General features: G+C 35.9%; 4 protein-coding genes across 4 annotated transcripts; all 4 read left to right on the forward strand.

Annotated features, from left to right (window-relative positions):
• The first annotated feature begins 4,672 nt into the window (after window positions 1-4,672).
• Window positions 4,673-22,303, forward strand: LOC125663399 (ficolin-2-like). The gene is made up of 6 exons (XM_048895684.2): window positions 4,673-5,125; window positions 8,240-8,312; window positions 10,259-10,398; window positions 15,010-15,106; window positions 18,291-18,455; window positions 20,934-22,303. Exons 1-6 carry the CDS (start codon window positions 4,829-4,831, stop codon window positions 21,191-21,193), a joined length of 1,032 nt encoding a protein of 343 aa, XP_048751641.2. The 5' UTR covers window positions 4,673-4,828; the 3' UTR covers window positions 21,194-22,303.
• A 1,136-nt stretch (window positions 22,304-23,439) lies between these two features.
• Window positions 23,440-32,706, forward strand: LOC125661241 (ficolin-2-like). Its single transcript, XM_048893191.2, has 6 exons — window positions 23,440-23,900; window positions 25,266-25,353; window positions 27,636-27,775; window positions 28,845-28,941; window positions 31,233-31,397; window positions 32,006-32,706. Exons 1-6 carry the CDS (start codon window positions 23,586-23,588, stop codon window positions 32,263-32,265), a joined length of 1,065 nt encoding a protein of 354 aa, XP_048749148.2. The 5' UTR covers window positions 23,440-23,585; the 3' UTR covers window positions 32,266-32,706.
• A 4,785-nt stretch (window positions 32,707-37,491) lies between these two features.
• LOC125661247 (ficolin-1-like) lies at window positions 37,492-58,212 on the forward strand. The gene is made up of 5 exons (XM_056147732.1): window positions 37,492-37,579; window positions 49,021-49,201; window positions 50,674-50,741; window positions 56,773-56,937; window positions 57,459-58,212. The coding sequence occupies exons 1-5, from the start codon at window positions 37,492-37,494 to the stop codon at window positions 57,716-57,718; spliced, it is 762 nt and encodes a 253-aa protein (XP_056003707.1). The 3' UTR covers window positions 57,719-58,212.
• A 4,192-nt stretch (window positions 58,213-62,404) lies between these two features.
• Window positions 62,405-70,346, forward strand: LOC125663400 (ficolin-2-like). The gene is made up of 6 exons (XM_048895685.2): window positions 62,405-62,719; window positions 64,585-64,672; window positions 65,179-65,318; window positions 66,261-66,357; window positions 68,164-68,328; window positions 68,935-70,346. The coding sequence occupies exons 1-6, from the start codon at window positions 62,405-62,407 to the stop codon at window positions 69,186-69,188; spliced, it is 1,059 nt and encodes a 352-aa protein (XP_048751642.2). The 3' UTR covers window positions 69,189-70,346.
• Window positions 70,347-72,089: the final 1,743 nt, after the last annotated feature.

A 72,089-nucleotide genomic window follows, 5' to 3' on the forward strand; every position in this document is an offset into this window, starting at 1 on the left:
GGAATGCTCATTCTAGAGCCAGACTTCCGTGGGGTAAGCTCACTCTAGAGCCAGACTTCCGCAGGGGGGGGGGGGAGGCTCACTCTAGAGCCAGACTTCCGTGGGGTAAGCTCACTCTAGAGCCAGACTTCCGCAGGGGGGGGGGGGGAAGGCTCACTCTAGAGCCAGACTTCCGTGGGGTAAGCTCACTCTAGAGCCAGACTTCCGCAGGGGGGGGGGGGGCTCACTCTAGAGCCAGACTTCCGTGGGGTAAGCTCACTCTAGAGCCAGACTTCCGCAGGGGGGGGGGGGGGGGGGGAAGGTTCACTCTAGAGCCAGACTTCCGTGGGGTAAGCTCACTCTAGAGCCAGACTTCCGCAGGGGGGGGGGGGGGGGGGGAAGGCTCACTCTAGAGCCAGACTTCCGTGGGGTAAGCTCACTCTAGAGGCAGACTTCCGCAGGGGGGAAGGCTCACTCTAGAGCCAGACTTCCGCAGGGGGGGGGGGGGGAAGTCTCACTAGGGGGGGGAAGTCTGGCTCTATAACTCCGGCAGTTGCCAAAAGAACCATAAGCACAAAGAAGGTACTTTATTGCATATTCCTCTCATGTGATGGTATAGGCGTACAAATTCCGTTGCCGAAGGGCTAAAGTGTCACAGGCCGGTACTAACAAAGCTCAAGAAATATTATGATAAAGGACGCCCTGTGTCAGGATTTCGGCATGTTCGTTTACTTCATGATAATGTTTCATCACATACATCTGAGCTTGTGAAGCAATTTTTGAAGTTGGGGATTACCGTCTTGCCACATCCACCATACTCTCCAGATCTAGCCCCATGCGACTTTTTCCTTTTTCCAAAAGTTATCTGGTCGTCGTTACAAGTCCCGACAAGCCCTAGGTTCAGCCATCAGTCACTGTCTCAGAGGTTTATCTAAATCAGGGTACCGTGACGCATTTCAGAAATGGATTCAGAGATTGAAATTATGTATTTCAAACCGCGGAGAATACTTTGATGGGATGTAATGTTCATTTCACTATTTGAGTCGAATGCTTTTGAGATATCGTACAATGCACATTGCATTTCGAACAGCCCTCGTATACCAATGTCAATCTACATTACGAACGGTAACTCCTACATACCAATGGTATCTTAACTCTGAACACACACCATATACTGTGAACCAGCTTTTATTATCGGCGACTTCATTTCGCGATATACCTGTGAAAATGAGGCTTAAAGGGGTACGTCAAAAGAAAATAATGACGCGCACAAATATGGAAAATACTGGAAAGTTTACAAACATTATTTTGGAGCAATGGTGACAGAATAACACTGAAATGTCAAATTCTTAGGATTTTGGTATGGTACCTGACATGAATTACTCTACTTCCGGTTCCGGGGAGAACTACACGCTTGTTTTCTAAGTGCAGGAGGGGAGCTAATCAATGGCTGGACCGAGAATAGAACCTAGGACCCCTGCATTACCAGTCGATTTTTCTATCATTTTTGAAACATACATATATGTACATTTGTTAGCAGAGATAAAAGGCTCTGTTTTATTTTCTTTACAGATTGAAGAACTATCATGTTCGCCAATATTTCAATAAGTTGTTTGTTGTTTATCAACGGTTATTTAATGTTTATCAACGGGAGGTCATGAGTTCGAGCCTCGCTCTCGCCACGGCCGCGTTAAATTAAAGCCTTCGTCAAACGCTCGGCATTTACAAATGAGAATCAAGGCTCTTTCGGATGTCACCATAAACACAGAAGTCCCGTATCGCAGCAGGCCTTGGCACGTCAAAGACCCCTCACTGTTACGGCCCTGAGCGCTAAGCACTAACATGTAAGTCAAAGTACTTCACCTACAGCTGGTGACGTCTCAATGTGGTAGAAAAACATTCAACGATACGTAACACAAACGCTCAATTAATAAGACATTTCGAGGTAAATCTAAGAAACACAACTACTTTTTAATCAATCAAAATCTCACTTTAATGAACAGTGATTAAAAAGAATTGATAAGTTTGTTTTTTGGGTTTTTTTTCATTCTTTGTTTTTACTTTTATTATGTTTTTTAAATTATTTTTTTCTTTCCTGAGTTTTCCCCCCGTTTGGAATGCATTTGATTTGATACATATGGTAAGCAGTATTTATTCATTGTATAAGGGATGGAGTAACCGGATGTGGCGTATTCTGTGCTGCGCATAACGCCATACAACAACTACAACAGGACGACGAGGTGGACATGTTTACCGTCGTCCGGCAGCTATAGTGATACGCAGACCGGAAATGATATCCTGCTTGGTAAATGTTAAAACACTTTCGTGTAAAGTTTTTTATCTCAAACCAAAATACCTATACAGAAACATTGAACGATTATTTGCTAATTATTTTCTTTATAGATTTATTTGTTATATACACCGATACTGTTAATAATATTTACATTGTATAACATATAGAAGGATATGTATAAAAAATTGATACGATAGAAATAATTAAGGTTATAACCGAGAGACCTAATTAACAAGCTGTAGAAATGTTTCACTACATATACACTTTCTTGTTAAAATTTAGCGGTACTAGTATCATTTAGATTTGAATCCAAACTATTCTGAATAGAACATTGAATGTATTACACCACTTGCACACAAGTGTTCTAATATATGCTAAACTATTTCATTTGATGCCGTCAAGCCCCCCCCCCCCCTAAAAAAAATACCCCACCCCCCTCCAAACAACATACATACTAAAATTACTTTTAATCAACTTGGAGCTTATATTCTGTTGCCATTTTAATTTGGTACATGTCACATTTTCTTTTGAACATTCGCTTAGTCACCTGTACAGAAACGCTAGTCTGAATGCATTCTAACAAGAAGAGAAAACTCCTTTAAACAATTTTGAAATGTGTGATAAAGAGAAGCTTTGGAAAATTAACAGTAAGAGTGTGTGTGTTGACGTTCGTGTGATTTAGGGATCAGTCGCAAAAGGGAACTTGAATTTCAGCAAGATTCTGTTGATGTGAACATATTTTATTGTATAAATATACAAAGGGATTGTTTACAAGTTATAGCAACTTAGACAACCTCTCCCGTATACAAAATATATTATGCTATACATGTACAAATAAAGATTGTCGTACCACAGAAAATGATATATTAGTTATAATGTACAATTATGATAATATACAATATATGTTTAGGTTCATGTAAGTACATAATCAGGCATAAAATGTAAAACATATTTTAAAATTATGATATATAGGTCCGATTAAAATAAACTTCTGAACTGCTCTGAAAATATAAAAAAAATTACATCATTTCCCCATAATAAAAGGTGGGTATCAACAATAGCAATATCATTTAGCTGAAGCAGTTCATTGAAGAAAGAAAAAAAAACAATTTCTTGCTTGAGTGTATCTTTTGCATGCAAAGAAGAAATGATGGGCATCTTCAATATGACCTCATATACAATGTACTTCAATGTCTAATTTTAAAGTGGACCTCAAAACGCATCTCTTTAGATTAGCTTTTAATTTGTGATTATTTTTATATACTTAGTGCTCTTACATACAGCTCTTACAGTGCTGTTAACACCCCCCCCCCAAAAAAAAACCCCAAAAAATAAAAAACCCACCAAAAAACCTGCTGTTTGTAATTATACCTATGTCCTTTTTATATATATATTTAATTATTCCTAAGGGTTGTTTTAAATTGTTTCATATGTTATTAGGGTAATTATATCATATCGCTATATATTAATAATAATATGTATGCATTTTAATTCTGACACTATAAATATTTTATTCAAATGTATATGCACATCGATTTTATATGATCTTTTCTTTCATATTGTAAAGCGCTTTAGAGAACTAATGTTGATAGGGCGCTATATAAATCTTTTAATTACAATTACAATTTGGAGAGGCAATTATGTTTTTACGATATTAACATATCGCTGGCCATATGAATATAGTATAAAGGTGGTTTTGAGGATAACAAGATCCCTGTTACCTATAGGGACACACCTGTGTAGCCTGTCGATGTATGATGGAAACATTTGATTTACTATAGATGCATTATTTTACACGAATATACTTACTATCGCAAAATGTGTCGTAGAGATCAAATCACGTGGTCATGAATGCGCGAATGGTCTATTGATCAAGCGCTTTAATTAACATGTATTTCAACAATATAAAATAAAAGCGGGTAATTTTATTCCGCGTGCGGTGCTTCTCACAAAATCATGCGACGATGAATCTCTCGCGTACAGGTATTTTGAAATCGACTGATTGTTTTAATTATATCAATCATTTATTGGATAAAATTTCACAAGTATATTTATGAAAACATACGTACATTATCGGCTCTTTTTTTTTCCTGCAGCGGAGTGTCGCAATGATCTAATACAATCCAATCTGATCACATTTGATTGACAAACAAATACTTAATTAGTAAGCGTATAATTACCATGTGGTATTTGCTCTTGAACAATTATAAGAAACGTCTACAGTAAATGATTTATAAATTTTCTCCTGACGATTTAAACTTGTATATTGATTACGCTCTTTTGTTCGATATCTTCTCAAGAGCTCGGGAAATTGGATGCATGTCGAATATAAGTCCATATTTAATATCAGATTGATAGTTCAAAATTCGTGGGTATAAAACGCCTGACACATATCTTGCACAAAAGGTTACGTATTTTTGTTTTTACAGGAATTGGAATATTTATCAGAAAGATACAGTGGATGTACACACATGGTGTTGAGAAACGTTTGAGTACCCCAAAAGTAGAAAATCTACCTTTTTTGCAGAATTGAAAACCGTGTTGAAATTGCATAACATGGATTGCTCAACATCCAAATTTGAGAGGCTGTACTGTATAGTGCTGCTTTTGAATGTTGTATTTTGGGGTGAGGGCTGCACAGATTACAATGCTATTTATGGGGAGAGATATATCGGTCCAGTGGTTTCTATGGTTACCATGGTGGGACTACAGCAGTGTGTTAAGGAATGTCTAGCCAGACCCGCTGACTGTGGAGGCGTGAACTACAGAAAAACGCACTTTCTCTGTGAAATTGTGAGAGAAATAAACCAAACTGAACCAGCCTCGGAGTACGTTAGAATTCCACTTGATGACGTAAGTGTTCTAAAAGCTATCTATCTTGTATTGCTGTTAATAATTCATCTTCTCTCTTACCTAAGCTACATTTGATTTTCCGGTTTAGTATAATAGGAGTATGTAAATATAGAAATGCCGGTGATCTCTATATATTTCAAAATCACGATCTGAAGTGACTCATTTTAAAAGGTATATTATTCAGGAAACCCTGTTCTTTCGATTAGCGCCAAAACATCTTCTCTATTGTGAATTTTGTCGAAGATTATTTCAAATGATGGGCTAAATATGAAAAGGGGAAACTTGACACTTTGTCAGAATGGATAAAAAGTATAATGAAATGTGGAAATAATGAACAGCAATTAATTTCATAATTCGTAAAAGAGCACAAAATTAGAGTAAGAACCCCAGGCCTATGCTCGGCGCTTATGTCCATTGAGCAGTGAGGGATCTTTATCGTGACACGCCTTCTGTGACACAGGACCTCGGTTTTTTGCGGTCTCATCCGAAGGACTGCCCCATTTAATCCCCTCTTACGACAAGCAAGGGGTACGGAGGACCTATTCTAACCCGGATGATCCGATCTCCACGGGAAACATGGCCTTTGAATCGAAGATTTTGAAAAGTTACAAAACAAGTTACAAAGCTTTCAGCGAAATACTTTACAACTTCTCTGTCAGTTTGTTTTTGAAAATACTTTTTAGCATACCTAACGGCTTATCTCTTCCCCATTCATCTGGTCTACTTCCGTTACCATTGACTCGTTGAATTTGCATATCCGATTTATTTATTCGTACATAGGCTGCACGGAATGATGTATCCGTTGGGTAAAAGTTGAGGCACTCTAGAGCATAGCTGTACTGTTGAAGTGAAGTTTTTGACGACAGAACCCTCTAACCCCGATCTTTGATAATGGCACAACAAAACACACACTTTCATGGACTCCTCATTACTGCTGCCACTAAGAGTTTCGTGAATGCTTACGGTGATTTCCATTAATTGTATATAGGTTCTCTATAGGTCAAGTAAGGTCATGCATTTATTTTATGAATTATGCGACAATATCGGCGTTGTGTCCCATGGGAAGTAAAACAAGTGCGATCGACCGTGGGTTTCTGACGATGCGTAATCCAGATCATAGTTGCAACTCTTGCTGCAAATATTTTTTTTTTTTTTTACATTTTGTTGAAGAATTTCACAGTACTGGGGCATGTTTGAAAATTTCCTTACTTTAGAGTATCTATTTCCACCCATTATATACCAACATGACGCACCCAGAGCAATCGTTAGTCGATTACAGAGTGTCTATGTACGGGACAGCTCTGAAAACAAACACCCAGTAAGCACAGATAATTTGATCAACAGTTTGAAGTGTGGCTATTTTTACACGTTTTACAGATGTATTCACATTTTGTACAGAAATATTTGAAAACAGAGAAGTTCGATTTGTTTGTAGCAAGTATCTTTTAAAAGAAATATTAAATTGAATTATTTGATATCACTACAGCCAATGGGACGAATGAATGAGTTACCGTATTTATGCTGGATTCTTAAACTTCACAAAAACCACCTCTGAGTTACATCTCTGAGTTCTATCAAACACATATTCTTGCTCCTCCGAAAAATAATAACGTCAAACATATTGTGCAGTAACACTTGCGAGAAGTAACAAAACTTTCCCCCAAATCGTTTTACTATCCAACAATTTCCACAACCATTCCTGACGGAATGACTTCAACTTCTCAATCGTCAACCTTCCATATTCATGTAGCAATATTCCATTATCACCTGCATACTTTTTGGGGTTTATGTCTCTTAACTCATTGGGTACACATAACTTGCTCTGCGTATGATCAGTTTTTTAAATTGAGGTAGGCTACTGAAAACCAATTGGATGGTAAAGGTTTCTTTGCATTCTCTTTCAAAGTTAGCATTTTGCAAGTTCTATGGTCGTTATATCGATATAGTTTGCCAATGCAACCCGTCATTGTGTCAAATGCTTATCTGACATGTTTACTACATATTCCTCCGTTTACCTGATGAATATGTAGGGACCACAGTGGGCGTGACCGGTCGACAGGGGATGCTTACTCCTTCTATGCACCCGATCCCACTTCTGGTAAATCCAGGGATCCGTGTTTGCCCAACTCTCTATTTTGTATTGCTTATAGGAGTTATGAGATTGATCACAGTTCGTTACCTTCACCTTTTCATCACTTTGATTCTGAGCATAAATTCTTTCAATGAAATAGATGCTGGAGAACCAATGTCCACGTGGTGATTAAATCTTCTTACAGTCAGTTGGAGTTCCCATGGGCACACATTATTCTTTATCAGCTCACCTGTATTTTGTTCAACAGCTTTTACAGGAGAGGAAAATATCTCTTGCTGTGACCTTCAAAGTCAACCTTTAGATATGTCTGATTTTATCTGTTAAGAATAATCATTTCAATCATGAAGAAGTGAAGATAACGATCAGGAATGTCGTTTCAATATACTAGTATCCCAGTGAACTCGGAAATAAAAGACGCCACATAGTGTTCTGTAATTCATTTTTATTTGGAAATTTTATTGAACGTATATGTTGACAGTAAATTAACAACCCAACTTTATGACAAGCGGTGTAGATTCATTTCTCATCTTCCCATATATATGTAATGATAGTCCATCATTACCTATATATATTGTGTGTATGTCTCTGAACTAATTCCATACTCGAGAGCATGTTCTCAGCATGATCAATATTTTAATCGAAGGCGGGCAACTGTCAAATAAGTTGATGTTACAGGGATTTAACATTATTGTTTAAAGTAAACATTTCACAAATCCCATGGCTGTTATACATTGATCTACATGTAATATGCAAACACAACATGTTATTAGATCTAATACTGGTAACTACGGATTACTCCGTTTACTTCATCAAGGTGTACTGCAGCTGTGACCCAACAAGTGGGGATGTTTCCTCCCACATTTCTTTTGTCCAGGAGTCGTGTTTGCCCTACTCTTAATCTTGTATTCTTTATGTCATTCTTTAGATTGATCTCTGTCAAGTATCTTCACATGTTGTATTATTTTAAAGATTCTTGTGACTTTAAGGCTGCATTTATTTACTTTCAGGTGACTTGTGACCAGTCAGAATGTATCTCGTGTCTACCAGTCGAGAAATGTGTCCGATTATCCAGCAATCAAACGCATTGTGCCAGGGGTACGTCGTATGACACTGTATGCCATTGACTATAATGGTAAAAGTTCTATTCAGTCAGACAGTACCATGCTTTATCGGAGACAGTGTCATAAGTATGATAAATATCCTCACCAAATACCAGTTAAATTCACTTTTGCGATACCTTTTGCTGATTTCAGCTACAGTGTATTTAGAATATGTGTCCCAATAACTTTATAGAAAAGATTGCGAAGGATCACTGTTCGTTATCTTCACCTTGCATCAATATGGAATTGGTCATTCTTGCATCTATTGCTACGATGGCGGGGGTATTTGTTGATATCAGGCGTTTGTTTGTGGCTGGTGAGACCGATTCTTGCCATGAATGCTCGGCAGCAGACGACACATCTAACGTTTGATGATGACGTCACGTCGTGCGAGCTGGTCCGAGATCAACGCATTTCTCCCCTCTTCTTACCTGCATCATATCTGCTACAATGATAGGAAACAGCTACTTCACGGACTCATCTATTCCAGGCTGTACGTTTTTGCTTACCATGTCTTGATGGCGATGCCAGTGTTTGTGGGGGACGCCCTCAGGGTGTCCTTGTAGCTAAGCTTCTGTGTTCCGTGTGTTTGTCGTTTTCTAGCTCACCGTAGAGTAGCTTCTTTCCTTTCCAGGATGATAGTATAGCGTTTGTAGATGTGCAGAACGATAGTCATTTTGTCTGCTCGTGCATGTACGCGCGCGCACGTGCATTGCAATTTTGGTACAAAATTTACGAATGCGAAATTCTCACGGAATCGAAATCAAACCTTGATAGGAGGATAGTATATCACTTGTAGATGTGAAAAATGATATTCATTTTGTGTGCACGCGCGAGATAGTAAAGGAAGAAGGTTGAGCTCCTTGTCGTGACGTTCGTAAAGTTAAAACAGGTCAGGTCTCATAAGCATACAAGATGGTGGTGCCGCCTCGTGTACTTTTAGGTTGGTGGACAGTTTGATGTCTCTTCTATTCTACACAGTTTCACTGACTCTCTGAGGCGTGCCAAAGTTGACCTTGTTTAGTCTTGTCTCTTTATCAAAGTTCACTGACCTTTACATTGTGCTGACTAGATACGTGGAGTTCACTGATCTTTACATTGTGCTGACTAGATACGTGAATATGTTTACGGTTTCGGGGATACCTCCTTTAACAATAATGCATGGTTTTGTGTCTCCATGTTGAGATGAGTATCGTTATGGATCGCTCTGACGGAGTTGTTTTAGGACATTGACTGTCCAACATCGCCAAAGCTTCATCGGTTAAAATTCTTCTCTTGCAAGGTTTGAAATGCAAAGCCTTGTGACTGATCAAGGTGATTCAGTGTTACAGGAAAGGAACGTTCACTTCGTGATCGAGGCGACTCAATACTAAGAGAGCGTTCGCTTAGTCGTCAATATATCTTGATTTGGTGTGGTTTGGTTTCGTCTTACGGAAGACGAAATTATTCCTGCTCTACCATTCTGCATTAAAAAGTGTATTCCTTCCCTAAACGTTCTGCATTTAGAGCCAATGTTAAAGTTCTTTCGGCTATTTCTTTATAAACCAAGGTCCCGTGCACACCGTCACAGAACTCAGTACCATACATATAAACCAAGGTCCCGTGCACACCGTCACAGAACTCAGTACCATACATATAAACCAAGGTCCCGTGCACACCGTCACAGAACTCAGTACCATACATATAAACCAAGGTCCCATGCACACCGTCACAGAACTCAGTACCATACATATAAACCAAGGTCCCGTGCACACCGTCACAGAACTCAGTACCATACATATAAACCAAGGTCCCGTGCACACCGTCACAGAAGTCAGTACCATACATAGGTCACCATTACTAACATTTCATCTACAGTTAGCAACGTCTCCTCGTAAGTGAAATAAATCTCAAAGGGGCATAAAACCAGCACACATGACAATTTGTATTCTTACTTTTCAGATGACAACGAACAGAATGACTGCACTGCGATATACAGGATTTCACCGTCTTCACCCAGCGGACTGTATCAAATCAAAATGCCGGTTTTTGGTTTTGTACGTGTTTTCTGTGAAATGGAAACCGATGGAGGGGGGTGGACGGTAATTATCTCATTAATTAACTAATAAATTTTGATTGATTTTAATTATTGATCAATCAAGATATTGTGTAGAAATCGAGTAAAAGGTGTTTTAATCAGGAATATTTTTTTTAGAATGGACAAGTAACTCAATGCTAATCGTGACTTGTTTATAACACCTTCTAGTGAAATTCTACAAAATGCGCTGTGTCACAAATGGTGTACAAGTTCTGCACTTGAAACGGTCAAGAACTATTGCATCGCTATCCGTATGTAATTTTGCAGTGGCAAAACGCCACTATCACTGGGCATTCGATTTCAAAAGAAGTCAACACTACCTCAAGATTTAAACATCTCCATTAAACAAACACGCAAGAATGAAAATACCCCAACCTGTTTAATATGGTTGCTATATGGAAAGTATCTACGCCTTTCAATATTTTGCACGGCACCTCGATATTCTGGATATATTCTTAACACACAATTCTAGCAGAACTGTCGGTATACACTATATTTTTAAAACTTGCTCATGAAATGATTTTCAGCACAAGCGACATAGTGTTGAACTTTCACAATTTAACACTGATTAGACACGGACGTAAAATACGAAGTAATTATGATTTAAGTCTATCGCTTTGCAGTACTGATCATAAAAATGAAACCGAGAATTTTACGTATGTACATGCCGTTTCTATCCCTCACTGGATGAGATGTATATTCAACATTCATTTGATAAAGGCGTTTTCGGTTGTTGCGAACAAAGCGGAACACAGGTTACGCTTGCGTGAAATAGGAAACCGGAAGTGATTTGAAATGAATAGAACATTTATCATTAAACGACTTCTATCTGCTTTATCCAATTATAAAAGTATCTAGGATGTCAGAGGCGTAGCCATGGTACTTTTGATGTGGACGCCCTAGTAGACTTGGGGGGGGGGGCGCCTTAAGGCCCCCAATGGGTCCAGCTGGTAAATTTTAGACGATTTCGATGTGTATATTCGACCCCCCCCCCCCCGAACGCATTTTTCGTACACTTTATAAAATTTGTTACGCATCCATATTCGAGGTCTGTTCTGTTTTTGTACGAAATGCGGAGAAACACTTGTAAAATCTCAACAATGAGAAATATAGAGTATTTAACTGTCAACAATGAGAAATATAGAGTATTTAACTGTCAACAATGAGAAATATAGAGTATTTAACTGTCAACAATGAGAAATATAGAGTATTTAACTGTCAACAATGAGAAATATAGAGTATTTAACTGTCAACAATGAGAAATATAGAGTATTTAACTGTCAACAATGAGAAATATAGAGTATTTAACTGTCAACAATGAGAAATATAGAGTATTTAACTGTCAACAATGAGAAATATAGAGTATTTAACTGTCAACAATGAGAAAGATAGAGTATTTAACTGTCAACAATGAGAAATATAGAGTATTTAACTGAGAAATATAGAGTATTTAACAATGAGAAATATAGAGTATTTAACTGAGAAATATAGAGTATTTAACTGAGAAATATAGAGTATTTAACAATGAGAAATATAGAGTATTTAACTGAGAAATATAGAGTATTTAACAATGAGAAATATAGAGTATTTAACTGAGAAATATAGAGTATTTAACAATGAGAAATATAGAGTATTTAACTGAGAAATATAGAGTATTTAACTGAGAAATATAGAGTATTTAACAATGAGAAATATAGAGTATTTAACAATGAGAAATATAGAGTATTTAACAATGAGAAATATAGAGTATTTAACTGAGAAATATAGAGTATTTAACTGAGAAATATAGAGTATTTAACAATGAGAAATATAGAGTATTTAACTGAGAAATATAGAGTATTTAACTGAGAAATATAGAGTATTTAACAATGAGAAATATAGAGTATTTAACTGAGAAATATAGAGTATTTAACTGAGAAATATAGAGTATTTAACTGAGAAATATAGAGTATTTAACAATGAGAAATATAGAGTATTTAACTGAGAAATATAGAGTATTTAACTGAGAAATATAGAGTATTTAACAATGAGAAATATAGAGTATTTAACTGAGAAATATAGAGTATTTAACTGAGAAATATAGAGTATTTAACTAAGAAATATAGAGTATTTAACTGAGAAATATAGAGTATTTAACAATGAGAAATATAGAGTATTTAAGAATGAGAAATATAGAGTATTTAACTGAGAAATATAGAGTATTTAACTGAGAAATATAGAGTATTTAACAATGAGAAATATAGAGTATTTAACTGAGAAATATAGAGTATTTAACTGAGAAATATAGAGTATTTAACAATGAGAAATATAGAGTATTTAACTGAGAAATATAGAGTATTTAACTGAGAAATATAGAGTATTTAACAATGAGAAATATAGAGTATTTAACTGAGAAATATAGAGTATTTAACAATGAGAAATATAGAGTATTTAACTGAGAAATAAAGAGTATTTAACAATGAGAAATATAGAGTATTTAACTGAGAAATATAGAGTATTTAACTGAGAAATATAGAGTATTTAACTGAGAAATATAGAGTATTTAACAATGAGAAATATAGAGTATTTAACAATGAGAAATATAGAGTATTTAACAATGAGAAATATAGAATATTTAACTGAGAAATATAGAGTATTTAACTGAGAAATATAGAGTATTTAACAATGAGAAATATAGAGTATTTAACTGAGAAATATAGAGTATTTAACTGAGAAATATAGAGTATTTAACAATGAGAAATATAGAGTATTTAACAATGAGAAATATAGAGTATTTAACAATGAGAAATATAGAGTATTTAACTGAGAAATATAGAGTATTTAACTGAGAAATATAGAGTATTTAACAATGAGAAATATAGAGTATTTAACAATGAGAAATATAGAGTATTTAACTGAGAAATATAGAGTATTTAACTGAGAAATATAGAGTATTTAACAATGAGAAATATAGAGTATTTAACAATGAGAAATATAGAGTATTTAACTGAGAAATATAGAGTATTTAACAATGAGAAATATAGAGTATTTAACTGAGAAATATAGAGTATTTAACTGAGAAATATAGAGTATTTAACAATGAGAAATATAGAGTATTTAACTGAGAAATATAGAGTATTCAACAATGAGAAATATAGAGTATTTAACTGAGAAATATAGAGTATTTAACTGAGAAATATAGAGTATTTAACTGAGAAATATAGAGTATTTAACAATGAGAAATATAGAGTATTTAACAATGAGAAATATAGAGTATTTAACTGAGAAATATAGAGTATTTAACAATGAGAAATATAGAGTATTTAACAATGAGAAATATAGAGTATTTAACAATGAGAAATATAGAGTATTTAACAATGAGAAATATAGAGTATTTAACTGAGAAATATAGAGTATTTAACAATGAGAAATATAAAGTATTTAACAATGAGAAATATAGAGTATTTAACTGAGAAATATAGAGTATTAAACAATGAGAAATATAGAGTATTTAACTGAGAAATATAGAGTATTTAACTGAGAAATATAGAGTATTTAACAATGAGAAATATAGAGTATTTAACAATGAGAAATATAGAGTATTTAACTGAGAAATATAGAGTATTTAACAATGAGAAATATAGAGTATTTAACAATGAGAAATATAGAGTATTTAACAATGAGAAATATAGAGTATTTAACTGAGAAATATAGAGTATTTAACTGAGAAATATAGAGTATTAAACAATGAGAAATATAGAGTATTTAACAATGAGAAATATAGAGTATTTAACTGAGAAATATAGAGTATTTAACAATGAGAAATATAGAGTATTTAACAATGAGAAATATAGAGTATTTAACAATGAGAAATATAGAGTATTTAACTGAGAAATATAGAGTATTTAACTGAGAAATATAGAGTATTTAACTGAGAAATATAGAGTATTTAACTGGTTTAGACGGACCAAGTAATTGACTGATAGTAGGAGAGAAAAAAAACCACGTAATAAATATTGCCCTTCACTATATTTTGATATTTCTAACCCCCCTCTCTCTCTCTCTTCTCTCTCTCTCTCTCTCTCTCTCTCTCTCTCTCTCTCTCTCTCTCTCCGTTTTTCTTTTTGTTGTTGTTGCAAAAATGATGTGGACATTTGTGCCGACAAACGTACGCCTGGCTACGCGCCTGGATGTTTACACATATTCAGCCTGTTGGATTAAAAGGAACGTGATATAATTAGCATCTATGCATTTTGTTAGTAATTTTCGATTTCTCATTATGACATCAAATCATCGCGGACTTTTGTTGATAGCTGGCATCTTTAATTAGCATAACAGCGTTTATACTATTTTGGGACAAAACGTATTTTGGAATTAGATGCATTGTATTGATTATTGACACTTTCACTGCATTGTGATTAAGAGAACTGACAAGCAAAACAGCAATTCTTTCAATTAATTTCTATGTAGAATATTGACATTAGAGGACTGCTTAAATCCTTGCAAATTTTGAAGTACTGAAATAAATTTCAATTGATAATCCATTGAATTAAGCTTGTAAACTGAAATATCTTATGACCATTCTTCTTCCCGACTGCGTATCAATCCTGTAAAAACTAGCATTACGTAATTTCAGGTTTTTCAGCGTCGAATGGACGGCTCCGAAGATTTTTATCGAACATGGACGGAGTACAAGGATGGATTTGGAAATCTGACATCTGAATTTTGGCTAGGTACTTGACAAATATTCATTTTGATTAATTTAATTTTCGCTCTTATATCAAATAATACTGAAGTAGAACATGAATTTGACAAAGTTCATCATTTCACAATAAAATGAATTAATGGTTGAGCATCCTACATGAACGTTAATGAGATGTACATGAAAACAAACTACATATATACTGTCCCTGAAATGTTCTACGTTCCCACTTGAACGGTGAGCGAACGGTGAATGCACGGTGAGCGGACGGTTAACGCACGGTGAGCGAACGATGAAAGCAAAATGGACGATTTATTCGGAATATCTATGTTGTGAGAAATTTGATAATCTGCGAATTATTTACCGGCAGATGCACATCACATAATTATGTATTTATATACCGAGACACGCACATCATATAATTATGTATTTACATGTATATACCGATACATGCACGTCATAATTAACAATAAGTTAATTGGTAATTCAAGAAGTTGTGTAGTATTGATTGATTGTATCATGCTTAACGTCTCGCTCGATAATTTTTCACTCATATGGAGACGTCACCAAGACCGGTAGAGGCCTTGAAATTTAGACCTATGCTCGGCACTTATGGCCATTGAGCAGTGAGGGTTCTTTAGTGTGCCACACCTACTGTGACACGGGTCATCAGCTTTTTAAGGTCATCTCCGAGGACCCGTGTGTAACCCCCGCGGTGGCGGAGAGGTTAGAGCGTTCGCCCCGCATGCGGAAGGCCGGGGTTCCAATCCCGCCCGCGACAGACCTAAGTCGTTAAAACAGAGAGTGACAGTTCCATCGCCAAACGCTCGACATCAGGTGTGAATGTCACAGGTCCTCGGAGATGACCTTAAAAACAGATGACCCGTGTCGCAGTAGGTGTGGCACGCTAAAGAACCCTCACTGCTCAATGGCCATAAGCACCGAGCATAGGCCTATATTCGGTAGTTGTGTAGCATCTTTAGCAATTATTATTCATAATTGATCGCACCATATGTTGAAATGCGCACCTAAACATTCTGCGTGGACGCATTATAACAGGTATATGTACATACATATTATTTCTTATGTCTCAAATTGCATACTCGCAGCGATTGTCATTAAAATATATTTCTGCTGGGCGTTTTATATGAAAGTTGTGGATCTGAACACTATTGGAAAAAACTTCGCACTCGTAAACGAATATGAAAAACCCAACTAAACATGCAATCACTGACTTAAGATAAACTGTTCAAACACAGCTAAGCTCCTGTCTGTATATATGTACATCTTGTAGGGATATTACAATAAGAGAAATACAGATCATTATTAATCTTACGTTACATGTATATAGAAAATATATCCATGTTTGAATACTGCCTGATTAACCACGTGATATCGATGTAAATAAATACTGCCTGATTAACCACGTGATATCGATGTAAATACTGCCTGATTAACCACGTGATATCGATGTAAATACTGCCTGATTAACCACGTGATATCGATGTAAATACTGCCTGATTAACCACGTGATATCGATGTAAATACTGCCTGATTAACCACGTGATATCGATGTAAATACTGCCTGATTAAACACGTGATATCGATGCTGAGTGGACAGGGGTTTTTCGTTGAATTTTCATTTTTTAGTCCAGCTACGTTTTAGTTAAATATCACATCTTCGATATGACAGTTACAGTCCACTCTTGCACTCACGTTCCTTTCACTTTGGAGTTGTGAATGACGATGCAAAGACATAGAGTTCTGCGTACTGTGCGCTAAGCAAACGGTGAACGCACAGTGAGTACAAGGTAAGCACACGGTGAACGTATGGTGGAGAAACGATGGAGGCTCTGTGAACGTTGAAAGCGAGCGGTTGGTAACGGAGAACGCAAAACTGTGAACAGAGAGCGAACGGTGATCAAACGGAGAACACGCGGCGAATGAATGAAGAGCGAAAAAGGAAACATGGTGAAGTAGAACGTTTCAGGGACTTTGTACTGCACATATCCGCCACACACAATTAGCGAGGATTAGTGTGCTACTTAAACATTTGATGTAGAATGTCTTGGATAACAAATAGCAGCCGAACATGACTACATAGATCTCTGTAACTCTCCACATAGATCTCTAACTCTCCACATACATCTCTAACTCTCTACATAGATCTGTAACTCTCTACATATATCTCTAACTCTCTACATAGATCTGTAACTCTACATACATCTCTAACTCTCCACATATAGATCTCTAACTCTCCACATAGATCTCTAACTCTCCACATAGATCTGTAACTCTCTACATAGATCTGTAACTCTACATAGATCTATAACTCTCTACATAGATCTGTAACTCTCTACATAGATCTATAACTCTCTACATAGATCTGTAACTCTCTACATAGATCGCTAACTCGCTACATAGTTTCCACCAAGAGTGCTACAATTCTGAAGCTAAAAGTGTATGAACGTGTATATAATTTCTTATTGACAAGTTTAGGAATACATCGAGATTCCCTATCTCTCCAATACACTTCCACTCATATCCATCCATGGCGTAGTATCGTGCGCTTTTATCCGGTGTCATCTTTGTCCATGGACAGTGAAGAAAAAAGTTTAAAAGTGTAATTTTGCAATCTAAAGGGATAAATGACGTTTTATCTGCTTAGTTATGAATGAAATACGAAGATAACGAACAGTGATCGATCAATCTCATAACTCCTATAAGGAATACAAAATAGAGAGTTTGGCAAACATGGACCTCTGGATATACCAGAGGTGGGATAGTGTGCCTAGGAGGAGTAAACATCTCCTGTCGACCGGTCACATCCACCGTGAACCCTCTATCTTGATCAGGTAAACAAAGTCATCCGTAGTGTAAAACAGGGTGTCAAAAACGGCCTAACAATCGGTATGACGATTTAGAATAAGATTGGAAAAGGCACATTTTCTGCTGTACATCTAAGTGCTGTGGGTGTTGTGTATTTTCTCTTCACATTTTTATTTGGCCTTAAGACATATAATCAAAAATTAACAAAACAAACATTTCAGGTCTTCCAACTTTGACGTCAGTCTTGTAACCCATAGTGACCCGTAATTAAATGGAAGCATATACATATTCTTCGATTTTGCAAAAATCATGGCATCATTCCCATTAGGTTTGTATATACTGTAGACGCTGTTTATGACGTATAGCATACTTGCTGTTATTTAAAGGTAATGACAAACTGCACTATTTACTGAGTCAAGGACCGTACGAGTTCCGGATGGACATGGGTGATTTCAACAACCAGACACGTTATGTAAAATACACCAGTATTACTCTTGGAAACGAGGCTTCTAAGTACGTCATATCTTTGAGCGGATTCTCTGGAAACGTCGGTAAGACAAAATTAAATTATCAATCGGAAATTGTAATTCCAAACAGGATGCAGTGTGGATAAGAGGCGTGAGGTTTACTGTAAAAAAAAAAATACAACTTTATCAATGAACAACTTCGTATGTTAATTATTTCAGGAGTACGGTTTACTTAGTCAATTATAAATGTAGTTTATCAGTCATCATTTTATAGTAATCTTTGAGCCAACCCTTTGTCAAAGGAGGTGTCATGAACAACTTACATGTATATTCTTGATCATGTTTAGAAACCTATATCTTGATGAGGTAAGGGAGTTATCCGTAGTCAAAAATCAGTGTTTAGCTGAAACAAAGTCGGAAATTAGATGGATTAGGTTTAACGCCATACTAATGTTTGATATATATATCTTCTTTAGTATACCTATGCAAGGTCGTTCCAAGCATACATCTAAAAACATATATAAAATATGGTGGTGCATGTATTATCCTGGCGATGGTGCGTGCGGTTATCGTGGCGGTGGTGTGTGTGGTCATCGTGACGGTGGTGTGTGTGTGGTTATCGTGGCGGTGGTGTGTGTGGATATCGTGGCGGTGGTATGTGTGGTCATCGTGACGGTGGTGTGTGTGGTTATCGTGACGGTGGTGTGTGTGTGGTTATGGTGGCGGTGGTGTGTGTGGTTATCGTGGCGGTGGTGTGTGTGGTTATGGTGGCGGTGGTGTGTGTGGTTATCGTGACGGTGGTGTGTGTGTGTGTGTGTGTGTGGTTATGGTGGCGGTGGTGTGTGTGGTTATGGTGGCGGTGGTGTGTGTGGTTATCGTGGCGGTGGTGTGTGTGTGGCTATCGTGGCGTTGGTGTGTGTGGTTATCGTGGCGGTGGTATGTGTGGTCATCGTGACGGTGGTGTGTGTGGTTATCGTAGCGGTGGTGTGTGTGGTTATCGTGGCGGTGGTATGTGTGGTTATCCTGGTGGCGATGAGTGGTTATTCTAGTGATGAGGGTAATTACCCAGGTGATAGTGAGTCTGGTTAGCGTGGTGGTGGCGAGTGTGATTATCCTAGCGGTGAGGAGTGTAGTTATTTTGGTGGTTAGTTAGTGCATTATCCTGGTGGCGGTATCTTGGCGATGGTGACTGTTTAGCTTGGTGCTGGTGAGTGTAGTCATCTTGGCGGCGGTGATTATCGTTATCCTGGCAGTGAGTGTGGTTATACTGTTAGTTAGTCTGGATATCCTAATTTCAAATGTTATTATCCTGTTGAATCGTGTTATTTCAGTGGAGTTAAGTGGTGTTATTTTGGTGGTGTTGAGTGTTGTTATTTTGGTGGTGTTGAATGGTGTTGTGTGGAGTTATTTTGGTGGGATTGAGTGGCGTTATTTTGATGGTGTTGTGTGGTGTTATTTTGGTAGTGTTGTGTGGTGTTATTTTGGTGGGGTTGTGTGGTGTTATTTTGGTGGGGTTGAGTGGCGATATTTTGGTGGGATTGAGTGGTGTTATTTTGGTGGTGTTGTGTGGTGTTATTTTGGTGGTGTTGAGTGGCGTTATTTGGTGCTGTTGAGTGGCGTTATTTGGTGGTGTTGTGTGGTGTTATTTTGGTGGTGTTGAGTGGCGTTATTTGGTGCTGTTGAGTGGCGTTATTTGGTGGTGTTGAGTGGCGTTATTTGGTGCTGTTGAGTGGCGTTATTTGGTGGTGGTGAGTGGTGTTATTTTGGTAGTGGTGAATGGCGTTATTTGGTGGTGTTGAGTGGCGTTATTTTGGTGGGGTTGTGTGGTGTTATTTTGGTGGTGTTGTGTGGCGATATTTTGGTGGTGTTGTGTAGTGTTATTTTGGTGGTCTTGAGTGGTGTTATTTTGGTGGTGTTGTGTGGTGTTATTTTGGTGGGGTTGTGTGGTGTTATTTTGGTGGGGTTGAGTGGCGTTATTTGGTGCTGTTGAGTGGCGTTATTTGGTGGTGTTGAGTGGTGTTATTTTGGTGGTGTTGTGTGGTGTTATTTTGGTGGTGTTGTGTGGTGTTATTTTGGTGGTGTTGAGTGGCGTTATTTGGTGCTGTTGAGTGGCGTTATTTGGTGGTGGTGAGTGGTGTTATTTTGTTAGTGGTGAATGGCGTTATTTGGTGGTGTTGAGTGGCGTTATTTTGGTGGAGTTGTGTGGTGTTATTTTGGTGGTGTTATGTGGTGTTATTTTGGTGGTGTTGGGTGGCGTTATTTTGGTGGGGTTGAGTGGCGTTATTTTGGTGTTGTTGTGTGGTGTTGGTGATGTTGAGTGGCGTTATTTTGGTGTTGAGTGGCGTTATTTGGTGGTGTTGAGTGGTGTTATTTTCCATCATCCCTATATATTGCTACGAAAATTACTGTCCGTGTTTGCCCAACTATCTATTTTGTATTGCTTGTAGGAGTTATGAGATTGATCATTGTTCGTTATCTTCACCTTGCATTGCCACGAAAATTACTGTCCATATCCAATACATACTTTCATATACACTGAATTCTTTTTTCTTCTTCTTAAAGGTGATTGCTTTACATCAGGACAACCAATAAATAATATGAAGTTTACAACAAAGGATCAAGACAACGATGCCTACCCCGAAAACTGCGCAGTTAAGTATCCATCTGGATGGTGGCATAACAGTTGTCATTGTGCTAACCCGAATGGCCTCTACTTGGCTGGAGAAACAGCAGTGTATGCAGAGGGCATCATGTACAAACCGTGGCTTACCGAGTACTACTCGCTGAAAACTATTCAACTGATGGTTAGAAGAGTTGTGTAGAAAAGTGTAAGCTACAAGGTTAAATGTAAAGTTAGATCGGTCTGGGAAAGGACAAGACGGGAGTTAGAGCAGACTACAAGGGGTGTGGAAATAGTATACACCTATTTACCGGCTATGAGGACAATAGCAAGTTTATTGTCCCCCAAGACAGCAACCATTTCGCGACGCGAAATCGTTGATGTCGAGGGGAACAATAAACTGACTATTGTTCGAATAGTCCGTGAATAGGTGTTTTATCATACCGAAGTAGACTTTACTTGTGTCAGACATACCGAAGTGAAGTAAACTAACATTCGTCATTAGCCTAGATGGAATCGACCGAGGTGATTCGAGTGATAAACTAATTAAAATCAGATTTTGACGTCACAGAAAAGAAAACGCGGGAAAATATAGCATGCGGTAAATAGTTTCGAAACTATTTCCCTAGGGCAGATAGTTCAGAAACTATTTCACGGCTAGCGTTATCCAGAAGAAATAACAAATTTATTCACCTAACATTTATATAACTAAAACATTCTGAGGTATAATAATACACGCTGTATTATACTATGTATAATAGTATATATCATTATCAGATATTTAAAACCATGTTGAGGAAGAATTCTTTCACTGACTTGATGATGTCCTTCCATTTCTACGAGAATCTTTCAGATCCCCACATGATGCATGGATTCTCACGCAACCAATAAAGATACATTTATTCTGTGGATGAACAAATTCGCATGCAACATGTACGGTTAACCTAAATCTAACATTTCTTTGGATTCATTTTCTCTTCATCAATCTATAGAAAAGTATTGGAAAAGAGATCTTGCAACCAATTTCAAAGAATTATCACGATAGAATTTGTATCGCGTATTGGAAACTTAAGAAAGAGATCAATAGAGATTGGTTGTCAATCAGTTAAACACGAATAGCTTCTCACCCTAATGTTTTCTAGTACTTAATATTCGTCAGCGTACATATCACGATGTTTCGCTAAATTCACAGGTGTAAGTAATTTTTAGAAGACTCTGATCGGAACTACTAGTGCATGATTGAAATCGTTAACATTGGACATCTCTCTGTGTTACATTTATTGTATTAATAACACACAATGATGTGAAATAGTCAACATTGGACATCTATCTGTGTTACGTGTATTGTATTAATAGCATACATTGGTGTAAAATAGTCTACAAACAAAAGAAAATGAAATTGAATATAGTTAACTCCCATTTATAAATGTTTGACTCATGGCCGCAGCAATGAGAGTTCTGGAGTGTATTCTTCTACCTGTAATTAATGGGGTATTTGCTATTTTTTGGCAGGTAAACAGTTGATATAAAGTATTTTATGTACTGAAAATACGAAATGCCCCTTTATCAAATATATAAATAGAAAATTTAGTTGAGATTTTTGGGTTAATTACAAGCGTTATCTCCCCTTGTGAAAGGTAGAGCAGTCATAATTAAGTAAATAATTACAATTACCTATGATCTTTAGTATTTTAGTTAATTAAGTCATATCTATTGCCAAATAATTTTTCTAGATATTCAAGGAATATACTGGTGAACGCACAATTTGTAATTTCTATTCGATTTTATTCTTTGTTAAGAAGTATTTGCGGGGTGGGGGTGGGGAAATTGGGGTAGAAAACCTTAACGTTTCAATTCCTCCCATGACGGTCATTTCATTGCCATGTCCGAAAATCACGTGACGTCACGGGGGGGGGGGTATACAGACCGATAGTAGCTCAAAGTAAATCATGACCAATACGTTTTGTATAGAGAGAACAAGTACTTGATATGTATGTATGCAAATGACAAAAACACCATAAACCTCTCACAGACGCCATTACGACTTATCAATGAAACATTTTTGTGATGTTTGGAAATCAATTTCATGCTTCATTCTCGGAATAGAATATGTTGCAGCTGAGCGAGAAATTGAATTAAAATGAAACTGTTTACATGTTATAGTTTTCACAGACACTTAATTATTGTTTAAACCGTCACTGATGTAATTCCTTTCTATCCTTTATTTACAGAGTAATTATTACCAGATACTTGAATTTCGAATACTGTGAATTTTATCCATTAGCAGTTAAAAATCTATAAGTTAATGAGGTGTTCCTACATTGTTAGAATAGATAATCAAAACTGTTTGGAGGATGAAAACAAAACCACTATTGGATTTGAACAGTTATTGGTAATCAAAGCTCTGAACAACCAATCTTTTGTCCGATTGTATTCAATGCATGTTATACAAAAATCATAATTCGTTGGCCGAATTTGAAATCCATCGCAATCGGCATTTTTAAACCGCGGATAGACGTGGTATAACAGAATGCTTCGGACACAACAGGATATCTAGCGGATAAAATCTAACGGATCGCCGATCACTGTAAACTATGTTGACATTACATAACACGGATTATGCAACATCCGGATTAGAGAGGTGTTACTGTATATTGCTGATTTTGAATGTTGTAATTTTGGGTGAAGAATGCACAAAGTACAATACTATTCACGGAGAGAGGTATATCGGTCCAGTCGTTTCTATGGTTACCATGGTGGGACCACAGCAGTGTGTTAAGGAATGTCTAGCCAGACCCGCTGACTGTGGAGGCGTGAACTACGGGAAAACGCACTTTCTCTGTGAAATTGTGACGGACATAAATGAAACAGAACCAGCTACGGAGTACTTTAGAATTCGACTTGATGACGTAAGTATTTTATAAAATCCACCTTTTCGTTCTTTGCCGCGGCAGTGCATGGTCCATCGACATATGTCCCATTTTCTTGAGGTGCCAGGTTTGATTCCCGAACGCTACGCTTCTGAGATGTTCGTTAATTTTCCCTTTGCCAAACGCTCGGCATATAGGTGACAACCGAGGGGTTTCTTAGATTTGAATTTTGAGAGGATTTTAACCCTTCTCTGGTAAATGGTACCAAAATCTTATGTCTAAAGTGGAAGTTATATATCTAAAGAAGTCATATATCTAAAGATGAAGTCATATCTAAAGGGAAAGTCATATCTAAAGGGAAAGTCATATATCTAAAGGGAAAGTCATGTATCTAAAGGGAAAGTCATGCATCGAAAGGGAAAGTCATGTATCTAAAGGGAAAATCATATATCTAAAATAAAAGTTGATATTATAGTTGTATAAATCAAGTTTTTCGCAAATTATATGGTCTTTTTAATGATGTAAAACTTATACGGTACCAATTTTGATGCACGATCTAGTTCACAAATGTAACTTGTAATTGTGTCAAATGTTGTATGACGTATTTTATACTAAATTTTAGACCGTTCTTTACACACTTATTTTCACTACTGATTACTTCGTTTATCCGTTTAGACACTTGATCCCATCTCCTGTATATCCATTTACTATTTATCAAATTAAATGAGATATTCAGACACCACAGAGTCCTCTGCCTTGTATTTAGATATGATGTTGAAAATAGGTATCAATGGCAAAAGTAATAACTCAATGTTATGACAAACGGGATAATCTCAGCTTCTTCATCGCCACTCTCCCATATTCATGTAGCAATATTCCATCATCACCTACATATGGGCTTTAAATTCCTTAACTGATTCGATACGCAAGAGCTTGTTCTGCGTATGATCAATTTTTAAATGTAGGTGGGCTACTAACAACCAAGTTGCTGTTACAGAGATTTCAACAGTCTAATTTAAAGTCAACATTTTGTACATTTAATGGTCGCTATAACGATCTAGCTTGCCGATACAATCTAACATTGCCGCTATTGCTGACTGATGTGTTTCATGCCGGTTGTTGGACCGTTCTTCGCACACTGATTCTGAACTACAGATTACTTCGTTTAACGGATCAAGATAGAGGGATCGTGGAAGTTGTGGCCGGCGACCGGCGACAGGGGTTGTTTACTCCTCTTAGACACCTGATCCCACCTCTGGTGTGTCCAGGGGTCCGTGTTTGTCCAACTATCTATTTTGCATTGCTTGTAGGAGTTATGAGATTGATCACTGCTCGTTATCTTCGCCTTTCATTGAAGTTAAACATTATGATCATGTGTGGTTTTTCTTTACAATTTTATGACAGGTGACTGGTAACCAAACAGCGTGCCAATCATGTTTATCTGGAGAGAAATGTGTGAAATTATCCAGCAAGAAAACACACTGTGTCCAGGGTAAGTAGCAGAGTATTCCCTTCGTTGTCTACGTATTTCTAAAGTAATCTGAAGACATTGACAGGATTCCGTCCATTGTACATTACAGTATAATTGGTATTTTCTGTGGTCATGTTCGACGTTTGCAATACGCCGGTTTCGAGATACGTCCGAGTTATATCCCTTTGGAGAACTCTCGTACATAAGGCGTGAAAGAATTTGTTTACTCGCGGGAGTGGGACAGATATTCATCACAGTGTAAGTGAATGTACTCAGTAAGTTTCTCATACGCTGTTTGATAACCCGAATTCGTCTGATACACAAACTAAGTAAGTGATAAGTGTTTAGGGAGTAATTAAATACATAGAATTCTTATCCTATCACGTTATTTCGCTGGTCATAAATACCATATCCAAGATATTTCTTGCAAATTTGACATTGTTTGTATGTTTCCTCTTCGGTAAAACATTTCTTTCGATAGTATTTAGTATTTCCCACATTTACATATTTAAAGAGAAGCCGCTTTTAATACATTTCATCGTCTTCCTCGTTGGCTGCATATCCACTCTGTCCCACTTCGGCATTCAAAGTTCCACTAAATGCATCTCCTATACAGAAGAGTTCGTATCTCGAATCTGGCGTATTTTCACCGCGTCGCATTTCATCTGTACGTACCTATGCGTTTAAGTAAATATGCGATCGTAATATTTACACATTTTCCTATCCGCGAAATTCCACAAAAATGGAAAACTTCAGAAAATACCCGTTACTAGGTAATGTCTTCAACATGTTAAAGCTGCCAAAAAACTTGTTAAAAAGCCTTTTTTAAGAAACTGCTTTCCCTTATTTTTGATCTTCTTGTACAGTTTTTGATCAATGGCCGTTTTTATTGTAAATTTCTAAATATTCTTAATGTTTTATTTCATTAATTTATAATATCTTTCATAGTGCTAGACAACAATAACAAGAACAATAACAAACGTCAGCTATTATAGTGTTTTATTTTGATAATTTTAAAGATATTAGATCTTATGTCATACTGTCATTCTATTTCATTTGATTGTTTTGTACAATTTCGTTCCCCTTCTTACCTTTATAAAGCGCCTTAGAGTAACTTGTTTTATATAGGGCGTTGTATAAATTTTATTATTATTATTTATTTGTTTACTCATTCATTTATTTATCACCTTGGACTAACGTCAATTTACAATTAGTGGAATTTGGAAGTTGAACTTTTTTCAACTTCCCTAGGCCATCACGTACTGTGCGTATGAATAAATTGCATAGAACTTTGATGCGGGCCTCTTAACATCCTCGCTTGAATTCGGTCGCTAACATTCAGTTTGAAATTACGTATGTCACAGATGAATTTTAAAGCAATACAAGCTGTAACTGACGGTATTTCCCCCCAACTATCCAATTACGCACCAAATAACACCTGTCGGTATAACTAATATACTCAACAAGATCTGAAGAAAAATTCAGCAAAATAAACAAGGGAAGACTGTGTGAGAGCGATTCGTATAAACCGCCATTACGTTATGTACAAGGACAAGGGAACGAGGATTGCCGAACATAATCAGATTTCTGAGGTTGAGGTTATATACAAAGACGGAAACTGACGCGAGTAACTTCACGTGCTGTTAGTTTTAAAATTTTACATCGTTTCATGAATGACAAGAAGCGTAAGAAAGTAATGATTACGCAAATCTGCTATTCAAATAAAATTTTGATGGTCAGTTTTCTATAAAATCGGCATGGAAAATTGTTTACAAATCTGACACGTGCTCAGTGCTTTTATTTCGCTTTTTCCGAACTGGTGACTTTCGAGGTCAATGCACATCGGAGATGACGAGCAGGAATTACTAAGAGGATGACAAAGGTCATGAATCGACATTTTCTGCTGATTTGACGGGTTTATTGCTTCAGAATCACCCTGATTCTATTAAGTTATAGGTATTTAATCACAATTATATTTAATATTTGTTCTTTAAATTTATTTGTCGTCAGTTACAGCTTGTTTTGCATTAACTCCCAGCAGTACATTCATTCTATATATTATAGGCACTTCACACCTTTAATACCGGGTTTGTTTGCGTTTCATCTTTGTAGCAGGGGTTTGTAATCTCGTTCATTGACAAAATTTAAATGAACAGAAAAACCATTCGCTTTGTCAAAGAATTAAAAAAATCCCCAGCAACTGTCTCCCCGAGTTTGAATACCTCTTCGTGTCAGAATAGTGAAAACTTCGACCCCTGATCAATTATGTTTGGGATCAATTGAATTAATTATTTATTTTTCAGATAGAGATGGTCCGGTTGATTGCACCGCAATTCACGGCTTATCTTCATATCTACCTAGTGGGCTGTACACAATAAAACTTCCGATCCTAGGTCACGTGACTGCTGTATGCGAAATGGAGATCGATGGAGGAGGCTGGACGGTAATTACTTCAATTAAGTTCTTTATTGAACTAATTAATGAACCAACTAATTCATTCATAGGAATTGACTACCAGACGTGGGGTAATGGTAATGTGTAATGCATTGTAATCATTACATTGTTTTAAAAGTAATGGGGTGTAATGTGTAAGGCACCCATTTTTGAATTACAAGTAATTGTAATGTAATGCATTACCTTCATAAAAATGCCAGTAATGACCATTACCTTTCAATTACATTTCAATTACATATCATTTCTTATTTCATGAAATAATCTAAGTTTTTCTTTTCTATGAAAGTGATTAATAATTTTTAAAACTCGAAACATTAAAAATACATTCTTTACAATGAAGACATATTTTTTTAATGTGTTCATTCAATGGTCATTTATGAATAATTCATTTGATTTTTAATGGAAATTTTTAATAAAAGTTTATGAAATCAATTGAGGTTAAAAATTTAAAGTTCATCTATGTAATATGTGATCAGATACATTAATAAAATGTTACTTAGTCATGTTAATACAAGTAGTTCAGTTCAAAAGATAGCCCAATTGACTGACTACGATACAGGTTAGTAACGACTTCCTCCAAAACTCCACAGTGATGTACATAAATCCTTATTTCATATATCGTTTGCAATACGAGTTTTGATTGTTTAAAAAGCGGGTGTAAATGTCCGTACACTCTGCTAAAGCCACTCGGAGTTCCTTGAATTGCTCGTAACTCATACACTGATATTGGACTTGACCAGATTTGCACCATATTTGGATTTTTACATTCATGTGATTATAACAAAATGGAAAGCAAGCGAAAAATGTATTTGCATGTCTTTCCAATTGAATTCAATAAAAATAACACTGCAGCAATTAGATCTGATTATTAATCATCCTTTTGATGTTACTTTGATAAATGATAATTGTATTTTAAAATTCGAAAAATTGTACTCCTGGACACTCTGATAAGACTTTATGAAATTAGTAAACTCAAATGAAAACATTTTTTTTTTCCATTTATTCCCGCCCTTTGAATTTTGACAACTTGTGAAATTTTGTTACCTTTTTTTCTTTAGATTTTTCAACGTCGCATGGATGGCTCTGAAGATTTCTATCGGACATGGGCGGATTACAAGGACGGATTTGGAAATCTGACGTCAGAGTTTTGGCTAGGTACTCAGTGTGAATTCTAAATATAGAACTTTTGATACTACGTCAGTGATTACATGGTTATATGCATGTGTATGTGGGTCACGTGATTTGCTTTTCATTAGCTAAAAAACGATGGGGGTTACCAATATGCTATGGGGAAAAATCGCAGTCGCCGTGGTACTTCATCAAAAAACCCGTAGATAAGAATAGATTGTTTGAAAAGTACCACACACATTTGTGATTGACTGGCAAGTTTTCTTGACTTCCGTTCGTCTTTTTGTCGTTGATAATTGTTTGGTTTGAAAGAAAATTATCAAAGCTAAATATGACGGTACAATGTGCTGTTTATGTAGGCTGCCTTATGTTTCTCGCGCTAAATGAATGCCTTGAGTGGTATTGCAAGGTGTTTAAGGGTCATTGCTCGTTTCCACGGTCACATCGTAAAACATTAGTAATGAGTAAATCATGATGATTTTTTGTTTGGTATCATTTGTTTCTTTTACGTCCCACTTGGGAAATTTCTCTCATGTAGAGGACGCCACTAGGTTTAGCAGAAGTGCCACACTTCGTTTTACCTATACATTATACATACGACTGTAGCATTGATGGTTCTCGACAAAAGTACATCCGTTAAAATTATATCCAAAAACAATGTTCATTTCTAACCTCAGTTTTGCAAAGATACTGTTTTCTTTAATGTTTACCGTCTTAGATACCTATTTCTCTAATGTTTACCGTCTTAGATTTGGCAAGGTGCGGGATCAAAAATTGAACCTTCATACTCCTGCTATATGAAAATATATCAAACATTAACATGATTACGAAATAGATGCAAGGTGAAGATAACGAACAGTGATCAATCTCATATAACTCCCACAAGCAATACAAAATAGATAGTTGGGCAAACACGGACCCCTGGACACACCAGAGATGGAATCAAGTACCTAGGAGGAGTAAGCATCCCCTGTTGACCGGTCACACCCGCCGTGAGCCCTATATCCTGATCAGGTAAACGGAGTTATCTGCAATCAAAATCATCTTGCCAAGAACGGCTTAACAATCGGTATGAAACACATCAGACAGCATTAGACCCAATGATAGATTGTAATGACTAACTAGATCGTTATAACGACCATATAATTTGCGAAATGATGACTTCAACCGAAACTGTTGAAACCCCTGAACCATCAACGTGTTTGTCAGTAGCTTACCTCGATTTAAAAACTGACTATACTCAGAACAAGCTCTTGCATATCGAATCAGTTGAGATATATGAACACCATATGCAGGCGATAATGGAATATTGCTACATAAAGCATATCTTTCAATAGATCAATTCAGTGTAAATTGGATATTCGCATCGTATAATGTGATGTAGTGCATTGAAGTAATTTAGCGTCTGTGGTCAGTCCTTTTCGTGTCATAAGAACTTAATATGAATGTATCGATCTTGAAATAAAATGATATTGGTTCTGAATTTCTTAGATTTTCATGTATATGGAACATGACTGTAACTGGCCCTAACTTACGTGTGGTTAATCATTGTTCACTTTGAGGAAGGCAGCATTTCGCTCAACACGCGATTTCATCCATAAAAATTTATTGGTCGTAGCATCACCTTCAATTTTCAAAAAGAAAAGAAAAAGAAAAGAAAACAAGTGATATCTAACGCATGTTTTACTTGGCTTTATAAACAAGTAATTAAATGTTTACACATTTCGTTAGATAGACATAGAAATATTTATTGATGTCTTGGTCACATATTCACGTTCACTTTTCCATAATGAAAAAAAAAATATCTTATAAATTTCTTTTTTAATTTTAGCTTTGTAAACATCAAGTATCTACACATACCTATCAATTATTGAATCTACATGGAGACAACAATCAACAGCAATTAATTACTTGCTAATTTTTGATCTCAGTATACATGTATGGCACATTATTTTTTTATTATGATAGTTAATTGCCACTTACGAAATCGCAGAATCTACATACGGAAATAGTACCTAGTACCTACAACAGTAACAAAAAGTGGATGAATATGTATGTATCCAGACAAAATTTCTTCTGAGATATTGTTCATTCCTTGTATGTGCTTGATTTTCTTCATGGAATGTAGTGGCGGATCTAGATAGAAGGTTACAGAAATGAAACCCGCATCCCCTTTAATTTCAGATTACTAACAACATGGACAGCTACTTTAATCGCCTCGTAAAAGATGCAGCTTGTGTTTCTCCTTTGCAAATGGTTTGATCCATCCTTCAACTTTGGTTTGTAAATGCTGTTGATTTTATGTGTTGTTATTGAAGGCAATGAGAAGCTACATTATCTACTGAGTCAGGGAACCTATGAATTAAGGATGGATATGAGTGACTTCAGGAATGAGACTCGTTATGTTAAATATAGCAGCATTTCTGTTGGCAACGAGGCTTCCAAATACGTCATATCTCTATCTGGTTTCTCCGGAAACGCCGGTAAGAAATGCATTTAATTGTTTCACTTCTTTCTATATTGATAAATGGATACAATGTATACATGTACATAGGAAAATGATGTAACATCCACGTAACATCGTTTTTAAAAGTGTGCTACGAGGGAAGGGGGGGGGGAGGTCGGAAAGACAGTGTCTTTAAATTTACTGAATAGCTTTGTCAACGAAAACCAAAAGGTTTTGCCCAAGCATCATTATCCAAAATCCTGGGTTAGGCATAGCACCATGCCCTCCCCTACCTCTGTTGTGACATTCTTTCAGATGACTTCTTCCACTTATAGTTAAGTTGCCTAGTTGAATTCTCTTATATTTTATTCTCTTATATTTTAAAGTCCGTTACATCCGAATCTTCTGACTATACATGTATTAAAAGAGTTTAAATCTAGATGTAGTATTCGTAGATTGAAAACAGCTCATAGCATTTGGCACTTACAGTAAAATACTGTGCTAAGATATACTTTGGATGGTAACACAATTTAAAAGTTTTGCAAGATAAGATTGTAAAGTAGGTTTCAATAGAATAATTCACGCTTTATATCCACATGCATATCTACCTACCATACGTGGGTTTATATTTTTAATATTTCATAGGCGATTGTTTCACATCACGGCATTCAATAAACAATATGAAGTTTACCACAAAGGATCAAGATAATGATGCAAATTCCGGAAACTGCGCAGTTCAGTTCCAATCTGGATGGTGGCATAACAGTTGTCATTGTTCCAACCCGAATGGCCTCTATTTGGCGGGGGAAACATCAATATTTGCTGACGGTATCACGTACGATCCTTGGCTTACTCAATATTACTCGCTGAAAACTATTCAACTGATGGTTAGAAGGGTTGTGTAAGAGGAAACTGTGAAGAGGAAGAAAAAATTATCACCGGGTAGTTAGATATCCGAAGATGTTTAGCTGATCTTATTTTCGTTTGTCTGGGGTGATCATGAATTGAACACAATTCGTCACTGAGTGAAATTCATTGTTTCCGTAGTGGCAATTCAATACCTGAAATGATTGATATAGTTTCATTCTGTAACTTTCCTTATAGATAAGTGAGAATTAGAAGACACCTGCCTCCAATAACTGTTCAGTATGAATAACCACTTTGCATGGCTGATTGTATCTTATTTCACCATCTCTAATTTTTACACGACCAGAAACAACCATTCCTGGGACACGTTTACATGGTCGCGGTGGTTCAGTGATTCACTGGGAGGTCGTTGTTTCGAATCGTATTGTCTGGATTTACATCCAACAAAGGAAATAAATGCATACCTTGTTTACATTATATTTGTATCTTTCGGTGTTATGTCTTCAATTTCATTTATGATTAAATCGAGGCAGGCTACAAATAAGTTCATGCTACACGAGGCTTTGCACACTCGCATTTAAAGTCAGCATTTCGCATTTTTCTATGATTGCTATGGTTACTATAACGATCTAATTTACCACTATAACTTGTCATGGGATCAAATGCTGTCTAAAGTATGCAAGGTGAAGATAACGAACAGTGATCAATCTCATAACTCCTATACGCAATACAAAATAGATAGTTGGGCAAACACGGACCCCTGGACACACCAGAGGTGGGATCAGGTGCGTATTTCATACCAATGACTAGGCCGTTTTATGTATTTTTTTACACTACGAATTACTCCGTTTCCCTGATCAAGCTGGTACCGGTCAACAGGGAATGTTTACTCCTACTTCCGTGGAGATCTGAGCTATAGAATACGTTCTCAGTAACACTTGCTTGTCGTAAGAGGGACTAAATGGGACGGTCTTTCGGATGAGACCGCAACAATCGAGGCCCCGTGTCACAGCAGGTGTGGCAAGATAAAGATTTCTCCCTGCTTAAAGACCGTAACCGCCAAGCGTAGGCCAAAATCCTGCAGCCTTTCACCGGCAATGTTGACGTCTCCATACGACAGAAAAATTCTCTAGCGAGACGTTGAATAATATACAACCTTCCCAACATCCAGGTATCCGTGTTTATTTGCCCTACTCTTAATTGTTTCTCTCTATCGGACTTTCATATGCAATGAAAGATGAATATAACGAATAATGATCAATCTTATAACTGCGTCCCAAACTATAACACTGGGCAATTTTATCATCCTCAATAGTTCTTTCAGTCATATGGAGACGTCACCAAGACCGATGAAGGGCTTCAAATTTAGGCCTTAGCTCGGCATTTACGGCCTTTGAGCAGTGAGGGTTCTTTAACGTGACACACCTACTGTGACACGGGGCATCCGTTTTTAAGGTCATTTCCGAGGACCCGTGACATTCACACCTGCTGCCGAGCGTTTGGCGATGGAACTGTCACTACTTGTTTTAACGACTTAGGTCTGTCGCGACCGGGATTCAAACCCCGGCCTCCCGCATGCAGGGCGAACGCTCTAGCCACCGCGGCGGTTAAAAAAATAAGAGTCGTATTCTGAAAGATAATATTTTTCAAACAAAGAAATGGAAGAAATTCTGTTTCAAAATAACTTTCTTGTATGATATCCCACTCGATTATTTTTCATCTATGGTTCACGAATTGAAATCAATAACTGCATACACAACAAAAATCCATATACAATGTACATAAAATCAAATACTATCCTGTACACTACAGTACGTATACAAAACATTTATTGTTTTATAAATCCTTCTCAGATTTCTTTTGAAAAACCAAATATGACCGCGATCAGAATTAAAGCTTTAAATCAATCTTCAATGATATATACTATATATGAATCAATAATTAACTGGCTTTCGTCCACAAATCGGAATCTACGTCGAAAATTATTTTTTAATCAACCAGGGTTCTGTCCACTCATTACTTGCTGGCTATCACTCTTTAGATATTACAAACGTAGATTGGTTATCGCTCTTTAGATAACAGATTGGTATTTTCGCGATTGATTATTTGAAAAAAGAAAGCTAGACAGTAAATCGATTAGAACTTTGTTATTGCTATTGCTGCATATTCATTTACCATCAGTATATTCTAACAAGACAAGGAAAATTTAATAACTTGCATATTTTTCAATGCTCCCAATCAGGAGTTCTTGTTTGTTTAGGGCCTTGCATTCACCAAACAAGACTGTCAGTGGCTTTGTTGAGAGTACTTGAATAACTTTTTTTCCGGATTAAAGCCCCTCTTTCAAAGAAGCAAATACTCCTGAAATTTAATTGAAAATGATGAATACGTATGCTTTCAACGTTGTTATACACAAAAAAGGTAAGATAACGAACAGTGATGAATCACATAAATGCCCAACCAAGATAGGGCAAACATAGACCCTTGAGAGTACCAGTGTGTGATCAAGTGCCAAAGATGAATAAGCGTTCCATTTTGACCGGTTACAAACGTTATGAGCCTACTGTGTTTGTACTGGCCAGGGATGAGAAAATTTTCCTTTTAAATGCATATCATCATTTCTATTCTATATGATGATGTCGATGCGTGTGTGGAACACAATGATTACGATGAATATGATGATTACGATGAATATGATGATTACGATGAATATGATGACAATGTTGAATATTTTTTGTGTGAGTAAATATTGTTTATTGGCTTTTATCGGTTTAGGATTTTTACAAACTCCTACATTCCAACCTAACCAGTGGATTTGGGGGTAATTGATATGTAAAACAATATGTATACAACAAGCACTCACAAATAAAGAAAGAAGAAAAGAGGACAGAACAGTATGAAAACAGTGGTCTAATACTCAGGCTACATATTCCTTATACAAAAAGTAGGCCAAGGTTTAAAGGTATAGGACAGGCATATAATGATAATGGTGAATATGATAATTACGATTTACTATAATAAATGTAAAAGAATAACATTGTAAATGCAAATTACTTCAGTGAAATATGATAAAACATTCTAGCAATGTCAATTATGATGTAGTACACATACTAGAAATAAGAATATTATCAATATAATTCATTTCATTATTACTATAGTAACTATCGACTGTGCTTATATCAATGCACGATACCCAAGTACTGACACATGTGCAAAGAGCCATTTAACTCTTTCAACCAGAGAAAAAGAAAAGCATACATGCTGCAGATGGAGTTATCTTCCGTTATTAATTATGAAACTTGTATACCGAGTGAAGAATACCTATAACTAACACCAAAACTTCATCAATATCATTTTATATAATGAGTGTAAATATAAATGCATGTACGTTTACTTAAATGATAAAATTATACTGAAATCATCAAGTATGTATACTATCAAATAAATAGATATCAACCTATTGCACTGTCCTGTATTGCTTAACTTCACAATAATAAAACACAAAGTTAACACTCACCAATTTAGAAGTTTTCTCCATAGAAAATTCATACTTCAGTACAAGGCGCGGCTGAGTTAAGGCTTTCCCCATAAATTACCGCACTGGCACATTACACGACGTCACAGTGAAAAATACGTCATGACGAAGGTCATGACGTACATATCTACAGTCTTTATGCGGTTAGAAATGTCAAAATATTTTTTCGTTATTTACCACCGCTGTCAAACGATGAAACGCAATCGTGTAAAAGTTTCTGTCAAATGGGTTATATTAATTCTCTTTGATATTGAAATAGTTTCAATTTCTTCTTAATATAACATACATACTAAAGTGATATCCATATTATATTGTGATCTTGATATCGCCCCTAATGTGCACATATAATGACTTTCACAATGAACTCATTTGCATAAACAGGGTTTTCGTACATAAAAAATTCATCATTGGCACGACACCCCGAGGTTTTTGAGTGAAAGATATTTGGTTTATGTGACATGTGAACTTCAGTGCAAAAGGAAAGTTAGGGGAGCAAGTTGTGTCTTCAACAGAAAACATGTTTTTCAGGTTAGATTCAACTTCGTATATGCAAAAACCGTTGCATCTCGCATATTCAATGCAAAAATTAGACATGTTACAAGTCACTATTAACTTGTTCTCATCACTTTTCAAATTAAGAAATTAATATGCTTTGAAGTTGTATTAACTTCAACTTGCATTGATATCTGGACACCGTGCCAATGGAACGATTTATACATACAAGGTACGATTTTATCTTGATATTTGATCACGTGATATGCAGCTGATGTAGAGACTGTCGGTCTGGTGGAAAATGTATAGGAGGTCAATATGCACTTAATTATATATGCATATTGTTTTTTGTATAAAAGGGTTTTGTATACAGAATTTGTCAAACATTGATCTGTTTATTAATGTTTTCCCCCTGACATATTTATATGGCCCTACTTAACACAACTGCGGGTTGAATACTAGTAAACTATAACTGCCCATGGCTAACAATTATTGCTACATGTATCTGCCCTAAATTCACGGGCTCTACCCATAAAAATATTGTGCACGAAAAACCGTGACGTCACAAACTTGTGTACAGTCTATCAAACGAATTGGCTCTTACAGTGTTGATCAGGTAAATGGAGTAATCCGCAGTTAAAGGGAACGTAAGGTATTCAAACATGTTTTCACATTTCAAATACTAGATACCAATAATTCCACTGGTTACTTCTAAATGATTGTTATTAGTAGTGTGGAAGTCAGTTATTGAATACAGCTGTACATCAGCTGCTGGAGACGACAATTTTGCAAGATAGAATTATCTCTCTTTTATATTTCCCACAATCCCATCTGCTGATGACATATACCAGGCAATTAGCATTCAATGAAAGTAGCTCATCCTCTCTGAATGCAATGGAAATCAATATGAGCCCGAGTATAATGAAGGGGAATTATTAGCAGCTTCAAATTGGGTCAAATGCTCTCTGATGTGTTTCATACCGATTGTTAGGCCGTTCTTGGCACACGGATTTCGACTACGGATAACTCCGCTTACCTGATCAAGATATAGGGCTCATGGCGGATGTGACCGGTCGACAGGGGGTGCTTACTCCTCCTAGGCACCTGACCCCACTCCTGGTGTGTCCAGGGGTCCGTGTTTGCCCAACTATCTACTTTGTATTGCTTATGGGAGTTATGAGATTGATCACTGTTCGTTATCCTCACCTTTCATAAAAACACTAGTGATATCACAGATATGGGATGGATTGATGAATTTGACAGAAGAAACGATAAAGATTGGTTCTCTTGTGGACAATGTGAAATTCCTTCAAGTCTCAGAGAAGGTACATGCTGTCAGGGGCTTGACCTTTAGGCTAAAAATTACGTTTTTTTCTGTATACCTATGTTTATCACAACATAGTGACATTTTCCATTATATGTCTAAATAACAATAATACATATATTAGTTTTGACTAATATGTGAGTAATGGTAAATAGAAATATGATAAAAAATAATTTCATAAAACATTTACTTTCAGTTTTAAATAAGAAACAAATACAGTACAGTATGGATTTGAGTTATTACATATATCTTATCAGAGTTATGAAATTTATCACTGTTCGTTATTTTAACCTTTCATATCATAGTATAGCTTCTATATGAAAGGCAAAATATAACGAACAGTGATCAATCTCATAACTCCTAAAATCAATACAAAATAAAATTTATATAATTTAATCACTTTTAGATAAAAACACACTCAAGATATAGGGCTCAAGGCGGATGTGGCCGGTCGACAAGGGATGCTTACTCCTCCTAGGCACCTTAACCCACCTCTGGTATATCCAGGGGTCCGTGTTTGCCCAACTCTCTATTTTGTATTGCTTATGGGGGTTATGAGATTGATCACTGTTCGTTATCTTTACCTTACACAGTAATTCGTATAAAAAAAATAAATGCCCGATATATCAGTGTAACGTTTTGGGTATTGTAGGCTGTCAAGTCTAGTGACAGACAGGCAAGTCATTTGTTGGATAAGGAGGGGTGAGCCTTTATGGAGAAAAAAGATTTCTCCCATATACTTCAGGGAAATGTGAAGATAACGAACAATCAAAGCCATATATTTCTATTGTGAGACAATTTTCAAATGTCTTTCAGTAAGCCTTCATTCAAATTATATTTTCTGGAAAAATTATAATTTCTGTTTTATTTTATTCTTTATCAAGAAAGTATTTTTTGGAACCGAATGGGATTAACCTTAACGTTCTAATTTTTACTTTGTGTTGATTTTAATGCAATATCCGAAAGGCCCCGTGGGGGTATTCAGAGAAATAGGACTTCAAAATATGTTTTGTGTAGTAAGAACGTGAACGATATGCATGCAGTGACAAACGCACCATATACCTCTCACAGACGCCATTACGACTTATCAATTAAACATCTTAGTAATGTTTGGAAATCAATTTCATGCTTCAATCTTGGAATAGAATATGTTTCAACTACGTGAGAATTCAAATTACAGTGAAATCTTCTATATTCTATTGTGTTAACAGTCACTTCACAATTATTGTTTAAACCGCCATTGATGTTCTTCCTATCTCTCACGTATTCATGGGTCAATCGTCACTCGAGACCTAAACCTTAATTACCGTGAATATTGATATATAACACGTATATATGAAAGGTAAAGATAACAGTAATCACTATCGGAACTCCTATAAGGATTCTGAGAATAGATAATGGAAACTGCTTGGTGGACAAGAAAACAGTACTGGGTATCAACACTGGTATATATTATCAGGGTTTTCAACTTTTCCCCTACAATTGGTCGACAAAAATCACTATTTGTTGGCTGAATTTGAAAGATTTTGCAATCGGCAAATGCATTTTCAAACAATGTATAAACTTGGCAAAGCAGAATGCTTCGGACACAACAGGATATTTAGCGGATAAAATCGAACAAATTGCTTATTACTGTAAACTAGATATCATGGATAATTTAACTTTCGGATTGGAGAGGTTGTACTGTATATTGCTGCTTTTGAATGCTGTATTTTGGGGTGAGGGGTGCACAGATTATAATCTTATTCACGGGGAGAGGTATATCGGTCCAGTTGTTTCCATAGTTACCATGGTTGGACCACAGATGATTGTTAAGGAATTCCTAGCCACACCCGCTGACTGTGGAGGCGTGAACTACAGGAACACGCACTTTTTCTATGAAATTGTGACGGAGTCAGCTACGGGATACATTAGAATTAGAGTTAACAATGAAATTTTATGAAAATCCATCTTTTGATTTTATCACGCGGTAGCCCGTATTCAGTCTAAGGATTTCCCCCCTGTATTGAAGTCTCGTGTTTGATTCCCGGTCCCTATACGTCCAAGTTCGATAAGACGACGTAAGTATTTTGTAAAAATCCATATTTTGGCTCTCTGTTGTGGTAGCTCGTATTCAATCTACGGACTTTGCGCTTGATGGAGGTGTCGTCTTTGATTTCCGTACAAAATGTTCGTTAAGATTAGTAGCAAATTGCCGTTTGCCAAAATTTGTAAATCGTGGAGTTTTTTTTTTTTAATTCGAATTTTAAGACGATTTTAAACCCTTCGCTGGTGAATGACACCAAACCAATCATATAATTCTAAAGACAAAATCTCACAATAATCCCATGTACATTAATCCCTACACCTCTGGATATCTGAAATTGAAAAACAGATAAATGTGATGTATTAGAGAACGCAACCTTGTCCCTGTCTAATATAAAGCGTCTCTGTTTTAGAAGAATTGACTTTTTCACTCCTGTCAAAATAGTTGATGTGAAAACTGGAATACAACGCGACTGACCCATTTCAGCAATTTGATGAAGTGATGTCCGATTTCATTCATTGTTTTTCGAAGAAAGGGTCTGGTAGGAACAAAATAAAAGGTTTATTTTTTAGTTTCATTACACTTCTGGAAAATTTTTGCTTTCGAATTTCGTTTACAGTATTATATCATTAGAAATTACAAAACTGTGATAAATTGCTTTCTAACAACACTTCTTTACTGTCTCTGGTTTCTAAATGCCTCTGCCGAACGTATATCAGCCATATCAATTATACAATACTTCCTTTCAAAGCAATTGGGGATCAAGTCGGTCAATTTTAACAGTCCCAGCTCAGTAGCCGTTCGCGCAATTGTAATAATGGACTTCCCTTTTGTATTAAGTTACACAAGAACTGGTGCATAAGGTAAAACAATATTCTTTTTAATTTTTGGTTGCTTGTGTGTTTTACGCCCCGTTAAGTATATTTCTCTCAAATTTAGACTCCACAATCTGTAGATGAAGTATAACAAATGTTTACCGATGCTTAACTCAGGGATGTAGCAGTGAGTATTCTTTAACGTATCGTGCAATTAGAATTCGCAGTGACAATTGTTCATGACCTCACAAACCGAGTCGCGGCAGCCAGTTCAAGAACCTTCAATTCCACGGCCTCAATCGCTAAGCATAGGTGTGGCTCTATACATACAGTTTGTGACGTCTCCATGAATGATAAAATAATAAATAGGACGTAAAAGAATAATCAACAACTGTGTCAATGAATGTCCGACAAATTGCGATGGTGGTTATTAACTGAATGTATTTACTGATCACACCAATTCAGTGGTTACGGTAGCTCCACCCTCATGTGACTTATTAACATTAATGGTCAAAAACTGTGTTAATTTCTACTTATTATAATTCAATTTTATAGTTCATTTTGGGGGTATTTTATAGAATAGAACGTTAACGCTAAACAAACAACTCCATCTTGTAACAAACGGGATGATATCAGCGTCTCCATCGTCAACGTCACATATTTTATGCAACATTTTTCCTTATCACCTGCATATAGTGTTTATAACTTTCAACTAATTCGATACGGAAGAGCTTGTTCTGTATATCATCACTTTTTAAATCGAGACAGGGTTTAAACAGTATAAAGTGATATTTTTCACATTCTATGCTCATCATTACGATCTGATTTACAAATTAAACCTGTCATTAAGTGAAATGCAGTTCAAAATGTTTCATGCCAATTCTTAGACCGTTCGTTACAAAATATGTTTTTGTAGGGAAATCATGTAATGACAAACGAACCGTACACTGATGTCATTAAGACATCAAAGGTGAAGATAACGAACAGTGATCAATCTCATAACTCCTATAAGCAATACAAAATAGATAGTTGGGCAAACACGGACCCCCGGACACACCAGAGGTGGGACCAAGTGCCTAGGAGGAGTAAGCATCCCCATTCGACTGGTCACACCCGCTGTGAGCTCTATATCCTGATTAGATAAACGGAGTTATTCGTAGTCAAAGTCAGTGTGCCACTAACGATCTAACAATGGGTACAAACCACGTCAGACAGCATTTGACCCAATGATAGGTTGTACTGGCAAACTAGATTGTTATAACGACCATAAAATTCGCGAAATCCTGAATGTAATCGAGACTCTTGAAACCCCTGTACCATGAACTTGTTTGTCAATAGCTTTCCTTGATTTAAAAACTGACCATACGCAGACCAAACTCTTGCGTATCGAATCGGTTGAGAGATATAAACACCATATGTAGGTGATAATGGAATATTGCTACGTAGACATGGAAGTTGACGATGGAGAAGCTGAAATCATCCTGTTCGTCATACAGTTGAGTTGTCAGTGTACTGTTAATGTCCACTTTCAGTAAAATATCTAAGTATGAAGCAAAAGTGGACGACTCTGTGGTTTCTTTTATTTCGAGCTCACAGGTATATATCAAATCGACATATGAATGAAAATTATTATTGTTAATAGACAAAACGTCGTCAACATATCTAAATGTTGAATTGAAGGCCACAGCAAAAGATTTTTTCTTCTCACGTAGAAATCATCAAATAAACATGTTAGTGTTCTCCATTCACGGGATAGAATGAGAAATTAAATTGTTGTGAAACTATTCATCTGTTACAATTTTAGCATACACCTAACAGGTATTGTTTAAACCGCCACTGTTGTTATTCCTCCCTATTAGGTATTCATGAAACAATTCTTATTCGATACCTTAATTTCAATTGATAGCAGTGAAATTTGTCCATAAATGGTTGAATATTGATAACTTGAATTCATATATATGTATCCTGAGAATAGATAATTGACACTGCTTGATGGACGAAAAAAAAAACATTATTGGGTATGAATCGTTATTGATAACCTGGGCTCTGAATAATTAACTCTTCTCCTTCAATCGGTCTAAAGAAATCAATATTTTTGGTTAAATTTGAAATGTATCGCAAATGTATTTTAAAACAACGTATGGACTTGGTGTAACAGAATATCTAGCGGATAAAATCCAGGTAATCACTGATTACCGTAAGCTATGTTAATATTACATAACACGGTTTACACAAAATCCGGATTAGAGATGTTGTTCTGTATATTGCTGCTTTTGAATGCTGTATTTTTGGGTGAGGGGTGTACAGATTATAATCCAATTCACGGGGAGAGATATATCGGTCCAGTGGTTTCTATGGTTACCATGGTGGGACTACAGCAGTGTGTTAAAGAATGTCTAGCTAGACCTGCTGACTGTGGGGGCGTGAACTACAGGAATACGCACTTTCTCTGTGAAATTGTGACAGAAATAAATCAAACTGAACTAGCCTCGGAGTACGTTAGAATTCGACTTGACGACTAAGTATTTCATGAAAATCATCTTTTGGCTTTCTGCCGTGCTAGCTCGTAGTAGCTCGTATCTAATCGATGGAGTTCCCGCTTGATGGAAGAACCATGTTTGATTTCCAGGTGCTACCTGTCCGAGATGTTCCTTAAGATAGGTACCAAATCGCCATTTGCCAGATATGCGAAAATCCTTGGGTCTTTTGAATTTGAAATGTAAGACGATTAACGGCCTTCCCTGATATTTGACACCAAATTAGTCCCGTATACCTAAAGAAGTTTCACAGTAATATCATATAAATCCATCCATATACGTTTAGGATGTCTGAAATTGAAAAAAAATATAAGATAGAAGATAAACTCGTAATGTATTGAAGAGTATCCAACAAAACCTTATCTGTGTCTACTATAAAACGCCTCTGTGTTTAAAGAATTAACTTCCGTATGTCCTGTCAAATGTTTGATATGAAAAACTGGAATGTAATGCAATTAGCCCATTTCAGCAATTCAATTAAGGAATTTCCAATTTCATATTTATTGTTTAAAAGGGGGCCTGCTAGAAACAAAATGATAAAGGGTTTATTTTCTAAGTTTCATTATTTAAGGAATGACTTTAATTCGGGGGCAAGTTATACGAGTATAACCTGGTTTGGGTCAGTTTACGGTTTAAAATCCGCGAAGCGAAGCGGATTATAAAAAAAGCGTAAACTGACCCAAACCAGGTTATACTCGTATAACTTGCCCCCGAATTAAATTCATTCCTTATAATTTAATGCAAGAGACAGAGATGCTAACCTTCGTTTATTAAAATGTACATAAACTCGGAAAAATACAAGTCAACCAAGCCGCGCAATGATTTACTTAGCAACAGCGACACGAAGCGTCTAGCTACGAAGCCGAATGTCGCCATCTTTAATCTTAGTTCTACAGAGCCTGGCCATTTATCAAAATATTGTATCGAAAGCGAAGTTTACATGATAGAAAATATGTGAAGACTATCCATGTAATGCGTATTTCGCTGTCCTTTAGAGATAGAGATCGACTTTGCAGTCGCTCATCTCCGACAGATTGAGAAAATACGGGAAATTGCATTGTTTAGGCCTACCCAAAATAAGTCTTCAAATATCAGAATCAGATATTTACGGCTTTCAACTCTGTGAAAACTTCTACTAGATGAAAACTTACCTTTGTATGCAATGTTGTCGCTAATAGTAAATCCGACACAAGAAAATATGTAAGCAAGTAACAAATAGCGATCCACATGTCAATGTGTCTGACGTCATGTGATAAAATGTGACGTATGAATTTTTGTTTGCTTTGTTGAAAGACGGATCAAGGAATGAAACAACGCACCCCCTCCTTTTCCCCAGTGAGAAATGTATTTCAAAATGAACAGGGTAATGCTTACTTGGCAAATCATTAATTCGGATATAATATCTTTGTTTTAATCTATTATTCGACCATACATACAGAGAAAGATGTTTTACAAAAGTGATTTGCGTACAAGAGTAGATGCTAATATTGACAACGAGAAAGCAACATGTGTATCAAACCGAAGTATCTTATTGTGCACGTTGACTTTCTATTCCATAAAAGGCTGAAAACAGTGCTGCGATGTAAAAGAGAGAGAGAAAAAAAATAGTTCCGACATCTGGTTGTCAAGGGAGGGTGTCCCCATACCAAACCAGGTTATACAAAAATAACTTGCGTTCCTCAATTGGAATTTGACCAATCAGAGACAAGGATACAATAAGAATTAAATTATACTCCTAGAAAACTTTCGTTTTCAAATTTCGTTTCCATTACCATATTCCTAGAAATAGTAAAACTGTAACAAACTGCATTTTTAACAACACATTTGTCTTTTTACGGTCTCTGGTTTCTAAAATGGACTGAGTTTCATTTTCGAACGTCGCTGCTAAGCGTACACTAATCATATAGCTATACAAAAGGACGGTAGATTTTTCTTTCTTTTTAAAGTCGTTTTGGTTCAAGTCGGTCATTTAAAGGTTGATTCTAGCAATCCCACCTTTAATGTTGTTAGAAAAATTATAATAATGGACTCTCCTCCGTACTAAGAGTCATTCTCTGTAAGCATAAAAAAGGTGTGACAAATGACCAGCACGGATATCGACGACATTTTGCAAAAAGTATACTTACTTCAGTCATTTCATTATGGCACCTTTAAAAATGTGATGTGGTTTGTGTTTCCATGAGAACAGGGTATCAATTTTCTTGCTAAGACATGGGCCTCAGTAAATGTTGAATTTTCATATCATAAATGTATATATTTATTTTTCATTCAAGTCCTTAATCCCATTTCACTAAGATATGCCGTGTGCAGTTTTTTTTTTTAACTAGAATTAAATTCCTCGAACGACATAACACAAAATAAGTATTTTAAACCCCCTAGAAATTGAACTGAATATTAGTGAAAATTATTTTAATTCTGTGTGAAAACCCAAGATCCGATGTATTGCTCTTGCATACATAAATGTAAATCGTTTTTTCTTAAAGAACATATTTTTAAAAATCAGAGATTTGAACGTTTGCGAAAATATGTGCTTTTTATCGTAATTTAGATCACTCCGACTCTTGACTGCAATGTGTATTTCAAGTATATATATGATTAAGATAAGTTATTTTCCTTTTTACGAAGTGGAAGTAGAACTTTGTGATAAACGGAGAAGGATGCTTTGGATATTCTGAGCTGGTTTACGTCCTTCAATTACCTTCATTTTTCATTTAACATTATGAGTGTTTGTTTGACAATGTTATGCTCTCGATGATTAGTTTAAAAATCCTTTCAATTGAGATGTTTCGGTAGATTTACGTATTTTTACCATGTGATGACGTAACGTAAACACTGCACTTCTGACTGAGAAGATTGGCTGAAAATGAAAACTAGAAGTGCAAAGTTGTCATTGAAGGTATCTAATGTCACCAAGATATTAGTTCAGATCCGTGAGTACTTTAATATATTATCTATCTGTCCCTGTTTCATAACATCACTGGACAACAAGCAAATATGTAAGTGACAAAATGTAATAACTTCTAGTAAAACTTTGTTTGAGAAATTCTTGTACCATTAGCAGATTATGTGTTTGTGAATAAGATAGAGATATAAAACATTAGCTTTCACAATTTCTAAATATTGATGAAATCTATCAATTTCATTTCATTTAGAAGTCGGTAGTTGCAAGATCGTTCTGATGGATGTAATATATTGACGGTGCTACCGTTTGAGTGAGCGCAGCTACATGTACACATCATTTGTAATGTTCATGTTTAGACCATTCGACCAGGTTCAATTTAAGCAATGTATATTTGCCGAGTACTCAGTACATGAATGATCCCATGGCGATCCGAGTTTGAATAGGTCCTCAGTACCCCTTGTTTGTCGTAGAAGGCGACTAAATTGGGGCGGTTCTTCGGATGAGACCGCAAAAACCGAGGTCCCGTGTCACAGCAGGTGTGGCACGATAAAGATCCCTCCCTGCTCAAAGGCCATAAGCGCCGAGCATAGGCCTAAATTTTGCACCCTTTCACCAGCATTGGTGACGTCTCCATATGAGTGAAATATTCTTGAGAGAGACGTTAAACAATATTAAATCAATCATTAAATCAGTACATGAATGAAATTAGGCAGCAGAAACAACCTATTTAGTTTTCTTCTGGAGTTTTATATTTAATAATTTTTAAGTAATGTATCAGGTTCTTAGTATATTCATTTTTACTACATAATACCCAGCATGAACATTTTACAAACATATTGCAAAAGATGTATCCATGAATGTAATTGAAATATTTTTATACTATATACATTATATTTCTGCTGCCTTCACTGTGACTTGCTTAACCTTTGACGCATGACTTGACCTAAACTATATCCTCTCAACTGCCTCTACTTCCCTTCTATATACTCTCATTTTTTTCAAGTTACTAATTGCGTGATAAAAATGCCCAAGTCTTGTTGTAAACATTTCAAGTTTGTATGAACCGCACTGCCTTTGAACATAAAACACATTTCAATAGAATGATCATTTTTAATAAATCGATAAATTCAACACTATTGCACAAACATGCGCGGATCCAGAATTTCTCTCCGTTTACCCTATCCTTACCCCTTTTATGCACACTTATATAATTTTAAAAAATTGTATAACAATCTACTGTCAGCATTCGCTTATGATTATTGAATAAATTGCAACATAGTTGAGCCGCTCCCCACTGTTGTTGTGGGGATACATTAAGATTTATTAACAAAATTATTAATTATTTTATGATTTTTCAGTCGTTGACAGCAAGTGGCATGGTTGGTTATCGATGGAGTCTAATCGTGGTTTGCATTACCGGACGTGTCAAGGAAATGGCTTTAGACCCCCAAAAAAACTCAAAGATTTAAAAAAAAAATGTTTTGTTCGAATTCCATTGATTTTCTGTGATGTTTTTAAATGCTTAAATCAATAGAGTTTGGATACACATTAATTGTGTTATTAGTGTCATAAAATCCTTGATATAGAAAAAAAATGACGTTCGACCGATGAATTGTTTATTCTGAAATAGAGGAAAAGGAGGGAGGTACATGTACACTGACAAAGTCCATACCTGAACTTCATAGTTTGACAGAATAACTATAAAAGCATGTGAATCCCAAGAAAAGTTCTTGTGTTGGATGTCCATAGGTTTTTTCTTCTTGTACAGTTGTTCTTGCGATTGCGCTTCATATCGGTCAATTTCTTTTTTTCAAACTCAGTACCTGTGCCCCCTCACATAGTTTAACAACTTAGTCTCTTTTTTTCTTCTTGTTAGAAAAATAAATTCCTTTTGACTTCAGTATTTCAACAATATTTGTGGTTTACAATTGATTATACACAATTTGTATTCGATGCCATATTACGTATGCGTAATATTTAGTATATTGTCCCGGTAGCACGCATTTTACAAATAGAAATAACAAGTATTTAGATCCGCCACCGTCAGTCTTATTATGATGTACGCCAAAACGTAGACATGACATCACACATCATCTTACCTTGCCTTTCATCAACATTGCACTACGCATAATGGTGCACTGAATTTTTGAGCTAGGAGACCACAATATTAGGATAATAATCCACGTGAGTTCACAATCATATTATGACTTTCGAGCGCTTAAGACATTAGAGTTCTCAGTACGAACCAGCGCTTGGCACTGGCTCGCTGCGCTTGCTATTATTGATCAGCAAGATTTATTTACTTTTTATGTATACATTTTAGACATTGACATCAGGAGTGCAGAATCAAATAAGATGTTCTCAATATATAATGAAGACAGAACTGTTTTCTGTGAGGAACTTGTAGATTCAGCATCATATGACAACACAAATGTGGCTCTTAAAAAATTAAATGGATCTAACATCACATGATTGATCAAAAAATGTGTGCAAGCAGCTTCAAAAGGTTTTTGTTCAGCTGGAATATGTCCACTGGGAAAACACAGACTGTAGGAGTGTATTCCATAAATGTATTTACAACGTCACCCCTTTCATGAAAGAAATTGTTTTTGACTGAATAATTGCTGAAAAATATTGTTAGTGTGATATACAAAAATAAATATGGTGTGTTAGTCATTGTTGACAAACTTATTAGTAGATAAAGCTAAATATATGAATGAAGGTTGATTGACTTGTTTTCTGTGCAGGAGAAGTTGAGAACTTTATTTCTTTCCTCAAGTTTTTTTTTAATGCAAAATAATGATTTAATGATAATCTAAAGAATGCAATGAGGAAAAGTCAGAAACAGGATAACAAATACAACATTAGATTAATGACTTTTGTGTGCTCCTCTTCACATTTTCGTTTTGTTTCATATTACGTATGACGCAGAAAAAAAAGAATTTTAACGCCCAGAAGTATGCTTTGTAAATTTTAAGTAACATTTTTACAGACATTTCAAATCTTCAATATCGGTCTGTTTGCGTTCCATCTATCATTAACAAAACGGAATTAAACCAAAATGCAACAATTTTGTAATAGAATAAGAAAATTCACACGATTTGTCAAGTCAGAATATTTAAAAAAGACCATTGATCACTTATCAATTAATTCTTTTTTCAGAAGAATATGATCCGGTTGATTGTACAGCAATACACGGACTGTCCTCATCACTACCTAGTGGCCTGTACAGAATAAAAATTCCAATGCTGGGTCACGTGACTGCTGTATGCGAGATGGAGATCGATGGAGGAGGCTGGACGGTAATTTCTGAAGTTGATGGTACAGGGGTTTCAACAGTCTCGTTTAAAGTCAGCTTTTCGCAAATTCTATGATCGTTAAAACGATAAAGTTTGCCAATACAACGTGTCATTGGGTCAAATGCTGTCTGATGTGTTTCATACCGATTGTTAGCTGTTCTTGGCACACTGATTTTCACTATGGATAACTCCGTTTACCTGATCAAGATATAGGGCTGAAGGCGGGTGTGACCTGTCAACAGGGCATGCTTACTCCTCCTATGCACCTGATTCCACCCCTGGTGTGTCCAGGGCTCCGTGTTTGCCCAACTATCTATTTTGTATTGCTTACATGAGATCGATCACTGTTCGTTTTCTTCACCTTTCATTAAGGTCTTAATCAATGAGCTAATTAATGAACCAACTGCATGTAATTAATCAATGCGGATTTGCTACTTGACCAATGATTAAGTAATTGTTGGATATATTTCTGATTAACTACATCGTTGCCTATAGAACCTAACATTGGCTCAAATGCTATATGACGTGTTTCATACCAATTGTTAGGCTGTTTGTAGCACGCTGATTTTCACTACGGATAACTCCGTTTACTTGACCAATATATAGGGTTCACAGCAGGTGTGAGCGGTCAACAGGGGATGCTTATGACATTGATCACTGTTCGTTATGTTTATCTTTTCCTTTTAAATCGATTTTTAAACATTTTGGCATTGTTTTTTTTATATTGTTTCATGCAAATATGCAGGATGGTTGAACGGTGGACATTAGCAGATAAGTAAACGGGGCAATCTGCAGTCAAAATCAGTGCGTAAAAAAGAGTTTAATTATTGGTATGAAACACGTCAGAAACCATTTGACCCAATGTCATATTGTAATGGTAAAGTATAACGAACATAGAATTTCCGAAATGCCTATTTCAAACGAGACAGTGGGAACCCTTGTAACGTTTTTGTCAGTAGCCAGCCTCAATTTGAAAATGATCATATGCAGAGCAAGCTCTTGTGTATCGAATCAGCTGAGAGACATAAACACCATTTACAGGGATATTATTACATAAATATGAGATTTTACATGTGTGTATTTGATAGAAAATTTTGTTTTACTCAACAGAAAATATCACTGAGATCTTATAAATATCAATGTTGGGCTGTGAACTGCAGAATTTCTTATTTAAAAATTTAGGTTTTTCTCCCAGGAGGACATTTCAACTTTCGAAGGACATTCTGATACATATATATTTGCAATCCAAATCATTATGTTATGAGTAAACTTAAATGAAAAGAAAGGCATATTATCTGTGATGCATGGTAATCTTATTTAAAAATTTGTAAGGTTTTTCTCCCATGAGCATTGTACATTTCAACTTTCGAAGGACATTCTGATACAAATATATTTGCAATCCAAAGCATTATGTTATGAGTAAATTTAAATGAAAAGAAAGTATGCCTTTCTTTTTATTTATTCCCTACCTTTAAAGTTTGACAACTTAGAGAAAGTACCTTATTTTTTACTTTAGATTTTTCAACGTCGCATGGGCGGAGTATAAGGACGGATTTGGAAATCTGACGTCAGAGTTTTGGCTAGGTACTCAGTGTTACTTCTAAATAAGCACTATTTCACGTTACTTCAGCAACTCTAGTCGACGCGACGGATTTATATCTGTTAGTAACGTGATCTGCTCTTCATTAGCTGAAAATTGAAGGCGATTACCCATAGTGCTCTGGAAACAATTCACAGTCACTATGGTACTTCGTCTTAAAAACCGTAGATAAAATAAATTCTTTGAAAGGTACCACAAACACCATTGCTCTTTTTCTTCATGTTGATGATTACTTGGTTTGAAAGAAAATATAGGAGCTAAATATGCTGTCACATTGTACTGTTTATAATGTCTCTGGTCGTGTTGTTTAAGGGCCTTCGCTCGTTTTATCAATCGCATTGTGAAGCATTATTAATGAATACAGACGCCTTACTCATAGGGCTCATGGCGGTTGTGACCGGTCAACAGGGGATACTTACTCCTCCTAGGAACTTGATCCCACCTCTGATATATCCAGTGGTTCGTGTTTGCCCAACTTTTCATTTTTATTGCGTATAGCAGTTATGAGATTGATCGCTGTTCGTTATCTTCATTTTTTATTTGATAGAACGTGTAAAGTAAGACATCTCTATCGTGTTGTAGAGTTGCTCATTTGGTATTTGTACGTCCATTTATGAATAGTTCTATCTAACATGTAGAAGATGTCACTAGATTGAAGTGCAGCACATTTTTACGTGTGCATGATACGTATATTTACGGCTGTAGCAGTGGGGTATTTTTAGAGTGGCTTACGCCTCGAAGGTCATGTCAAAACAGTTATAGTTTTCATGTCTAACGTAGGACGCTTGACAAAGATATTGTTAAATGTCTGAGGTTTGGCACGATGCCAGGGTCAAAATATTGATGTGTATGAAGATACACAAATTGTCCGTGTGAGAGATGCATTTTGAGGAAACAATGACTATTGTATTATCCAGTTCAGCTAAAATAGAAGTCATCTATTAACAACAAGTATGCATTTTGTTGTTTTCATACATAGAAAAATGCTGCCACTAATGTAACCTGGCTTTCTCTCAGAGGAATTAAAAAGTTATTTCATAAATAAGAAGAAACCACTTGTTCATAAACTTAGCGTTCCATAGGCAGAACATTAAAATGGAATCAATGATTTATAAACGTACCAAGTGAACACCAGATTTTCTTGTTCATATACGGAATATTCCATACATATTCCATTCGAACCACTGTTTCTTATACGGAATGTCAGGACGTCTCACAGGAACATATATAGGATCAGGTTATAGGGCTCACGGCGGGTGTGACCTGTCAACAGGGGATACTTACTCCTCCTAGGCACCTGATCCCACCTCTGGTGTGTCCAGGGGTCCGCCTTTTCCCAGCTATCTATTTGGTATTGCTTATAGGAGTTATGAGATTGATCACTGTTCGTTATCTTCACTTTGCATAGTACATGCTGAGATGTCTAAAATCGGCATTCTGTCACGAACCCTTACTAATATATATTGCCATGATGTTCAACACGCTCCTATTGTGTATAATTTCACAGTAAATGATATTGCAAATAAACATAATTTACATAACTGCTATTTGACCTGTAAAGCTACTGAGGTTGTCACTGCAATTAGGTGTAACCTTTGTGGACTGATTTATGTCGGAGAGACTAAGGGGTCACTTAATAAAAGAATATCGGGACACAGATTTCAGATCATTAAAGAGATTATCAACTTTCTATATAAGCAGTTCAATTTTCTAGAGCATCCCATCTTGTCCATCAGGGTTAGAATTCTAGAAAAACGATTACCATCACACCAAGAACCCAACTTTGAGTCCCCCTTTCCGTAGTTAACGCGAATATCCCTTGATCCAGACACTGGGTATTGTATTTCCTTATGGGAGGAACAGCAACTCAGATAATGTTGAGAATCCGACTAGTCCATATGAAAAAAATAATAATCGTAATTACAAAAAACACAAAGATGTCAACGTAGTCATAGACATAATTCGTACAAAAGACCAAATATGCACGATGTCTCACATGATTCTCGTACAACTTAAGCAATTGGGTCCACATCATATTCGCTCAAAATATTACTCGGTGCCATTGAAATCTAATACATTATTTGAAGAAAAAAAACAAAGCTAGTCCATACTTTAATTTTTCAACACGAGAATACAAACTCAATTATATGGCTATAATTTTTGCCCGTCACAGGCTCTTTAATACATCGCGGGTTATGGGCAAGATTCCTTCCGAACCATGCCGTCATTTCCTTGAACTTAAAGGCCGGGAGTAACCTAGAAAATTTTACACCCCTACAGCAATTAAGCATATATGGCAAGAGGGCAGGGCTTAGCAGTGTTATCAGAATAAGCAGCAATCTGATGCTTGACTCTACACGTGCTCTGTAGCAGACGATATTTTGAACAGGGAGACTGGCATGATTTATCAAAATAAACTAAAGTTTTCCCGCATTTTTCTACCACTCTGTTCGATCTATGAGGCACTGAAAGGCTATTTTTACTTTAACAAAACTTCACTCTAGGAACTACAAAATGAATTCATCATTGTTTTATCCATGTCTTTTAAAACATGTAGTTTTTTTTTTTATAATATACACAAATATTGGTATATATGATATACTAATACTTATGATTTTCCTCTTGGTACCTTTCAATTATGAGAAGAATTTGGGGGGAAATTGTAGCTGTGCAATGGAGGACATGTGCATTGAAGGGTTATTAAGAAACATTTTGTCCATTATGATATTTGGAGACCTACTATCTGTGATTGTCTCTTTTGACATTGTAATGTTCACATGTAAGAGTCCAGATTAAGAGTAATTTTAGAGTGATGGTTGATCAATTGGACATTTGTCATCATTGGTGAGAGACAATTAATGGGAGTTACACAACTGGCCTAGGAGATTGTTGCTTAATCAGACAAACATCATGCTTGACATTATTCAAGAAATAGTACCAGCAATCCTGCAAACCTCTGAAACAGTGATCAGACTGAACAGTCCTAATGAGTTATTTTCATAAAGTTAACCAATTTTTTTAATGGAATGTGATTATATATAATTAAAAAATAAAATTTGGATTTACCAATGATATATGAGTAAGTACTTTTTTTTCCACGTTATACGGTGATTTGATTACATGTTGCCCTTGGTGCAATCCCTCTTATCTAGAACTATAGACAAGCATGCTCCTGCAATATGTGAGTCAACATCCGGTGTAAACAATAACAAAAGATAATCACACCCACAAACTGCTAATCTCTAGTTTGAAATACAAATTTAGCCCTCCTTCAGATTTTTGAGGCCAAAATTAAAACTTCATGAGAATTTATATCTAAAATATATATGGCCAATATATGCACAGTTATGAGGGGAACAAGCATACCTATTTTAAAATTTCAGTACAACAGCTTAATCTTTATTTTTGCAAAATAAGTGCTGCAATCTGAATGTGACCAGAAAATTCATATATTCCACCATTTTCACCGATTGGCTGCTTTTATACCCAATTGCCGGCTTTAAATTGACTAAAAAAGGAATAGATGCCGTCAACATAAGCAACATTATTGGTCATTAAAAATTGGTCTTGTATTCCATCATATTTCAAATGAATTCTACACCTTGTATCTTCTACAATTATATTTCTACTATCACATCCAAACTTTTACATTACAAACAAACGTTACAGTGTCTAAATATATACCTACTCCTAGATAAGCCACCAACATGTTCTTGTTCTTCTTCTTTCAACTATAGGCCAAATGGACATGTCATTACTGATGATGTCGATAGATATGGAAAAGACAACCCGAATTCACCAATTTTATAAGATCTAAATTCAGAGAGCCCAGAACTTTCAATCGGTGACAGAACTTCATCTCCATTATGAATTTTGTCGACATTTATTCCAGACGATGAGCTAATTATGAAAAGAAAGAACTTGACACCTTGTCAGAATGGATAAAAATTAAAAGAAAAATATTAAAATATCAATACATCAAAAGAAAAGTGCTTACCATCGAATCTTTTCTTTTTAGTAAACCAGAAGTGATAAAAGAAATTGATAGGTTACGTATTGAATATGTATTGGTTCAGGCTTGTAACAACATTGTCTTTGCTTGTAAGGCTCATTACTATAACTAATTTAAATGAACTTGGCTTTAATGCCATATTTTGAAACCCATACTCAAAGTTCCTTGATGAAATTCTTCAAAAGGATGTTTCAGTTTTAAAGACATCTAATATATATATCAGTCAATGAGCTGAATGAATATAAGGTACTGTACCTACATTGGAATCCAAAAAAAACCTTATATACAGATATACATAGGTGGATCCTGTAATGTTCTATCAGGGCCTTTTTTTGGTGCTCGTATCGAAAATTTGAAATGCTGTGAAGGAGATGTTCTTCCATCGTCAACTTCCCAGATCTATGTAGCAATATTCCATTGGTATTTATGTCTCTCATTGATTTGATACGCAAGATAATGTTCTGCGTACCATCAGTTTTTAAATCTAGGCAGGCTTCTGACAAATAAGTTTATGTTAAAGGATTTTCAGCAGTTTCGTTTAAAGTCAGGATATCGGAAATGTTATGGTCGTTATAACGATCTAATTTACAAACACAACCTATCATGGCGTGTTTCATACCGATTGTTAGGCTGTTCTTGGCACACTGATTTTGAATACGGTTAACTCAATCACCAAACCAAATCCAATATATACATTTATTTCATGATAGTGAGGGAGATATGAAGATTTATTCACCCAAGAGAAGTCATATACCCCGAGGGTAACACCCGAGCGGATATAGTTTTTCTTGGGTGAAAAAGTATTCACATCTCTCTCACTATCATACAATGAACTGTTTCTTATACTGAAACAAAGCAAGGCTACAAAAATGCATTTGAAATTGGATTATGGTCATATCTACATTGTGTGTAGCTGAGATCTCCCTAACGTTAACAACGCGTTACAAACAACAAAATACAGTAATATGATAACCAGTTTTTTGTATTTCCATTCTCCTTGAATGCTCATTAACTTGCTTGTTTTTGTATCAACCAAAAACCAGGCGATTTAACTGTATATCAGAAACCCACATATTTTGTACCTTACGAACTATTAAAGTACAATGACTCAGACTTATTGTGACGTCACTTTGACGTTTAATTTATGAAAAATGCACGAGGCTGTCCAAGGGGTGAAATATGATGGAGAGATATGATGTTTTATCATCCCTGACACGTGACTGTCTAGACCAATCAGATTACGCGTTGCGTAGATTTCTTATACCGAGGTATAATAAGTCGTGTTTCATATCAATCGTTTCATATCAATCGTTAGGCCGTTTTTTACATATCAATTTTCATCACGGATCACATCGTATACCTGACCAATATATACACCTCATGGCGGGTGTGACTGGTAATACTTAATTCTTCTAAGCACCTGGCCTGGATATTATAAAGCTTTTTCAGCACGTTTTTATACTTAAACTCACATTCTATGCTCTAAATCGTGCTCATACTCAAAATTGAAGGTCAAAACATTTATAAAATTGTTCTGACGTGTTTCATACCGATTGTTAGACCGTTCTTGAAACACTGATTTTGACTACGGATAACTCCGTTTACCTGATCAAGATATAGGGCTCACAGCGGATGTAACCGATCGAATGGGAATGCTTACTACTCCTAGGTACCTGACCCCAACTCTGTTATATCCAGGGGTTCGTGTTTGCACACCTCTCTATTTTGTATTGCTTATAGGAGTTATGAGATTGATCACTGTTCGTTATCTTCGCCTTTCACTCAAATGGAGTACATGCTCAAGTACATGCTCAAGATTTTTCGAATATGTTTCGAAGCTTGCTCAGAGTTGTACTCCAAAAAAAAAAACGTGGATGAGTTTGAGTATGAGCACGGTAAAGGTTTTATACCCAACTCTGATATGTCTAGGGATCCGTCTTGATCATCCTCGTAATGCAACTTAGGTTTACACATGCTGTTAATTTTGACTGTTGTTATTGAAGGCAATGACAAACTACATTATCTACTGAGTCAAGGATCCTATGAATTAAGGATGGATATGAGTGACTTCAGCAATCAGATACGTTATGTTAAATATAGCAGCTTTTCTGTTGGCAACGAAACTTTCAAATACGTCGTGTCAATATCTGGTTTCTCTGGAAACGTAGGTAAGAAATACATGTAAAGATTTTAATTATTTCTGTCTTGATAAATGGGTACAGTACACATGAAATACATACATATTTGTTTTACTCACTCCCGTCTTAAAAAGGCATGGGTATAGGTTTGGAAATGATGTGTCAGACATCGACATATATAGTATCGTTTTCAAAGTGTACGGCGACAGGGGAGGTGGGATCTGAAAAGATATTATCGTTACAATTTACTGAATATTCTTTTTAATATCATTATTATAAATTGTTGGGAAGGGAATCGAACCGAGACAGCATCCTGTTTCTCCCAGTCCATGTTGCCACATACACATTGAAATGCCTCGTAGTACTCATTTTTATATTGCGTTGTGAAACAATGATGAGTGTACGTATTCAATCCTATGCATATATACTTTAGATTGTAAAAACAGCTTAAAAGTGTTGTCAGTTATTTCGAGGCAAAAATACGCTTCATATGCATATGCAAGTGTACACATATCATACACTGCTTTTCATTTTTCATAATTATTTCATAGGTGATTGTTTCACATCAGAACAAGCAATAAACAATATGAAGTTTACCACAAAATATCAAGACAATGATGTCAGGGCCGAAAACTGCGTAGTTCTGTTCCAATCTAGATGGTGGCATAGAAAATGTCTTTGTGCTAACCCGAATGGCCTCTATTTGGCGGGGAAAACGGCGGTATATGCTAAGGGCATCACGTACGGCCCTTGGCTTGCACATTATTACTCGCTGAAAACTATTCAACTGATGGTTATGAGGATGGTATAAGAAGAATCTGTGAGGAGGACAAAAATCAGCGTTCGGTTGATATCCAAAAACGTTCGGCTGGTTTTATTTTCACCAGTAGAATTGGTTATACATATCTGGGGTGATCATTAATTGAACACTGTAAAGTCATCACTGAGTGACTGACCCCCTCATTTATTGATTCTGCACTGACAATTCAAGGTCTGAAATGATTAATTTCATTCTGTACTTGGGATCAAATTCGATAACTATCCTTAAATAGCAATGATAGAGAGGTGTACCCTCAGGAGAAGACACCTACATCCGCTCGCTGTTCAGTGTGAATAGCTACTTTGAATTACTGCTTTTTAATTGTATTTTAGCTTCTTTAATTCTTAAACGACCAAGACCAATCGTGTCTGGGACCGGTCTACTTGGTATCATGGTCGCGGTGGTTCAGTGGTTCGCTTCGTGACTAGGTGGTTGTGGTTTCGAATCCCATCCTCTGGATTTACATCCAACAAAGGAAATAAATACATGGCTTATATATATATATATATATATATATATATATATATATATATATATATATATATATATATATTTGATAAAATCATCATCTTCTGGTGTTGTATTTTCGAAGTTTTTTTGTGTTTAAATATGTTCTGTGTATGATAAGTTTTTAAATCGAGACATTGAAAACTTTTGAATCCGATTATCTTAAATTTTGTTTTCATTCTGGAAATTAAAAACATATTGATTTATTTTTGTTTTCAGTTTTATGCTTGTAGATAGCGTATGCCTGTAAAACACATCTGTATATTAATCTATATTGTATCTGTATAATACTGCCCTGCCTGTGTATATATGTTTCCAGGATCACAATGTAAACTAGCTTTTATACTAATTATGCTATCCTGTATAAATAAAAGACATTATTATTATTATTATTAAACAAGTTGATGTTACGAGGGTTCCAACACTCTCATTTAAAGTCAGCATTTTGTATTTTGCATTTTTCTATGGTCGTTATGATGATCTAATTTACCAATGCAACTTATCATTGGGTTAAATCTTTGACGTATTTCATACTAATGGTTACGCCGTTCTTTACACATTGATTTGGACCACGGATTACTCTTACCTAATCAAGTTATGGGACTCACGGTGGGTGCCAGTCATTAGGGAATGTTTACTCCCCCTACGGACCTGATCCAAGATGTGGTACAATGTATGTCTAGGGGTTCGATTTTTGTTTCTTCTACTCTTATTTTTGTATTCTCCATGGGACCTTCATTGGCTTCATTGGTTTTTGCTGTTTTCCGCCACCTGAACAATGTTTAGTTATTTGGTGGCCCCCATGCAGTTTTTATTGGTGGAAGAGAGAACCCAGATACACTGTACCTGGGAAGAGACCACCGGGGATTCTTTTGTTTACTGTGATCGGATTAGGATGTAATAGTTAGCAGGGGACTGTTTTGTTTACTGTGATCGGATTAGGATGTAATAGTTAGTAGGGGATTGTTTTGTTTACTGTGATCGGATTAGGATGTAATAGTTAGCAGGGGATTGTTTTGTTTACTGTGATCGGATTAGGATGTAATAGTTAGTAGGGGATTGTTTTGTTTACTGTAGTCTGACTAGGATGTAATAGTTAGCAGGGGATTCTTTTGTTTACTGTGATCGGATTAGGATGTAATAGTTAGCAGGGGACTGTTTTGTTTACTGTGATCGGATTAGGATGTAATAGTTAGTAGGATATTGTTTTGTTTACTGTGATCGGATTAGGATGTAATAGTTAGTAGGGGAGTGATTTGTTTACTGTAGTCTGACTAGGATGTAATAGTTAGTAGGGGATTGTTTTGTTTACTGTAATCGGATTAGGATGTAATAGTTAGTAGGGGATTGTTTTGTTTACTGTGATCGGATTAGGATGTAATAGTTAGTAGGGGATTGTTTTGTTTACTGTGATCGGACTAGGATGTAATAGTTAGTAGGGGATTGTTTTGTTTACTGTGGTCGGACTAGAATGTAATGGTTAGTAGAGGATTCATTTGTTTATTGTCTGTGTAGGAGAGTATTCCAACATCTCCATTCCAAAGAAGTACATGAAAGCACTACTGATGTATCCATGTAATACATCCCCAATAAAAAAAATGATGTACTCTATGATATGAAGAAGAAACATACGTGTATGAGAAACAGACTTTGTGAAAGAACAAAAATATCTTTTATTTCCGTGTGGCAACATAAAGACTTCCAAATTTATATTTAGAATGTCTGTAATGATGGTGAAAAATATGCTTTATATACTTCAGGAGCAACCACAATGCTTTATAATGATGGTGAAAAATATGCTTTATATACTTCAGGAGCAACCACAATGCTATATAATGATGGTGAAAAATATGCTTTATATACTTCAGGAGCAACCACAATGCTATATAATGATGGTGAAAAATATGCTTTATATACTTCAGGAGCAACCACAATGCTATATAATGATGGTGAAAAATATGCTTTATATACTTCAGGAGCAACCACAATGCTATATAATGATGGTGAAAAATATGCTTTATATACTTCAGGAGCAACCACAATGCTATATAATGATGGTGAAAAATATGCTTTATATACTTCAGGAGCAACCACAATGCTATATAATGATGGTGAAAAATATGCTTTATATACTTCAGGAGCAACCACAATGCTATATAATGATGGTGAAAAATATGCTTTATATACTTCAGGAGCAACCACAATGCTATATAATGATGGTGAAAAATATGCTTTATATACTTCAGGAGCAACCACAATGCTTTATAATGATGGTGAAAAATATGCTTTATATACTTCAGGAGCAACCACAATGCTTTATAATGATGGTGAAAAATATGCTTTATATACTTCAGGAGCAACCACAATGCTTTATAATGATGGTGAAAAATATGCTTTATATACTTCAGGAGCAACCACAATGCTATATAATGATGGTGAAAAATATGCTTTATATACTTCAGGAGCAACCACAATGCTATATAATGATGGTGAAAAAAATGCTTTATATACTTCAGGAGATAAGTCAGACCTCCATTAGGCAAAAGTTTTTAAAGATAACAAGAGGCATTTTTATATCCAGAGCAAATTGATTTATGATTTGAATTTAGAAACATGTATGCAACCCCCCCCCCCCCCCCCATCCCGTTGCAAAAATTGAAAAGCGCTATACATGAAAGGTGTATCAATCAATTGATAGCAGTGCCAAAGCAATTCGAGATAGTAATCGAACAATATCTTTCTATATTCAAAAAGATGAAACTGTTAAAAACTCAAATTAACCTACTTTTAATCAAACAAAGGAATCTATAAATACATGTACTGATTTAAAACCAATTCATTCTATGACATACCTGAGTAGAATCATTGATGTGAGTATTACCTGAATGTTTCTATGATAGACCTGAGTAGAATCATTGATATGAGTATTACCTGAATGTTTCTGTGACACACCTGAGTAGAATCATTGATGTGAGTATTACCTGAATGTTTCTATGACACACCTGAGTAGAATCATTAATGTGAGTATTACCTGAATGTTTCTATGACACACCTGAGTAGAATCATTGATGTGAGTATTACCTGAATGTTTCTATGACACACCTGAGTAGAATCATTGATGTGAGTATTACCTGAATGTTTCTATGACACACCTGAGTAGAATCATTGATGTGAGTATTACCTGAATGTTTCTATGACACACCTGAGTAGAATCATTGATGTGAGTATTACCTGAATCGTTCTGTGACTGCATCATGTTCATGTACATCTCTATAGTTCATCTTATTTTGCTGCTGACGTAAGACTCCCTCATTTCTTGCTGACTTGCAGTTGTAGAAAGTGGCATCAATCTCCTAATAAAATACATTTAATATTGGGGAAAAAAACTAGTAATGATGATTTAAAATCAATCTTAAAATTCATTGTATGTCCATTTTTAAATTCATTACTAAACTTCACACATAAAAAGGTATAGAAAAACCGTACAAAAACTGTGATTCATTTTAGATGCCATGTATTCATTTTAACGAAACAAGAATTTTATTTAGGCCTTTTGATTACAGATGTAACCCCTCCCCCTCTCAGCAAAAATTGCTTGTAGGAGTTATGAGATTGATCACTGTTCGTTATCTTCACCTTGCATCAATTAAACATTTTACTGATGTTTGAAAATCAATTTCATGCCTCATTCTTGGAATAGAATATGTTGCAATTGAGCAAGAAATCAAAGCACTGTGAAACCGTCCATGTTTTATTGTTTTAATATCTAAGTAATCTTTTTTATTTAAACCGTCAAGGGTGTTACTTCCACCTATGATATATTTATGAAGCAATCGTTACTGAAGACTAGACTTTTGATACCCATGAATTTTGTCTAATTAGCAATTAAAAATTGATAACTAAAATCTGTGTATATGTATTCTGAGAATAGATAATCGAAACTCCTTGGCAAACGACAAACCATCATTAAGTACGAACCGTTATTGGTAACAAGGACTCTGAATAATCAAGTCTTCCCCTACAATCGGTCTAGAAAAACACTATTTGTTGGCTGAATTTGCAGTCGGTAAATGTATTTTCATTGACTGATAAACTTAGTATAGCTGAATACTTTGAAACAACAACATATGTAGCGGATAGAATCTAACAAATTGGTTATTACAGTAAACGATGTTAAGATTGCATAACAAGGATAACTCAACATCCGGATTGGAGAGGTTGTTCTGTATATTGCTGCTTTTGAATGCTGTATTTTTGGGTGAGGGGTGTACAGATTACAATCCTATTCACGGGGAGAGATACATCGGTCCTGTGGTTTCTATGGTTACCATGGTGGGACTAAAGCAGTGTGTTAAGGAATGTCTAGCCAGACCCGTTGACTGTGGAGGCGTGAACTACAGGAAAACGCACTTTCTCTGTGAAGTTGTGAGAGAAATAAACCAAACTGTACCAGCCTCGGAGTACGTTAGGATTCCACTTGATGATGTGAGTATTTCATGAAAATCCATCTTTTGGCTTTCAGCCGTGCAAGCTCGTATTTAATCGACGGAGTTTCCGCTGGATGGGAGTACCGTGTTTGATTTCAAGGTGCTACACGTCCGGGATGTTCCATAAGATAGGTAGTAAATCACCCTTTGCCAAACGTTGGGCATGAAATGTGAAAAATCATTGGGTCTTTTGAATTCGAATTTTAAGACGATTTAAAACCCTTCCCTTGTACATGGCACCAAATTAATCCCATATATCTAAAGAGGAAGTATCACAGAAATTATATATATATTCATCCTTATACCTCTTGGATGTCTGAAATTGAAAAAAAAAAATAAAAGATAGAAGATAAACTCGTAATGTATTGAAGAGTAAACACCCAAACCTTATATGTGTCTACTATAAAACGCCTCTGTGTTAAAAGAATTAACTTCCGTATGTCCTGTCAAATGTTTGCTGTGAAAAAACTGGAATGCAATGCAACTAGTCGATTTCAGCAAATTAATTCGGGAATTTCCAATTTCATATTTATTGTTGAAAAGGGGGCCTGCAAGAAACAAAATGATAAAGGGTTTATTTTCTAAGTTTCATTATACTCCTATAACACTTTCGTTTTCAAATTTCGTTTCCATTACCATATTCCTAGAAATAGTAAATCTGTGACAAACTGCATTTTAAACAACACATTTGTCTTCTTTCTATGTCTGATTTCTAAAATGACCCAGTTTTATTTTATAATGTCGCTGCTAAGCGTTCACTACTCATTTAGCTATACAAAACGATGGTGGTGGTATTTTTCTTTATAAAGTCGTTTTGGTTCAAGTCGGTCCATTTAAAGGTTGATTCTAGCAATCCCAGCTCCAAAATTGTTAGAAACATTATACAATGTATTAATGGACTCTCCTCCGTATTAACTTACATAAGAACTGATATTTAGGGTTAAACAATCTTTTCTTTTTGATTTTTGATTGGTTGTTTCTCTCCCGTTTGATGTTTTCTTTCATATTATATTATATTATGCATATCTATTACATTATATATAATAACGGCAACCTAATCACTCAACGGGATGATTTCAACTTCTCCATCGTCAACTTCCCATATGTATGCAGCAATATTCCATTATCACCTGCATATGGTATTTATAAATATCTTTCAAATGATTCGATACGCAAGAGCTTGTTCTGCTTATGGTCAGTTTTTAAATTGAAGCAGGCTACTGACAAACAAGTTGATAGTGCAGGAGTTCCATTAGTCTCGTTTAAAGTTAGCATTTCGTAAATTCCTGGTCGTTACAACGATCTAGTCTGCCAATACAACCTATCATTGGGTCAAATGCTGTCTGACGTGTTTCATACTGATTGTTAGGCCGTTCTTGGTACACTGATTTTGACCAAGGATAACTCCGTTTACCTGATCAAGATATAGGGCTCACGGCGGGTGTGACCGGTCGATAGGGAATGCTTACTTCTACAAGGCACCTGATCGCACCTCTGATATATCCAGGGGTCCGTGTTTGTCCAGCTCTCTATTTTGTTGTGCTTATAGGAGTTATGAGAATGATCACTGTTTGTTATCTTCACCTTTCATATTGTTTTTTGCTCTTAAGGAGAGCTGAGACAATAAGGTGAACTGCTATTGATACAAAGTGAACAAAAAATACAGTGATTCTAAAATATCCAAAACGCTCCAATTTGTTGGCGCAAAGTAGCTCAAAAATATCCCTGCTAGATTCACATTCAATTCGTGCGGATATGAAGCCCATCCCACTACATTCTAACGTGTTCGAGCTATATAACAAATTTCAGAAGAACAAGCCATACATTGCTGATATTTACTTTGCTTAATGATTATAATTACAGGTTGCTGATGACATACCAGTATGTCAATCATGTTTATCTGGACAGAAATGTATCAGATTATCCAGCAATAAAAGGCACTGTGTCCAAGGTAGGTAGCATCTTATTCTTCTCATTGTGCAAGTATTTCACTGATATAACAAAAACATTGTCAGTAAATCTGTCGTAGTATATTATTAAGTTATCAACCTGTAATTATTTCATCTTAAATTTAGAGGTTTTCGGGAGATGTAGTTTGTTCAACTCCCAAGGCCATCACGTACTGGTGCACATGAATGTATTGGATAGGACTTTTGTGTGGTCCTCTTCACATTCTCGTTTATTTGAAATTAGTATGACACAGAAAAAGAATTTTAACTCCCAGAAGTATTCTTTGATAATTCTAAGTAACATGTTTTAAAGACATACACTTTCAATATTTGATTTGTTTGCGTTTCATCTATCTAGTTGGTAATATCGTTCATTAACAAAATGGAATTGAAACATGCAACGATTTCGTAATAGAACCAGAAGATTCACAGGACTTGTCTCCCCTGAATTTGAATACCATCGCTAATCACTTATCTTTGAAATCAATTGAAATAATTCTCTTTTCAGAAGAATATGATCCGATTGATTGTACAGCAATACATCGACTGTCTTCATCTCTACCTAGTGGCCTGTACAGAATAAAAATTCCAATCCTGGGTCACGTGACTGTTGTATGCGAGATGGAGATCGATGGAGGGGGCTGGACAGTAATATCTTAAATTAAGCTTTTAAACAATGAACCAATTAATGAACCAACAAATTGATAATACGGATTACATGACCAATGATTAGCTAATTGTTTAATTCACTACTGATCGACTACATTTTTACAAATACAGCCTACTCCGGTTGAAATGTTATCTGACGTGATTGTTAGGTCACTCTTGGCACACTGATTTTGACTACGAATTTCTCCGTTTGCCTGATCAAGATAATGGGTTCACGGCGGTTGTAGCCGGTCGACATAGGCTGCTTGCTCCTCCTAGGCACCTGATCCCAACTCTAGTATATCCAGGGATCCGTGTTTGCCCAGCTCTCTATTTTGTATTGCTTATAGGACTTATGTGATTAATCACTGTTCGTTATCTTCACTTTTCATGTAGTATCAAAATTGAACGATTATGATTAGCAGATGAGGGTGATCCGAAGTCACAAAAACCATCTTACCCAATGAAATGTTGTATTGCCAAAGTAGATTTTCATAACGACCATATGCTTTGCGAAATGCTAATTTTAAAACATCAGCTTGTTTGTCCGAAGCCTTCCTCGATTAAAAAATGATCATATGTATAACAAGCTTTGTGTATCGAATTATTCGAGAGATATAAACACCAGGAATAGTGGAATATGCTTCATAAAGGTGGAAAATAGCAGGATGTATACGATTAAAGATTTAGTTTAACCTACAGATCTGATAATTATCAATGTTGGACTCTGAACTGCAGAATTTGTTTGCTACATGATAATTCTATTCAAGAATTTGTAAGGTTTTTCTCCCAGGAGTACATTTCAACTTTCGACGTACCCTCTGATACATAGATATGTGCAATCTGAAGCATTATGTTATGAATAAACTCAAATGAAAACGAAAATACGTTTTTCTTCTCATTTATTCCCTCCCTTTGACAACTATCTTATTTTTTCTTTAGATTTTTCAACGTCGCATGGATGGTTCTGAAGATTTTTACCGGACATGGGCGGAGTATAAGGACGGATTTGGAAATCTGACGTCAGAGTTTTGGCTAGGTAGGCAGTGTCAATTTCGATAAGTACTTTTATGCTACGTTAGCAGAAGCGAGCGGAGCCCCCTGTAAACGCGAAGAATATATATATCAGTAATCAATCTAATAACTCCTATAAGCAATATAAAATAGATAGTTGGGCAAACACAGACCCCTGGACATACCAGGGGTGGGATCACGTGCCTAGGAGGAGTAAGCATCCCCTGTCGACCGGTCACACCCGCCGTGAGCCCTATATCCTGATCAGGTAAACGGATTTATCCGCAGTCAAAATTAGTGTGCCAAGAACGACCTAACAATCGGTATGAAACACATCAGACAGTATTTGACCCAATGATAGGTTGTATTGACGAACTATATCGTTATAATGACCATAGAATTTGCAAAATGCTGACTTCAATCGAGACTGTTGGAATCCCTGTTCCATCAACTTGTTTGTCAGTAGCTTGCCCCGATTTAAAAACTGTCCATACGCAGAACAAACTCTTGCGTATCCAATCAGTTGAGAGATATACATGTAAACACCATATGCAGGTGATAATGGAATATTGCTACATAAATACAGGGAAGTTAACGATGGAGAAGCTGAATTCATCCCATTTGTCATGCAGTTGAGTTGTCAGTTTGCAGTAGATATTGTCAATGAGGAACTCTAGCATTTTTTTAATTTCAACTTTAGAGTACTTTTGCGTTGAATCAGAGTGGTGCTATGTAACGTATTTCATAACAATCTTTTTTTCATAGATAATTTCCACTTGTGGAATCGTAAAATCAACACACAAAAAGCATACCTATAAAAGTAACACCAATTTGATGTATACGAATGTACTCCAACAAAATTCTTTTTGAATTTTTGATCAATCGCTGTATGTGCTTGATTTGTCTTGGGAGTGGCGGATCTAGCGAATTAACGGGGTTGTCCACATTCCTATACATGTAAAACTGATACGGTACCAATTTTGATGCACCAGATGCGCATTTCGACAAATAATGTCTCTTCAGTGATGCTCAACCGAAATGTTTGAATTCCGAAATAACTATGAAGTTTTATACATATCATACCTTTAATATAAAAGACAGAAATTGTTTCCTGCACTTTTCAAACGCATGAATATATCAAGAATATGTTTCAGAAAAATCCATATTATTTTTATAGCAACTGAACCTGAACTTTGCCACTGCTTCTGTAGTATGAGATTATTTATGTACATGAGGGAATTTTTAAACGCATCAGTCATTCAGATTAGGGGCGATTTCAAGGTCACAATATAATATGAATATCACTTTCGTGCATACTATATATTAAAAATGGAGAATGATTTGATATCATAAAGGAATAATATATATAATCATTTGACAAAAAATGATTTCATGTATACAGCTTATCACTTGATAACAGTAGTAAATAACGACAAAATATTATGACACTTTCCCAGCGATACAACTATCAGAACCAAACTTCCACCAGAGTTCGTTTGCTCATTCGTAGGCACTGTGACGTAATGAGGCCTCGACGGGGAGTTTGCTATCAGAACATGTACGTTGTGACGTACTTTTTCATTGTGACGTCATATGGCGCGAAGTGCACAGAGGTACATTTATAACAACACTATGATTTTTCTCGGATAGCCTTAACTCAGCTGCGTATTTCCCGCCACTTTATGGTTTTTCATCCCACCTCGGTGAGAAAGCGTTAAACGTGCAACTTGTGTCGCAACCCCATCCCCTCTCAAATGTTTTGATTCGCCCCTGACATTACAAGTTCAACTTTGGTTTGTAGTTGTGTTAATTGTGATTGTTGTTATTGAAGGCAACGACAAACTACATTATCTACTGAGTCAGGGATCCTATGAATTAAGGATGGACATGAGTGACTTCAACAATCAGACGCGCTATGTTAAATATAGCAACATTTCTATTGGCAACGAGGCTTCCCAATACGTCATATCTATATCTGGTTACTCCGGAAACGTCGGTAAGTACGTGTGTAATGCATATAGAGTTTTTACTTCTTTCTGTCTCGTAGAGTATGTACTTTGTGAAAATGATATATCAAACACGGATATATATGAGAAAAATATTCTTGAGATTAACGTTAAGCAATATACAAGCAATCAATCTTTCTTCAAAGTGCGTGCCGGGGTGATCCGAAAAGACATCGTTGTTACATTTTACTGAATGTTCTTTTCAACTTCATTATTCTAAATCGTGGGGAAGTGAATGGAAGGCACAGACACAACACCATGCCTTCAAATGGGTCGTAGCTCTTATTATTATATTGCGTATTTGAGCTATGATGATTTTTCTTGTGCTTGTTTTCAGTCTTCCACCTGAATCTTCTAACATTATAAATGCATGTACTAAAACAGTTTAAATATGGTATACCTAACTTAAAAAGTAGTTCATAATCTTTTGCACTTACAGTGAAATACTAAAATATATACTTTAGGTGATGAAAAACAAAATATAAGTGTTGTCAGTTAAGAAAGTGTAAAGTAGGTTTCAACACAAAATTTTACGCTATATATATGCAAAAACATGCATATACATATCAAATACACTGTTTCTTCATATTTTATAGGTGATTGCTTCACATCAGGAATAAACAATATGAAGTTTTCGACAAAGGATCAAGACAATGATGCAACTTCCGGAAGCTGCGCAGTTCGGTACCAGTCTGGATGGTGGCATAACAGTTGTCATTGTTCCAACCCGAATGGCCTCTACTTGGCGGGGGAAACGTCAATATTTGGCGACGGCATCACGTACAGTCCTTGGCTTACTCATTATTACTCGCTGAAAACTATTCAACTTATGGTTAGAAGGGTGGTATAAGAGGAATCTGTGAAGAGGAAGAAATTCAGCGTTAGGTGGATATCATGAAAAACGTTCAGCCGATCTCATAATCATTTGTCTGGGTTGGTAACGGATTGAACATTGTAAATTCGTCACTGGGTGACATTCGTCGATTTAGCAGTTGCAATTCAATGTCTGAAATGATCAACATAGTTTCATTCTGTATTTGGAATCAAATTTTATCACTTTCCTTAAAGAGCAATGATAAACAAGCACCTGCCTCCAATGACAGTTCAGTATGAATAGTTACTTTGAATTACAGTTTTTATTTTATTTTACCATCTTTAATTTTTACACGACCATGTGTCTGGGACCGGTCTACCTGGTAACATGGTCGCGGTGGTTTAGTGGTTCACTTCGTGACTGGGTGGTTGCGGGTTTGAATCTTTCTAAACTTTCTCATCCTATTCTCTGGGAGGAAATATATGTTTTGATTTTATTATATTTGTATATGAGGAAATTAGTATCTTCCGGTGTTGTGTCTACAATGCTATTTATGATTAATTGTGTTCTGTGTATAATCCGTTTTTGACAAATAAGGTGATCATAACAGTCTTATCTATAGTCAGCATTTCGCAAATCCTATGGTCGTTATAACGAACTAATTCACCGATGCAACTCCATTGGGTCAGATCCTGTACGACATGTTTCATACAGATTGTTAGGCCGTTCTTGGCACACTGATATTGAATACATATAACTCCGTTTACCTGATCGAGATGTAGGATTATACCAATTGTAAGGCCGTTCTTGGCACACTGATTTTTACTACGCATAACTCCGTTTACCTGATCAGGATAGGCCTCACGGTGGGTGTGACCGGTAGACAGGGAATACTTACTCCTCCTAGGTACCTGATACCACCTTTCGGACGGTTGGTGGTCTCTTCCCAGGTACATTGTATCCGGGTTCTCTCTTCCACCAATAAAACTGGGCCCCACCAGATAACTGAACAATTTTTGAGTGTGGCGGAAAACATCAATCAATCAATTAAAATTCAGTTTCAAAATAAATTTCTGAAGTAGTGGTTGGTTGCTTTGTTGTATGGTGTTTAACATACTAATCTAGAATATTTCACTCATATGGGGACTTTACCTTTGCCGGTGAGAAAGGAGAACATTAATTTCAGTCCGATGGATTTTGATAACTAAATGTATGATAAAACATAGATTTTACTAAATCAATGTATCAGTAATACATTAACCAGGGGCGGATCCAGGAATTGCGGTTACGGGGCGCGACACTTTATGAGGCAGGGGGTCTGGTGGCGGTCCAGGGGTCGAAGCCCCTGGATTTTACATGTTTTATAGAGCTTGAGATATATCATTTATTCAGTCATTTGTATTATTTTCTATCATATTTTATAAGGTGAAATTAATCAAATGACGCAAATTTTAAGGGTTTGGGGAAAAAATTAAGTTCTCCCAATAAAGGAATTTAAGGAATCAAAGGATTTTGTTATTCATTTCTCCAGGAGTGGAAGAAATGATTGATTCTTCATCGTTTAGTACCTTTTTCTAAACAAGATACCACGATTTACCTTAAATTTGAAAATTTTAGGGGGGGGGGGGTGGTGATATATAATTATATTATATTATATATATATATATATATATATATATATATATATATATATATATATATATAATGTATATCTTAATCAATGCCAGCCCGGACAGCTAGACCAGCTAGATCATGGGCCTAAGTCCGAGGTATAATGTTGCTGATATTACATGCATGATAAGCCACTTTCTATTTTCATGTGTATTTCACACGGCAGACTAATACGTGTCATTAAAAAGTTCTACTTTTCTAAGCATTTGATAAATCAAAGTACCAAACTAAGCTTTATAGATTATGTTACACGAAGAATCGATTTGAACCACAAGCGTTGATTTCCATCAAATAGCATTAATGTTACTTCCGGTAGCATTTAATAACGAAAACCAGTTTCAAACGACATATAGATATAATGTTGACACGAGAAAAGAATTGAGGGTCATTTCGATTTTGCAATTCTAGCGCTCGGCGTCTTCATAAAGATTGATAGGCCGTTCTTTTTATACTGATTTTAATTAATAGACAAATTATAAGTTCATCTGATAAAGAGGTCCTAGCGGACATTGCCGGTCATCAAGGGATGCTTTCTCCTCCTATGCATCTGATCCTTCTGTTTTGAATTGTAATATTCGTGAGATTGACCATTGTTTGTTACTTTCATCTTTTTCATCACTATGAATCATTTCTAGCATTTGCGATCAGAAAGCAAACCATATACATGTATAAGAACAATTACAGCAGAATGGTCCCGGAGTGCATATAATCAACATCAATAACGAAATTATACACAGCAAAAATCAATATACAAAAAATATATTGTAATCATGTATTCTACAATCCTTCTCAGTTTCATTTCGGAAACCACGTACGACCATGCTCAGAATTAAACCTCTAAATTAATCTGCAATTATATATATATATATATATATAGAGAGAGAGAGAGAGAGAGAGAGAGAGAGAGAGAGAGAGAGAGAGAGAGAGACCAATAATCAACTGTGGCTTTGTGTCCACAAATCGGAATCTTGGATTTCGTAATCAGTCATGGTTCTGTTGCTGACTATCAGTATGAAAAAGGAACACCAAATGAATTAGACCGTAATTCAATTAGAACTTTGTCAGTAATTGTTACACATTCATTTGCAGTCAATGTATTTTAAATTGTTAGCTTGGAATATGATATTAAAGTGAATTGGGCTTGCTCTGTAGGCCCAACGTAGAGTTGGTAAACATGATAATACAACCCATATTGATATACGGATGCGAGATATGGGTTTCACAAAAACATATTCATTGAAAAATTGCATCGAAAATGATGTAAAT

This window comes from Ostrea edulis, chromosome 8 (genome assembly GCF_947568905.1).
Source record: "Ostrea edulis chromosome 8, xbOstEdul1.1, whole genome shotgun sequence".
In the NCBI taxonomy this organism is placed as follows: Eukaryota; Metazoa; Mollusca; class Bivalvia; order Ostreida; family Ostreidae; genus Ostrea; species Ostrea edulis.

Bases quoted from the DNA above. Each gene is read 5' to 3' on its own strand.
- LOC125661247 (XM_056147732.1), top strand. From the start codon at position 37,492: ATGGGATGGATTGATGAATTTGACAGAAGAAACGATAAAGATTGGTTC. The intron at 49,202-50,673 runs GTTTAAAGTCAG...TTTTTACTTTAG, and splicing joins ACAGGGGTTTCAACAGTCTC to ATTTTTCAACGTCGCATGGG. The intron at 50,742-56,772 runs GTACTCAGTGTT...TTGTTATTGAAG, and splicing joins GACGTCAGAGTTTTGGCTAG to GCAATGACAAACTACATTAT.
- LOC125663399 (XM_048895684.2), top strand. From the start codon at position 4,829: ATGGATTGCTCAACATCCAAATTTGAGAGGCTGTACTGTATAGTGCTG. The intron at 10,399-15,009 runs GTAATTATCTCA...ACGTAATTTCAG, and splicing joins CCGATGGAGGGGGGTGGACG to GTTTTTCAGCGTCGAATGGA. The intron at 15,107-18,290 runs GTACTTGACAAA...TGTTATTTAAAG, and splicing joins GACATCTGAATTTTGGCTAG to GTAATGACAAACTGCACTAT.
- LOC125661241 (XM_048893191.2), top strand. From the start codon at position 23,586: ATGTTGACATTACATAACACGGATTATGCAACATCCGGATTAGAGAGG. The intron at 25,354-27,635 runs GTAAGTAGCAGA...TTTATTTTTCAG, and splicing joins GAAAACACACTGTGTCCAGG to ATAGAGATGGTCCGGTTGAT. The intron at 27,776-28,844 runs GTAATTACTTCA...TTTTTTCTTTAG, and splicing joins TCGATGGAGGAGGCTGGACG to ATTTTTCAACGTCGCATGGA.
- LOC125663400 (XM_048895685.2), top strand. From the start codon at position 62,405: ATGTTAAGATTGCATAACAAGGATAACTCAACATCCGGATTGGAGAGG. The intron at 62,720-64,584 runs GTGAGTATTTCA...TTATAATTACAG, and splicing joins TTAGGATTCCACTTGATGAT to GTTGCTGATGACATACCAGT. The intron at 65,319-66,260 runs GTAATATCTTAA...TTTTTTCTTTAG, and splicing joins TCGATGGAGGGGGCTGGACA to ATTTTTCAACGTCGCATGGA.